Source organism: Rhopalosiphum maidis, chromosome 1, assembly GCF_003676215.2.
Source record: "Rhopalosiphum maidis isolate BTI-1 chromosome 1, ASM367621v3, whole genome shotgun sequence".
Classification (NCBI taxonomy): Eukaryota; Metazoa; Arthropoda; class Insecta; order Hemiptera; family Aphididae; genus Rhopalosiphum; species Rhopalosiphum maidis.
The window spans coordinates 42,942,908-43,003,855 of NC_040877.1; the positions used below are offsets into that span (position 1 = coordinate 42,942,908).

Consider the following 60,948-nt stretch of genomic DNA (forward strand, 5'->3'; position numbering starts at 1 on the left):
TAAATTAAATTAATACATTAAATAACTATAGGTATTATTAATATTATTTATTTACCAATAGTATTATGTTTTCAATTGCCAATTATTATTTGCAACTTATATTTTACACTAATACATTTAATTACTTAAATAGTTATACCTACCTATATAAAAAATACGTTTAATTTTTTTATAGGTAAATAAATATCTCTCTCTCTCTCTCTATATATATATATATATATATATATTATAAGTAGTTAAACTTATCATATTTTATGTTATTATTGAAATAATAGTTTTCTTTCGCAATCGATTTGTTTTTATATAAAAATTCAACTTTGATGTATTTAAATACCTATTATCAATATAGATTAGTGATGTTATAACGCTATACGACGAGTACTTTTTATTGTACCTACGTGATGGTAATAGAAAATAACTACGATATCTAATAAAATAAATAAATAAATAAATATATATCAACAAATGAGTTTATTTGGTGTATTAACTATTAAGTATTTAAGTGTCATAATATTTTTTCACGTACCGTGATTCTGATGATTTGACCGTGCCATTATGGTCCATAATATATATTGTAGGTTGCAAGGAGGATATTAAATTATTTCTACCTTGATGAACGTAAGCAAGTGATCGCAATATTTTAAATCAATCAAAGTAAAACTGCCGTTCATACGCGTACGCAGAATTTGTTTAACCCCCCCCCCCACCCTCCGGCTTATCATTTAGACACATAATATGTATATAAATGTGTGTGTAAAAATATATTACATAAAATAAATCATTATACATGTTTTACTTGGGGGAGGGGGGGATTTAACCCCTAACCCCTCACCCGTCCACCATCACGTAAAATACGTATATGAAACTATAAACTACACTATACTATACACTATGTACTATATATTTACTATTTAGCATTCACGGGTCACTCGTGGTACCCGAACTTATCAATAGTTTGTATAATAAAATAAAACGGGTCATCAATTTATTATAAAGTTGGCTGGTTTATTATTACCGTTTAGTTTTGAAGAGGCCACCAAATGTGCATGCACGCAAATACAGTTGTAGTCGTAAGTAAAGACTTACTTGACCAAGCTCAGACGTATGTTCATTGCGGTGTTCCCAGTAAGTATCATAATATTATGGGTATCAGACTAACGTAAGTGGTACGCCATCTACTCGTGGTTTTTGTACTGATAAATTATGATAGAAGATTATCACGTAGCCGCCGCCGCCGCCGACGCTACCGCTACTACCGCCACAGTGTCATAACGGACATTTTTGTTTACGTGTCCGCGGTCCGGTGACGTGAACGGTTTGAAAAGTTAACAACAAAGCGGTTAGGCAACGAAAGCAAAAATCCGTCATTCCGTCGTCCCCGATACGGCCACGCATCGTTAACACTTAAGTCACTTTACGTTCAAATTCTCGACTGCCAACGAGTCGTGAACTCGTTCTGTTTTCCGTTTAATTTCGCCCGCACGTATTTTGATATACGTTATAATATACAATACCTAACGTGTACTATAACAACATCATAGGTAAGTCGTCGTTTTTTTCACGTATTAACCACCCAGGATAGTGTTAGGTATTGCCCCCCGGGTCGTTTTTTTTGCTTGCCTAACCGCCGTATTGCCGCTAGTTATTTATTTATGGTTGTCGTTATCGAGTTTGCACCCGTGTCGCGAATGATTTGACGCGAAAAGCGCATGTTTGTAGGTGTATTTGTAGTAAGTACGTTGTTCGTGGGTTATCTATCCGACACTCGAGTGTCATGTCGAGATACCCGACGCTACGCAGTTGTGGCTATGAGCTGGACCGGACAATCGGCACTGGCGGCTTCGGCAAAGTCAAACTGGCCACGCACACTTTGACAGGTGAAAAGGTGGCCATCAAGATCATGGACAAGACCAAGCTGGGTAAAGACCTGCCGCGCGTCAAATTGGAAATCAGCGCGCTAAAGAGCCTGTCACATCCCAACATTTGCAAGCTTTACCAGGTGATTGAGACTGAGTCCCACTGCTATGTTGTCATGGAGTATTGTTCGGGCGGTGAGTTGTTCGATCACATAGTTGAGAAAAGTCGTCTCAGTGAAATGGAGTCACGCATGTTCTTTAGGCAAATCATATCGGCTGTATCATATTTGCATGATAATGGTTATGCGCACCGTGACCTCAAGCCGGAGAATGTGCTCCTGGACAGGGAACAGAACTTGAAAATAATCGATTTTGGTCTGTGCGCTAAACCGCAAGGTGGCATGGACAGCTTGCTGTTGACCTCTTGTGGATCACCCACTTATGCTGCACCTGAACTCATTCAAGGAGTCAAGTACCACGGTTCAGAAGTTGATATTTGGAGTATGGGTGTAATATTATATGCATTGTTGTGCGGATGTTTACCATTTGAAAGTGACAATATTGATGAACTTTTCAAGAAAATATTAAGAGGAAAATATGTAGAACCTGGTTGGCTCTCATCAGGTAGTAAACATTTGTTGAGACGTATGCTTTGCGTTGACCCATTAAAGCGTATACGAATTAGTGAGTTAATTAATGATCCATGGATTAGTCTAGGATTTGGTTGTCCACCGTCCACAAAAAATCAAAACGTTGATCGGTGTAAAGACATGGAATGTCTTGAGGTAATTAGTCGACATTGTGATATTGATAAAGAAATTATTTGGTCCCGTATTTCCAAGTGGAAGTATGACAGTGAAACTGCAACTTATTTGTTGTTATTAAATAAAAAAAAATATGGTGCTCCAGTAGTTTTGAAGAAAAAAGAAGTATCCAATCAACAACCAGAATTAATTATAAGAAGACCAGTCGCTCTACATACTCCAGGCCAAGAAAACAGAAGAGTAGTTGGACGTGCTATTCGAAGAAAAATTGATGAAGTGACACCTACTATACCTGCTAAAATCAAAAGAAATACTAATGCTGAAACTCCACAAGTACAACCACCATGTTCGTCAAATCTAAGTAGTCCTGCTGGTAAAATAATTTCAGGATTAGACCGTGTCAGAAAAGCATTGACACCTAGACGCCGTATTTCTACTCCCACACAAAAACAACCTGAAATTTTGAACATCAAAAAAGATTTATGTAATATATCAACTACGGTTTGTAAGGATCCAGAAAAAGTGATGAATCAGTTGGAAAAAGTGTTGGCGATGAGAAATGTTATTTGCTCAAGAAAAGGTTTTGTGCTTAGAGGAAAATTAAAAAGTGATGTAGCTGATAAAGAAAAATTGAAATTATCTTTTGAATTAGAAATTTGTTTGGTGCCTTCTATGAACAAAGAAAATGCACCAGTTGTTGCCATTAAACGAAAGCGACTTAAGGGTGACTCTTGGATGTACAAAAAAATATGCGAGGAAATTCTAAATTTTACTGGAAAGTGTGAAACTATTCCAGAATGAAACCTTATTGGTTTTTTGACTATTTTATTTTTATCTTGAAATTATTTTCTGGAAATGCTTGTATTTAAAATTTAAATATAGTGATAGGTTAAGATACAATAATAATTACCTATTTTACTCTACAGTATTATTAATTTAATTTGATTATTTCAAAATGACAAAATGAGTAATATATTAGTAGGTACAGATTTTTCTTCTTGTATTATATTTTGTTAATTGTTTTCTTGACCGCTTATTATTACATATAAGTTTATAATAAATCATTAGTCATAATATACTTACTTTAATGGTGATTAAATATGTTTGAACTTTTCTTCAGTCACCTAATTCTATGCTTTAACTTTTTTCTAATGCTTTGTCTAAAATTGTTATAAATTAGTTGTTAAATTAATTTATATATTATACTAAAATAAATGATGATCAAAAATATAATATCTTCTATCAAATAGATTTAAGTTATTTTTATAAGTATGATATACTCTGTAGCTTTGTTATAATTATATTGAAATACACATCTGAATTTCATTAACAAAACATAATTTTGTGTATATATTTTTTTAAACTAATTAAAAAATAGCCTTCTAATCCTCTAATCATACAACCTACTTAGTACTTATACAGTTTATACAGTATATATGTGTGCAAAATGCATAAATACTAAATCAAATCTTACAAGTATGTATGGTTATGTGAACATTGTGTATATAATAATATAGTTAATAAAATAGTTATACAAAAGCTATATTTAAAATTAATTGATGAATTACATGAATCTTAACATTATTTTTTTTTAAGTAAAATGATATTTTATCATTTAAAAACTTGATTGTATTATAGTGTTAGGTTAGGTATTTTATTTATTTTTTTACACTTATTCCACAATATTGGATACTTAATTATTAAAATAATAATTTTATTTTAAAAACTAATGATTAATGTTTTTATTTGCAGGATGTATTCATTAAAGTCATTTGTAATTGTAGCACTAATTTGCACATCTTTAAGCGTATCCGGCCAAAATTCAGACAATCAACAGGCCAGATTATTAGTATCTAAACAAGTTCTTAATAAATTGTTAGTTCAAGATTCTGATATCCTAGTTAAGGTTTGTATACATAAAATGTTTTTTACTTTAGTTCAGTTTTAAATTCCAATTAATTTGTATGTAGTATACCATTTACAATGTGGGAAGTGTGCCGGCTACAAATGTTATACTACAAGACTCAGGATTTCCTGATGAAGCATTTGCCACTGTCAAAGGAAATTTGAATATTCGTTTTAACAGAATTCCATCGGGCGCAAATGTTACTCATGCTGTTGTTATCAAACCTCTTACATATGGCCGGTTTAACTTCACAGCTGCAGTGGTACAATATAAGTCATCAGAAGGTGCTGAAGAGCCACAATTTGCAATAAGCAGCGAACCCGGTGAAGGATACATAATCAGTTATGCTGAATACGACAAGAAATTCTCACCTCATTTGGTAAATATATTATACTAGGGTAAAAGTTTTTTTTTCTAGTAAAAAATATGAGTATTTTGTTTTAAGCATTACATCAAATTGTTAATGACATTACATTTTAATTCAAAATGTATAAGTTATAACTAAGGATTAATTCTAGAGCTATAATTTAACAAAACAATCGTAAAACAATTATATGTTATATTTCTTTCTTTAAGATGATAAAATTTAAATGTCATAAAAACATAACTGTTAGATTTTAAATAGAATTCAAAAGATTATTTCTTTTTAACTATATTTTTGTCAAATTGAATAATAATTTAGTTGAAATATTCTTTGTATAATAGTATATTATAATAATTTGCTATTGTTTGCTTATGTTCTATAATTAGTATTTGTTTTTATTTTTTCAGCTTGATTGGTTTGCATTTGCAGTAATGTCTCTGCCAGCTTTATTAGGGCCATTCGTATTGTGGTGGATTAGCAAGAGCAAGTATGAATTAATATTGAAACAAAAACGTGAAAAAGTGTCTAAAGATTAAAATTAATAAAATAAGAACCTTTGTACAATTAAAATTAAGGATTCTTTAGCCTAATTTGGTATAATATATAACAATGTTTTTATATGTATGTACTTATAAAAATATCCAGATCATTTCCTATGGTTAATTAGAATTACAATTTTTAAAACCATTTTAAAATCAACTTTAAAATTTCCGTATATCCCATAAAACAAATTTATCAACTTTTCATATTGAAAATACACGATCTCTTTATATATATTTTTCATTAATTAATATTAATATCTGTATTATATATTGCCAACAATTTGATATATATATATAAAAGACTACATATTTTATTTTTAGTAGGTACATTTTGTATGATTATCAAATTACAATTCTGTTCTAAATTTGTTTGTTATTAAATTAATTTTTTTATAATAATTAAATATAAGTGTCAGTAGATGGCTATGTTTAATTTGCAAATTTACTTTTGTGTTTTATTTGTTTGAATTTATCCTCAGAATAATATTAGATTTAGATTTTACAATAAAATATAGTTTTTTTTTAACTGAAGATTTATAAAATACATCATTTTTTATTTCTTATTAGTAATTAGATTTATTTAATCTCTTTGCAAAACTTACACTTACATTTAGTGAGATGTAGATGTTTTATGTTAATAAGGAATATATTGTTATAAAAGTAAAATATGTACCTTTGGCCGTTTCTAACAATAATATTATTGTCAAAAAAAAGTATATAGGTGAAAAAAATTTAGTGTGAAGAGTTGTATAACAAAATACAAATAGTATACTTAGTTTTAATAAGTATTTGATGTTCATTATTTTTTTGGATGTATGTCATATTATAAGCTAATACGTGTGTTGATTAACACAAAAAAAAAAGTACTTGTTCAATGTTTATTCTATGTAAAAATAATGTAATTCTGCTAATTTATGATATTAATATTAATATATATGTTGCCTTTGTCTTAAATACATTTAACAGCAAATTTATTTACAGTATAACCCATAATGTGTGGTTAACTTTAATGTCACAGTGAAGTTAACTATTATCTAAGTTAAAGGTTAGAACGTTAGTGATGTAGCGTATTTCTAAGCTAAATATGAGCATTTTAAATTTATAATATTTTACATACTCATATCTTAAAACTTTAAATACTGTATGCAATACTATATCACTTATTTTAACTTTTAACTTTGATAATACATAACTTTATTCTAATGTTAAAGCTAACTACACATAATGGATTTTATTGAACGTAAATTTGTTGTATTGTAAGTAAGATGGCGATGACTATGTGGTTGTTGCGTTCTCTTAAGGTTTTACTGTTCCAAGTTGAAGTATTGTAATAAAACATTATTTTTGTAGATATAAATCTATAAATAAAGCTAAAGACTTCATGACCTTAAAATGATCAAAATATATTCATTAATTTTATAGTTTTATTTATAATTTTTAAATTTAATGTATTCTGCAATATAGATTAAATAAAACCATTAAATTATTATCCCAGGCTTAGGATATTTATTTAAAATTCAGTTTTTTTTAATACATTTATATAAAAAATGACCAAATATATGTCATATTTTTTTCATATTAGACTAAAAAAAAATGTTTAATATAAACACTTAATGATTTAATTATATAAAACACATTATTTTATTATTTAGCTATATTTTTAACAATTTATTTATATGCAAACCTCAAAGTCAAATCTTATAAATAATTATAATTTGAATGTGACAGAATGATTAAAATAATTTAGATGCTCTAAGCAGTGTTTAAAACTTCGAATATCTTGATTTATGATTGATCTTGTATCATAATACATAAGATAAGTGTGGACTGGAATAATTGAGAAAAAGGGTGTCGCTCTGTGAGTGGGTTTTGAGTATATCTTATGGAACTGGTCAGTGTAGTATGTAATGGGTGCATTACATTTTCAAGAAATAGATAATTCTTCTTATCCATGTTTGAATATTATAAAATGTATTATTGCTGTGTTGACTGTTGATGCACATATTATAATATTACTTACTATTTTGAAATAATATTATCATTGATTGAATAAACGTTTATTTAATCTAAGTTATATCTATGGTATGTACATGTGTCAATTTAATTAATGATTTTATACGTTATATTCGTAATAAATTAAAATACTAAAATTGTACATAGGATCAAAATAAAAGAATATTAATTGTATATAACTATAATAATCACTACAAACGTGAAGTAAAATGTAGTTAAATTATTTTGCGTAATGATATAATAGTAGGTACAATAAAAATACTATTTATTACTAAAATAAATAAATGGGCAAATTAAATTAAATTTTCTTTCTTATGAAAGTTATTTTCTTGCTCTTTTTGAAGCAAATTCGTTCAAAGTTTAAGTTTTCTAATACTAGTACATACATTTCTGTAGAAATATATTTTGGAAAGTATATGGTAGCTTGTGTTAAAATTTACTTATAGTATTTTTGTATAAAAAAAATATTAAATAATTTTAAGTTAATAAATCTCTGGGCTCTTAAAATGCTTGCAAGGCTCTGAGGACGTGCCTTCTTACTCCCTCTTAATCTGCAGGGCCTGGTAGAGAGCGGAATAATGCACCAACGTAAATTATGCGGGGATTATACGTTTTCGCAACTTTGTACTTTCATTGTGAATTCTGCAGTTAACGATATAATATAATATTTTATTTTAACATTCTGTACACTATCATATTATAATAGTATTATTATTAACTATTAATATAATCGTTTAAAATTGTCCAGCATTTGACTTCGAGTCAGTGTAATCGTTAAAGTATAGGGCGGGTTAAAAAATACTTAACAAGCGCAGGGGCCGAAATTCGATTTTATTTATTTAATACTTAGACTTGGCTGTTTATGTCCTATAGTGCCTCATGGTCTTATTATGAAAGTAGTGTAGGTGTTCGTGGTTGCATATCCTCGACGCCGCGGTATGATCGTATTTGTACTTGTGAAATTGTATTACAGTAATATTATTACCTACGACTTGTTTTTTTCAATAACATATTTGCGTGTACACTATAGAGCACATTAATATTTTATATTTGAATGCTGGAAATATCACTACTGCAGGTACCATATTCACGTTTTTAGCTTCTTACACCCCGTGATATTTTATTGATTTATGAAAGTGAATATTTTACAAAAAAAAAAAAAAAATTCTTATTTTAAAATGTATAATTTATACCCAACACATTTTATTATAGACTTACACAGTTTCTAAAATTACGAAAATTGTCAAGAAGAATGGTAAGACAACTGAGTACTGACAACTGTATAATAACCAATTGTACCGTATAAGGCTAAAACAACTAAAACTTTGTCACTAAGAAAAATAGACAAGAATAAGTTTATTCTTTTTGAAAGGAAAATTTTTTCAGAGAATTTATAGCCCAGTTAACGATATTTACTAATATATAATTGAAGAGTAAAGATGAAGAAAGATTATAAAGCTTTAAACATTCTATAGTGATACAGAAATATCAGAAAAGGGAGATTGCGATAGGCTGACCGTGCTTGGAGAAATCAAAACCCAATACTACATTATGTTATAGAACAGAAATCATGTAGAGGAAGACCTTTAAAAAGACCAAGAATGCGCTAGAAAGATGTTATAAATAGTTTAAGGGGGTTTTTAAATGAAAGAACGTAGCGTTTGATGGAAAATAATAGAGGTTGATTTTTATGACAAGATTCTAAGGGCTCAATGGGTTCAATAAATCCAAAAAGAAGAAGAAGAAGAAGAAGAATAAAGTATTAAAAATTTACTATATCCATATTACAGATATTGCTAAAAATTATTTAGGCTGCTATTAATGATGTAAATTAGTGATTGATTTTGATAGCCTTTTAAAACAAATAAAGAAATAGTTTTAATATAAATTTTTTTAATATTGTTGTCTTGTTGATAAAAAAAGTATTTAAAATATATTTTAAGAAATTTTTTTAACAAATATCTTTATTTTTCATTAACCGGCTTGCGACTGCCATTATTTTAAAATAATACTGTAAAAAAGATTTAGTAAAATGATCGCCGATCGCTATGATAAGATACCTATATTATATTATTAAATACTATTACCAATTAAACAAAAAAAGTCTATAAAGTATTTTTGTAATAATAATAATAATAATGTTACCTTATGAAATTGCACAATGTTTTTAGGGTGTAACGATTTTTTAAACCATATCTACCTTAAGATGTTAGCTAATTCACTTAATTTCCGCCTATGTGATATGATTATTATTTATTGGACCAATATAATATATACCTATTACGTAAAATTATGATGTATTGTAATAGCGATAATTAGTGTAAACTAATTATATATTTATACATTTTTATACAAGTAAGCATGTAGGAATTATACAATCTATATAATCAGTATACTTAAGTACTTTACTGATTATTGACGCAGGAACGTCATAAATCATAATATATAACTAAATAATATTACAGGGATTGCCGAAGAGCGATAATTTTGCGGTGGCCTCAAACTAAGGTTCGAGACCGTTTTGTCGTCTAGGACTGATTATAGTATTTTAAATATTTCACTATTTCAGAGTGTACTATAGTAAATAGTAAATAGTAAATAGTATAATAACAGTTCTGTTGCAGCATATTATGTTCAGTGTTCACTGTCCAGACGTTTCGAAAATACATTATGCGCATACTATTATATCGACTCAATATCAAATTGTTGTGAATAATTTATTTACATATACTGGTAACAGTTATTATATTCATATGCATACAGACACACAGTAATAATATATTATATACATAGGGTGGTTTCCGTTATTTACTCTCTTTTCAAATAGATACAATAGGCACATGAAAAAATATTATATTATGAACTCAGAGTTAGTGTTGAAAAACGAGAAATCACGGTAGCCAACCCCGTATAGTATGTAAAAATAAGAAATTAATAATAATTGGTTAAACGATGAAACATTATATATAACTCAGAATAAAATTATAGGTATAGGTACAAAACGTAATAATAGATAATAGTAAACAGTAGTAATAATAACATCATCCGTTGAAATGAGAATCTCGATAAATATTCTTCCTGAAATCATAAAAAAAAAGATGTGTAGATCCTAATCAATGTAATTATACAAGTACACCGTATATCGGTATTTTTTTTTAAAAACTGTGACGAGAAACTATGTGCTTACTTTTCAAGGACTTCGCATCGACTTGACCGATTCCCGAGTTCTTTTCGGAACCCTCCTACCGATGTGTAATGCCATTTCTCCCAATTTGATCTCTTTGAACACAGCTATAGCTTCGCGATGACTTAATCCATGCAACGGCTTGTTGTTGACTGCTAGAATTTCGTCGCCTAAGACATAACAAAAACAGTTTTATGATTTTAATAATAATATGCACGATATGAGAATATTGTTTAATGTTTACATTTACGTATTCATTTTTCACTCTGGGAATGGCCAGACTGCCCCAGACTATATATAGCGAATTTTTTTGTTTTTATTATTTTATTTGTTTTTAAGCGAATTTAAATCGACTCAAAGCTAATTCCTACATTTTTATGAATACTATGTTTAATTCTAATGTATATTTTAAGTATATAATACGTATAACTTGTAAGAATCGCTTTTGAAACTCGTATATCGTTGCTCGAAAAAAGCGGGTATACGAATTTGAAAACGATCATGTTTTTAGTGTACCCGTTTTAGTTCATAACGATTTATGTTTTAAAATTTAGTCTTGAAAGATTGCTCCAAAATTGGACGTAAAGCGCCGAAACCCTTCGTTGAATTTGCTACCCCATTACGACCAATTTATCCTGCGTCGGTTCCTCTATATTATTGTTAAATACACTGCACCATGACGGCTCGGTTGCATAACTGCAGTTTACCGGGCGTACATAATGCGTGAATTGTGCACAGTTTCGACGTTCAACGTTATAATCGTTATTATCACTATTATATCATACCTGCACACGGGTAGTTAATTTAACGAGTGTGGATTAGACCGATCGAATTACAAATAATGTTCAGGGAACGCGCCGACGGATTACACGATCGACCGAGTACGCGCATACCTATATTATAATATCGTAGTAATTCATCGTGTGCGCCTCCTAATTTGTCGTCCTATAAATTTTGTGATCGCAAGTCAGCAGTAGCATTTCGCGATTTTAATTAACGTCGCGCACTGTATACGTATAATTCATTACTCCGCGATACTATTATTTGGGGTTACATTATTATTAAGTATATATTATATGTGTATAATTGTGTATACACATCCGGTTTTTAGGACGATCGGAAATAAATCGCCGGTCGAACCGTATGCCACGTGTCCAGCGACGAATGACGATGATATTTTAACGTGGAGACCACGGTCGCGTAATTTTGTGTTTATCGGAAGAGGTGGATTTGGCCGGATGAATTAATGAAAAATAATAACTACCATCTATTGCAGTATGTATACTTATAATACGTACGGGTTTCGCTCGTCATATATGTAATTGAAAATAATTACAAAACGCCGTTGGTGGTATATAATTATATAATATACTATAAAGGGCTTGTATAGGGCGGGAAAACGTAATGTACGCTATTATTACCGCCTCGTTATATTAAAATATTGTTCACGTCCTCGTTTAACTGATTTGCGGAAAAAATGTCGACAGTAATAAACGCGTCGCGGGAGCCGTTGTCGTCGCGTTTCAGACGACTAATAATATACGATATATAGACGAGACTCGTCGTAAAGTATTATAATAATATAATATATGCGCGTACTACTTGGCAATTTAATACCTACGCCCTACGGCCGTAGTTTAATGTTCAACGCCGGCTAGATGCGACGGGGGGAAGGGTTCGTATATCGTTTGAACGGGGAAAAAAACACGTTTGACTTTTCCGTTTCCCGTTTCGGGTGAGTTCGTGACGACAATTTTTCATTTGAAAAAGTTTTACCCGTTCGTAGTTTATTGGATGATTGAGATGTGTCGTACCTATACTATAGGCTATACGGTCTACACCCAACCCGTAGCTTTAATCGGACTAAGTGGATTATAATATTATTGAACTGTTGTCGACGAGTGGGATCGGGTTGGCGACGGCCGACGGCGGTGCTGAGGAAATCACTAATCGGCGTTTAAGCGATGATATTATCTGTCCTGCGGAACAGACGGACCGGTATAAATTTTTTATTATTATTTGTAATTTGAACGACGGCGATATTATAATGTATTCCCGGGGATATAATACAGAACGCGTGCCGTGTACGTCTATATACGTGGCACACGGTGTAGACCACCGCGTTGTGTATCCCGTTTGCTCGTTTTAAATTAACGCCAGAAAACGGAAAATCGCCGCGGTTGGCCGGCCCTTTGTAGTTTATGTGTATAATAATGATAGGTACGTGTTACGACGTTTTAACACTGCAGCACAATCCTATCACGAACTTACGTATAATACAATATTATTATTATTATAATTACGAGGAAAAAAACGCGCGCGTGTGACCGTATGAATTATTTATGCGCGCATATCGTATTGTTGTGTGTATATTGTAATATATAGATTATACGGTGCTGCGGCGGTCGCGCGCGCGCGCGTGTGTGTGGTGTGTAGTGCGTCCGTTCTCCGTGTATAATATACGAAATACATTCGGCATTGTGTACACATACATACATAATACTGCATCGTATGCGTATAATATATATTAATATGTAGTACCTACATTAGTACAATACCTGTGACCTGTCGGCTGTCTGCAGCCTATATAATATTATACTCTCTGCGCGTATATTATATACCTGTAAAATATGCGACGACGGATGATTCATAATGTTCGGTTTTCTGGACGCTCCGGACGTGCAGCCGGCGCAATGAACCCGATGCACGCGCGTTATAATATGTTTAATGTAATATATAATATTATAATAGAATACACTATTTTGTTACGATTATTATATTATTGTCGTTGAGCACGATACCGCGGTATCGTGATGAACAGGTGCGTTTATATGAAGCAGGGATGGGCATCTCAAGATTGATGTATAGAAGGCCGATTTTTAGAACTTTCAAATCTAGCGGGTCAAAGTGTATAGAAAGCAAAAAAAAAAAAACAAAAAGTTCAATGCGATTTAAAATCTACAATTATTAACAATTACTTTTTATATTTATATTAACAATACGTTCAGAAAAACGCAATTAAATACAAATAAACTCTAAAAGTCTAAAATTGAATAAAGTTATTTGAAAATGTAGCTCGGACCAGATGACAAAATGGTAAACGCGAGCCGCCAGTTGTTTGTTCCTGATATGTATAATAATATGTAGTATGTACCAATACAATTGCGTATGGTACCGTGTAATAGCAAGTATATTATTTTTGTTCTAAGTATACTTAACTGTTTTACGCGACCTACAGACGTAATTTGATCTAATACTTTTATACAATATAATGCATCAATACCTATATAGTGGCTTCTATAGTAGTCTTTTCAGTAATGTTGATACACCATTTATTTGATTTAATGTCATCATTATTTTTTTATTTTACTAAATTCAGAGGGCTCTGTAGTTTCTCCGATAGTCTCCAGTGAATTTATAGTTCAAGTGGTTGAACACTGCAGTTTTTTCCATCTTTAGTACGGTTTATCGTATATTATTATTTATCGATGTTGGTTCAAAATGATTTTTTCATTGGTTAGTGCAATGTTTTCTGTCCTTTATTCACTTCTGTTATTTGAATTTAATATAATATATTGGTATAACAATATGATATTTCTATATTGTTTTAAACACATTTCTCCACTTCAAACTATACGATTAAATCAGGTTATTGTATACATGATGAAAGGATCCATAATTTTGGCATAATAGCAACCTAACTAACCCGTAAATACCGAACTTTGGTAAATATAACATAATATTTATAAAGGTCTCGCAGTGTATCCATATACAGGGTGATTTACCAATGAATATCACTCTTCTTTTATCCTTCAAATCCAAATTTATTAAAATTTTGACTTTTGAAATTTAAAAGTTTACTTAAAACTGTATTTTCAGATATTTTAATTGTTTATGTCATTTTTGGTGATTAAAACTAATTTTTAAAATAAAATTCGCCTTTTTTTGTAAATCATTGACTAGATATACTTATATATCTTTTTTTTTGGGGGGGGAGAATGTTTATGTATGTGAATCGAAGTTTTTTATAATTAAAAACTTCATCTAGTATAATAAGGAAGATATAATAATAATAATAATCATTAAAATAATTGATATGCTGCCACATACAATATACCTAATAAGTAATATTTAGTATATAGTATTTATAGATATAAGAATCATCCAATTTTTATAAATCGTAAATTATAAAATTTAGTGTATTAATATTATTATTATCAAAATGTTCTAACATCAAAGCTCCCAGATCTTATTTAAACCAATCATGAACTATTATCCTTAGTATATAAAGCTTAATATCTCGTTCGAATTATGATTTATATTAGTAAATATTTCAAATAAAACCGTCTGTTTAGCAGTTCAATTTTAAAATGGGTGATATTCACTAAAAAAATTGTCATCGCCCTAGAACATTCCTAAGTAGTTTAAGCATCTAAGTATTTGAAAATATTGTGTTTAAGTATATTTAATTATTCTAAAAATCAGGATTTGTATATAGTAAAAGCATACTTAACGGATACAATATTTGTGTGAGCATGTTGATACGGATGCGCCACTCTGTATAGGTTACTATGTTCTTACCTAGATATTCTGTGTACCTATATAATCCGCTTGTGGATATGATAATATGACTTTTAAATCGTTTTATATATTATCCGTTGAACCCTACTTTATTATATACTACATTATGTATAAACACCACAAGGCCCTTTGCTATTATTCTATTATGCATATTTTATCATAATTATTTTATAGAGGTTATTTATTTATTTATATTATTTGTAGTTGTCTTTGCACGTCATCGAGGTACGTGCATCATTGGGAAGACTCAAGCAGATGTACATAAGTACTTATGTCTTATATAATATACCTATATAATTATAAGGATTCAGAAACGAATACATTATATAGCTTAAACGATGTCTGCGAATGTCCACGAGCCATTTTCAATTTAACTTAGTACATATAGTACCATTCGAAAACAGAAAACTGGCTATTAACATAAGACAAGCTTTAGTTATAGGACCTTGTGCCTATTCGTAATAAAATGTTCAAATTTTATTGCCATTTAACGAGATACGCTTTATAGGGTTTTTCGCGCTTATATCAATATGTCAATCGATAGACTTATCTCCGATGTACACAATATTTTAATATAAAAATACCGCATGACGCATTTACGCTGTATTCTCAAGAAGTGCTGTGTGTATTGCCATCGAGTAATAAAAGTTATTTTATACGAGATCCGTTAGAAAAAAGTAATGATATTACCGGTTTTATAATTACTATATACAAAACATCGCTTCAATATTATAAAGGTGTAATGGGAATAAGTACCTGAATTTTATGTTCAGTGTATCGAATATAATATATTGATATGATGTCTATGTGTTTACAGAAATGCACCTTTTCTGATGTATCAGATATATTATTATATTTTATAAGATGCGTTTGAAAAAACACGATATAATTAAAAGTAAACATGTACCTTAGTATCTACGAAAGACACACGCAGTTTTCCTAATACTATCCTCATAAGAGTTCTGAATCTCAAAAGCATACTGTAAAAATAAATAAGGTGTATATCAGTATGGCAATGCCATATATAATATTATATTATATACGGCGTAATTGTATCTGATGAAATATCGTAGTCAGCGTATGCAGAATAAAAAGCTATTTTTTTTTTCAGCGCGAGTAGTACAAAATTAATACCAAACAAAATAAATATGTGTATCACATATACATAATACTCGGTGTAGTGTTTTATCCTTTCTACAGTTTTATTTTACAGTTAATAATTGTTTTACTGTTTTATGTCGGCAGACAGTAATATAGATACTCGTAAAAAACTCAAAAATTGACACTACATAATACCTATGTAGTTTAATAGTATGTGTCAGGTAACATTGTGAGTGTGCGTGTGCGTATGTTTGCGATTTTATATCAGTCCTTGAAATTGCGATTATAGGAGTAGCGTACGTAGATAATATACCGAGTCGACACACACGTTATTTGTACCTCCTAAACTCACAAATCCTGCAGCAAATTTAATGGACGAAGAATAATTCTGATGTATTAAATATAAAAATGAAAACTTTAGATAAAGTTCTATAATGAAAACGATATTTGCTTTGATAACAGTAGGTAGGTGGTAATAAGTAGGTAGGTATAACATATAGTAATATCGCACATGTACATATATTTACTATATTAATATAATCCCGAGGTGGGTTTGACGGCAAAGTTTTGCGAGCGCCTAGCCCATATCTTCGAGGTTGGTGGACGATGTATATATAGAAGAGGTTGCACACACTCGTACCTACCTATATATATATTGCTTACCTTGACCGCACCGAACTAATACATCTATATATGTATTTGATCTGATATAATATTATATGTATACATAGGAAGATAATAATTGGAGATGGGTTTTCGTTTTCCTTTATCGTGAGCTCGTTCTTACATCAATATTATAATTTATACGTTTCAAAGCGACCAATACACATACGTACGTATGTATGAGTTATATAAGCACAAACGATGTTACGTTGGAAAGCACAGATGCGAGGAGAGTCTCGCAAATACATTTCACGAATTCTTTATTTTGAATCATCACCATCTGAGTTTATTTGGTATCAATGGTAATAATATAATATAAGTGTGCTAATTTAAAAGGTAATTTGATTGGCTAGTTGTTTGCGTGATTGGCTTAATGTACTATTATTAGAATTACTTTTTGAGTTTCATACGAATTTCTTATTTTGTATTTTGTGAAAGTAATAATAACAATAATAATTTTTAAGCAAGACTCTTAGAGTTATTGGGACATCATTTAAGGGACCGCAACTATTTTTCCCCTTTGAAATGACGCTACTGATTCTTTAACGCATATAATGATTCGACCTATCAATAATGTTGTTTGATATAAACCTCGGGCGTATTGTAAATAATTATAATATTACCTTCTTTCAACGTTTCTGCATCGGCGGCTTGTCCGTTTGGAAATATGGTTTTCACGTAGATGCCCATCGTACCTTTCGGCGAGTCCGTGCCTCCTACGATGCTAAAGCCCAAGCACTTGTGGCCTGGGCCTTTTTGGAACTTGACCGTCATTATCGTGAAACACGCGTCCTTACCGCCGCCCCGCGGCAACGTGTAGAAACAATTGCTGTCGTTTTTTCCGCCCTGTGGACATCATACACATACTCTTAATAACGTCGACGTAATATATTGTCGTATTATATTATACAATATCTTTAAACAACGATGTATTACTGTATTGTATTAATTCATAACGAATGATATTTAAGCTATGGTTTTCGTCGCCGGAAACGGAAATCGTGTCGTACAATGTAATATATAATACACCACGGGCACTATAGGCAGTCATATTATTATTACGTAGACAATTCACATGCAATGTATTATAGGTGTTGAAAAGTGTTTTAATCGTTTCAATAGGCAATATGGAGTAGTGGATTACGCGATCGAACGAGGACGCGCGGACCGCGAAGGTTATACGTGCGAATCCAGTGGGTGTATATTTATTATTATTGTATAGTTACTACTGTTGCGCATATATATATATATATATATATACGTACTTATAGCAATGCTAACCTAATTATTTGTCGAATTAAAATGTGTCTTACACCTTATGTGTCGCACGATATATAGGTACATTATGCTATTATAATGCTCAATGCTGACAGTCTGCAGCATTGAGCTTATAAATTGTATGTGCGCTTGCTCGAATTGGGAGGAGTGAGTAATCATATTTGTATTTTTCTACGGAGGAAGTTACTAGTGGATGTATTTAAATATTATCGTTATTTATTTATTTATTATAATAGTGTGTACTTTAATACTTTGTACGATATTTCCATGGTAAATATTATTGTATTACTGTTTATGATACTACGCCAAAATAATATAATATATTATTGTTTATACGAATAATACAAATAAAGGACAGTACGGGTTTGTATTCGTTGAGTGGAAATTATTCATGATGTATTATACATGTGAGGAACAATGAATATTAAATTTGTGTCTGCAGTGAAATATTAATCGGTAATTTTTTGTATTTTCATATGTATTGTAGATAAATAATGTTTTAAACTGATGATATACATATGAGTACCGTATAGTATAAATACAAAAATTATCATATAAATCGGAGACGATTAACATAATAATTATGCGAAATGTTCGTTATATATACAGCAAATTATTAATACGAAACTTCAACTACTCTTTTAAACATTCTAAAGTGTAAAAATATATTATTGTTTTTTTTTTTTTACCTATGTAAAAGATTATGCATTCTATATTACAAGTATTGTGTGATTATGCAGTGGTTGTGTAAAAATATGATATAGCTATTTAGGTGTCTTACCAATAAAATCAGTTTTTTTCTAAATGTCAACATCTACTACAACTTGAATACGTAATTTCTTTTTTTAATTTTAAAATGTAAATTGGTAAAAGACATAAATATATTTTTTACCTACGTATATTTTAGTTACAGAGTTGTAAAGAGGTAATTAATCTTGCATACAAAAGATAATAACTGTGAAATTTGTTGTCTGTTTGAAGTTTTTACTTGGATTTATACGTGAAAAATCTAATTTGAAAGATTCTTTTTAAGTATTGTTAAAGGTATAATTTAAATAATCTTTGAACACTATTTTCACACGTTAAAAATTTGGTAGTAATAATTTTTGATAACGGTAAGATAAAATAAATAAAATATTTAAATTTAAAAGATTAATATGTAATTACTACCTAGGTACTTATTGAAAAATTAAGTAATAAAATGTAAAAAAAAATTATGCTATGTGGTAAAATAGATAATTTGTTTTTAATTTTATCGATATTATTTGAATTGACTACGAACAATAAATAAATTAATATACAGAGCTATAGCATGCGAGTATTACAGGATATAATGGTACAAATTATTATTATAATAACACCTGTTATACAAAAATACTAACAATGCATTTATATTTTCAAGCCACGTTTCTGTAGATAACGATTTAGATCACACATTGTAACATTGACATCACGATTTGTCATATAAGAATAAATAATAATATGAATATATTTATCATAGCTATTCATAACCAAAGAATATCAATAATCTAACGAAACCCAAGAAAATAACCACAAGAAAACGTGACTTGTGTATTATATTTTATTTTTGTTCAAATATATTTAAATTCAATATAATATCTATAGAACTAAGTATTAAAATATATTGTATGCAATTTAGATACAATATGCGTATCAAATGTCATTTGAATAAATTATGTCAATGTTAGCCATTAGGTTGTTATCCGAAAAGTTTTTACTGATATTTTATAAAATACTTAAGGGTACATTATTATCAGTTATTAATAAATGTATTTCACGTACAACTGCATGGCATATATATAATAATTTTTTTATGATATAATATAAAACTACAATAATTTTTAATAATATCTTAAGAATTATAGATTCTTCATTTTTTTCGAATATAAAATATAAAATATAATAATTAATGTGGAAAGGGATAATAACTAAAAAGAATTTGTTAGCTTAGTTTAAACTTTAATAACCTTAAAAAAATACAAATAAATAATTGATTCAACAGCAAATATTTGTATAATTTAGTTTAATGTATTAAAAATAAAAAAAAATAAAAATATATTATTATTATTATTTTTTTTATTTATTATTATAAATAATAATATAGTATACGCCACTACATTATATTATTATTAAAGTATTTTCAAATTTTTTTTTTTATAAATTTACTATCTATAGTAACATAAATTTAATACAGTACTATAGATATATAATATCACCAATGTGTTTTATTAATTTAAATGGTATAAGTAGACAAACAGAGAAAAACCGTACATTCCGAAAAAACTTAGAAACAAGTTTCTATAAATTAATGAAAATATTCGAAATTTTAGATAACAATTCGAAACATTGTCGTTTGAAAATTACTCATAATTTTAATTTTTAATTTTTTTTCTTTTAAATTTATTCTAAGTAAATTAATAAAGTAATGAGTAGTAAATTAAAAATCGAATAAATTATTATTGTTTACTTAATTTTGTTCTAAGAAACTATGACATGATTTTACTTAGGTACTGCAATAATTACAATTAAAGATAATTGGTTTAACACTTTAACATTGCGTGTAGTCAGTAGTTTTTTAGTTCTTATCATTGAAAAATAAGTATTCATCGTGTAAGAATGGAATACTCCAATTATTAATTATTAAAATAGTACCCACTGCATTGAACAAATATTTTATAGAGGAGAGGGGTCGATAACGTATTTGAAGGGGACATTGGACATCTTAATTGTCCATTAATTATCCTTAAACAAATTGAACAAAAATCGATCAAATAACAAGCGTATTTACCCTTCAGAAATGTGTGTTAGTATTATTATACTAGTTGATTGCATTTTTTTCTTATTGAAATAAAACTATAAAAGAATAAATTAGAATTGATGAATGTAAGTACATTGAAACAATGTAATGGACATTTTATATTTATGACACATAACTTATTTGAAATGAAATATTTCAATTAAACGAATATTTAACCTGTTTAAAATAATATTAGTTTATGAAATTACGTGTTTCTGTTGTTTAATAGAATTATAGCAACGACTGATCGTAAGATTTCTGAAAGTTCTATACTCCGAACTCGTAATTAATTTGTAAATAAATATTAACAAATCGCAAGCCTAATAACATTATTGTACAAATAATCGTGTACATTGACATCGTCATAAGTATTGTCGTAAAGTATATCACGATAAATTTTCAATATATTAGGTATATGATCATTTGAATCGAGTAGCTTGCTGTACTTACACCAAACTGTGTACAAAAAACCTTGAACTGTGTACGCACAAGTGAACACTAAGTGTTATAATAATACACGGAAAACAACACGAATGTATATAGCACCTATAAATTATAAAATCAGTTCGCGACCGCATCCGTCGTCGTCGTCACATATTGTATATAATATAGTCGCGTTGTCGTATTGTTTTATACGACCGGCAAGACGGCTTAGATGAGGTTTCGTGTGAATTTCACGTCACGTGTAAAAATATATCGTGTCGCATTTATTTTGTTCGCATGAAAACAGAAAGAGAAAACACCTTATTCGTCTAATTTTGTGAGAGTAAACGAGCGAATTTGCTGTATCGTAAAAAGGACTCTAAACGTATAGTGATAATCCTACGTGTACAGGTACGATAATATAATATAATTGTATATATTACGGTATACGTTTCCCCGGCAGGCCGCCCTGTATAGAGCGTTGTGTGTGTACAATACACATGTGCGCGTGGTAAATAATAGGGACGTATAAAATTGTACTAAAAGTTTATGTTCAGCGTTCCCTCGTCGATCGAATGAATCACAAATCAAAAGAGCGGCTGGACCTTATGGCGCGGTCACAGACTCACGGTTTGGATCAAAAAAAAATTCTTTTATATTTCCCACCCCCTGCGCTTAAAAAATAAGACCGTTAAAGTATTATAATCGTGTAAAATGTATACTTATGACTATGAACCCAAACAGGTTTTTAAAACATTCCGAAAATCGAAGGGCACTAAAAAGTAAAACGTGTCGTTCGGTACAAGAATATGTCACGATATCGTTATAGAGACGTACCTATTACGAATTGCAATAGACACACGTAGAAACGTTTTTCAAAAGACGAGCTGATGAGAGACGACGTTTCTGAGAAACAAATCTTACCTGAGGGTTGTTGCGTTGACAATGGCCCGCCGGGACGACGCCATTGACCCCGTTGCCGGAACCGAGGGTCGTGGCGCCGGCCGGTGACGCAGCCCTCCCGTTGAACGTGCGATACGGGTTCCTGCCACTGACCCTCGCCGAACCGTTCCTTTCCAGCCTGTCGGATTGCTGCTGTTCTGGCGTCCGGCGGCGGTGGCGCCCGCGTTGCTCGTCCCACTGCGACGATTCCGGTATGGCGGGAAGATCGGCGACGGTCCTCTCCGACGATGGCGGCGGCGGTGGCGGCGGCGGTAGCGGTGGCGGTGGTTTGTGCATCAGCGGCGGCGGTGGCAGCGGTGGCGGCGACGATCGGGGCGGCAACTGTTGCTGCAGGGACGGTAACTGTTGCTGCAGGGACGGTAACTGTGGCTGCAAGGACGGTAACTGTTGCTGCAGTGGCGGCGTGTAGGTCTGCCGCAGCGGCGGCGTATAGGTCTGCTGCAGCGACGACGGGCCGCCGAACCGCTGGCGACCGCCGCCGTGCCCTGGCGTAGACACGGCACCTCCAATCCTGAACGCTTTGGCCGTCAGTGGCGGCGTGTCCAACGCGAGCGAGTCGGCTTGTGACCACCGCCGGCACGATCGCATCTTAGGCTTGTTCTGCAACAGCAGACTGCAATTGTAATAGTCGTCGTCGTCGTCGGCGTCGTCGTCGTTGTAACCGTCGTCGGTGTCGTCACCACTGCAACGCGTTGGTCGCCGAGGTGCGTTATTAGCGGACCGCCTGACGGCGAACGAATGAGGTCTGCAGCTGAGTCTGGAAACGAGATCACGTGATATACAAGTCAGATAAAAATAATTCGTCAACAACAGTCATTTGTTCGCATGCATCATTATACATTATAATACGTATACATAATATAGAAGGTATTGTATTATAATATAGTAAAACGCCAGCGTTTAAATATCATTAATCGACACGTTGGGGCTACGTGCAGATGATATTGGAGTGCCAACGGAAAATTGTCTACGTGTGAACGCCATGACCTATGTCATCGTTTCTAATAAACAATCGTGATTTGCGAATTAAAGTTCTGAATTTCAGTGACCGTTTATACGCGTCGTGCGAGTAAATCACAATAAGGTACATACGCAGGTACGTTTTTGAGGTGTGATGGAAGTCACTCGTATAAATTACTAAGCGTACAGTACTTTTTTCGATGTCGGAATTCAAATCGATACACAGTTTAAACGATAAAAATGCATCTCAAATTATGATTAAATAAGTATATTTACTATATACATATATTTCAACGCGAGCCAAAAAAATTAGCAACCCGTAATTGTTATCCGTCAATTTTGTCGAACAATACAAAGGAATGTCGGGTTTGCTGCAGCTACACACACACACACACACACACACACATATATATATACTATAACATATCAATTCATGTCTTGTTAACAAAACGGGCGTCTGCACACGTGATGTGGGTACTCTGTTAGCTGACGCCGATAACATCTCATATAGATGATGTTTATAGTAGGGTAAAATAAAATCGAGAGATGATTTTCGTAGAAACAGAACCATAAAAACTTCTCGACCTTTATTATAGAAGTAATAATTCCCCGCCGACTCGGGAGATTTTCGTACATATTATTATTATACATTGCATACAAGAGAAAGCCACGGGGTGTGCACGATTCTCTGGTTTTTACGATAGATTTAGGGTGCGTAAAACGGTCATAGGTATCGGTTTGGCAAATATAATATTTTTTCATGAATTCAAACAATTATTGTTATGTTGAAGTTAAGTGTGATAAAATAACGCGTGAGAAAGAAAAACAGACGTCACGTATAGCGCTGGGAATCATTTTTATTCGATCGTATCGATCAACGGACGCTCGACGGGCACATAATATTATTGATATTTTTAAATTGATTTCTTCTATTGTCTTTGGTGGTCGATCGCGACCTTGTGCGTCTGCGTATACAATGTAATTGAATAAGTTATAATAAATCGCGCGACCACAAGTACGCACATTATGTTGGGACGTACTTAAAAAAATAAAAATACACACACACATAAATACAATATACATCCATAGTACATAATATAATATAATATTATGTTTATATTATGCTATAATACGGAAATATATTACAGTGCACAATGTTTTCGGACTAGAGACAATCAGTCAGATAGCGCCGTCACCCATGCGGAAATCGCAGTCGTTCTAATTTAAAATTATATACAGGTTTGTGGAAACCGTATTCGAAATGTGTACTTGATTACAGTCACGTGAATAACAAGTCGTAACACGAGTCTCCCGAACGGAATGCTGAAATAGTGTTCTAAGAGTTTTGATGTATCAAATTTGGAATGTCGATTGCGGCGAGTTTTGTTAACTTTGATTATTATATAAGTACATTCTACAATATACGCGAGTAAATAAGAAATAAAAAATATTCTTATTATTATGGTCTATAGTTTATGAACAAAACGGTTTTTTTATTTCCCTTAATTATAATTTTATATTATACCATCTATTATACACAATTCCCAATTTTGTGAGTACTTTTTTCCGTTTTGTTTGTACAGTTACGCACATTATACTACTATTATGATTATTATTTATTAACGAGCAAAGAATACACAATAAAAAGAAAACCTGTGTGTTGATTAAAAAAAATTAAATAAATAAAGTACAAACGAGTGAAATAAAATTGCTGACATTTATATTTTTCTCTTGACGTGTATCTAACCTAAGTAGGATTTAATATTGTGCAACCCTTCATTTTTTATTGATAATTTGTACGATAATACTGCAATATTGAATACATTAAATTTAGCAATCATTATAATTTATTCGAATGTTGGTTCAAACGTTTATGCATTTCCCTCGCTTTATATGGGTACCTTTTTAGTCTTTCCCACAATGCTATTATCCCTGTCATAATCTTTTGATTAAGATAAAGTCGAAATTATACAGGGAAAAAAAATCAAACTGTGACGGTAGTATGCTGTACAACGACAAACCCATTATTTATTACTTATTTTTTGTTCTCTTTTGTGTGTGATTACACACGTCCTACTGATTCGATCAGTTTGTATGAAATTTATTTCTGACATTTTTTGCGAAAGACTGCACCAATGTACGCGCGCTATTCATAATTCATCGCGTTGCTTTTTGATACTTGGCATTTCTCCGTGAGGTACATTAGAGTAGGGGGAGGGTCGACTCTAAGGAGATTGAGTAAGAGGAGAGGACATAATACATATATATGTGTGTATAGTAATTCACGAGATATTTTTTTAACTTGTTGGTTATCCCAGGTGTTCTCTTTTATCTTTATGATGCTTATGTATACATATTTTTGAGACTCCGTGCAATTACTTAAATAAGTAGAATATTTTGTGCGCGAGATGCGTAGATTTATAGTCGAGGAAATTGATCACGGTATCTATATCGTATTCGTATATAATGCGGGCTATTCATAATGTCTATCAATTTTATTATTATTATTATTGACGAACCTTATAATAATATTATACATACACAATATTAACGGGAAATACTATAATATTGTTATTATATTTATTTTGTTTTGTGTAGGAGAGTCTAAAATATATGCACTATATATAGTTAATAAATAACTTACATTTAATTATTGAATATATATATATTTTTAAGGAGGGATTATTAGGTAATTTTAGGAGTTTTAATGGAGTTTTTTTTTGACACTACAGTCTTAAACACGATTACTTTAAGTCGTAATGAATTTTTTTAGAGTGTTTATAACTTTATTGATTTTAGCTCTTAAATGGTACGTATTTTATAGTGACAATAATAAAAATGTTAATCTACTTTACATACTGGATACATTTACGCTTAATTGTTCAAAGTGTTTTTTAATTTATGTATGAATCGTATGGCGGTTATCATAAACCTGTTTTCTCTAGTAATAGCCACTCAAAGTTCACTAACATTGCACAATCAAACAGTGACTCTTATTCGTCAACAACGATTAGATGAAAACACATTAGACCTCACGATGCTTTGAATAAAAAAAACGAATAACACGATCAAGATATAGATATATTGTTAGATTTTGTGTTTAATGGACTAAACAATCGAAACGTTTATGAAACTAAAACTTGAAATGCGTTTAATTGTGTACAATGTTGATAAAAGAAAACGTATTAACCAACGATATTTTTTGGGAAATTATTTTAATTTAGAATATTCAAACAGTAGAGAAACAGTAATTGCATTTTTTTTTTTAAAATATTTACATTTGTTATATACCTAGATTATGTATGAAAAATAAAAGACTTAAAACGCCTCAATAGCGCAATTACTGCGGTAGGTATGTATATATGTATCTGCCTATTTACGGTATATAATCGGTACGTTTGTATTAGATAATCTTAAAACATGAGAAAAATGAATTATAAATGAATATTTTAGCGTGTTTCGTGGGTAGGTCGAATGACGTAAGACGAGCAGATGTTGTAGTTTGAAACAGAAATTCGGGACCATAATTTTATTACTGAATACGGTGCCTATTACGATAGCCTCGTCATAGATCTGCATATGCGTGCCGTAGTGAAGGTATGCATATAATATCATCGTGTAATCGATAGACCATATATATATATATCGAAACTAGAGGAAACGCGTATCACACTCACCGATCGGCGTCGTATCCGGTGGCTGTCGCTGTGCTGATGATGCTGTTGTAACCGTGGTCGCTGTACGACACGGACGACCGGTCACTGCCGGCGCCGTCGTCGGCGGTCCCACGGCCCGACGAACCGCACGACGACGGCGTCTCGGCGACGCGGCACAGCGATGAGGGTTGGAGCAGTCGGTGGTCGGCGGACAGGTCGAACGCGACGGGCAGCGAACACGGGCCCGCGGCGTCTGTGTCGGCGTGGCCGTCGTACCGGCCGTGGCCGGTGGACGCGCCGTCGTCCGACCGCAGCAGCGGCGACGGCACGTAAAACGTGGACGTGTCCGAGGCCATGCTATTCGGACGCGCGTTGCCGAACAGCTGCAGCTGCGGCCGCCGCTTGTTGCCGATGTTCAGCATGTTCAGACGAGCGCGCAACATGTCTTGCACCGTGGCCGCGGCCGTCGGCGGCGACAACGACGCGGTCGAGTCGTCCGACGACGACGGCGACGGCGGCAACAGCGGGCCGTCCACCGCGGCGACCGATTTGCCCTTGCCAGTGCCCGCGTTGAACGACGAACACCGACGTCGGATCTTTCGCCACCTTTGTCCCATGTTCTTGTTCCACAAGCCGACGTCCGCTGAAACACCGCAAAATACACAGTTAGTGTTATACGAGGTGATACATTGTTAAGTGTCTTCGGCTTACACTCGTCATTTCGAAAAGTTTTAACGAGGGTTTTTGAAAAAAATATTTTATCTTATCTTATTTGTTAAGCTTTTACTATTTTGAATAATACCGTACAGTGCCGTAGCCAGGATTTTTTTTCTTGATGGGGGGGGAGCTTACTTTTCTATGGCCAATTATGACAACGAATTAAGTTTGCATTGTATTTCTGACAATACAATTCATATAATTATACATTTATCAAATCGAGATCAAGTAATTGCGATAAGAGCGGCGTAGCTTTATCTCCACAAACGGTAATTAAATAAAGTACTTCGATACACAAAAATCGAAATTCGACGAGTGTGGGTAATTAGTTATAACTTTTATGAGTATTTAAAGTTTCTATTACATTTTGCGACATTATGCCACTATTTTATATTTATCTATAAACATCAAATAATTTTATTAGCCGGAGTTCAAATATTATTGATATTTGATTTTTTTTATGGTTTCGACTTTCAATGCGTTGAAGGATCAGGTATGCATTTGTTTCATACGACTATGTCTGTATGCAGTATATTAATAAACAACATTTTATTTCGTTCTTTTTTTTTTTTTATCTATAATGGCCTTTTTTACTTTTAAAATGCTATTTTAGAAATTTTTATTCGTTGAAGTTTACTTATAATCAATTAACTTCTCATTAGAAATGCGTTGATTTAATATAGATATACTATATCGAATGTATTAATTATAAATGTATGAATATTAAATTGCCAAATAGCACCACCTAATTGTACCTTCCCCATCTCTGTCATTCTAATATTATTATTTTTATATAGCTTCCATAATAATTAATTAATATTCTAACTTGTATAGATTTTAATTGTATTTTTAATAAAACATAAATATATATATAATTGGTTAATTATAACTAACTTATACAGTAAAAAATGTTGGTATATTTTTTAAATTCATGTAATCACGTTGTCAACCGTTCAACAGAATCTAACAATTTATAAAAACCTTAGACCTATAGTATACAGGGGGGATTCATTATATCTATACTCTCATTATTTCGAAAATATTATATTTACATAACTTTATGTCATTGTTAAGCAAAATTATTTACACATTTTATCGTTATGATTGTTTAAGTTTTTATTTTATTTTAAATACAAACATTTAATTTAATATTCAGAAACAGAATATTTTTTGAAATTCTTCGAATAGTGGACTAACAATTTGCGTGCTGTCTCTACGCCACTTTATATCACTTATATCAACACTTTAAATGGTAATGTTATGACTGAGTAACTACTTTTACAAAATTTGAATTTTATATAATAGTCATTTTATTATGATTATAAATATGAAATTAAAAACGTTATTTGTCGTTTCAAAAAGTTGAAACTTTCCGAAATAATGAGTGCGGACAATTAAATAGATCACCTAGTGTGGCTTGTGATGTACCTATACTCGTATGTACACATATATAATCTATTATATAATATTATTATTGGTCGATCTGAAACTCGGCAATAATACTTGGCACCTATTTAGACATATAATATATATTATGAGGTATACCGTTGCGATGGATATATAATTACTGTACGAGTAAATTATAGGTGCCTATATAGACGAAATTACCAGTGAATAATCGCTATTTTAAATTTATTACACGTAGTGTGAAACTGTGAAGTAGAATTTATCTTAAAAGCATTCGAAGCACGAAAAATATATTATATCACGTTATGACTTATAACTGTACGTCTGTATAGTTAATATGCTTATAAACATACGTTATTTTTTAAGTTTATTGTTTAAAATTTAATTCGTATATGTGATGATTAGATCAAAAAAAAAGTCTAATAAAATTATATACCTTACACCTATCCTTATACGATAAGCCAAAAGTGACTTGTACAATTGTACTACATATTTACAACATATATTAATTATTATGTTACAACAAGTATAATGTTATAAAATAATACTCTAAAATACTTATTGAACAATAACTATAAAATGCGAGAACGACGTACACAGGATGTTGTGGTTTCATATGCGTTTATATTTTATTAATTTGTTCATGGCAGCCTCTACTTTGGTTAGATGTCCCACGATTTCTTCGCGTCTACGTGGACCCGAGGAAAATCGGCATTTGTGTCGTCGTCATTGTTTTCGTAACTCGAGCGTGTGCGTATCGTACTAGAAATTATGGTTTAAACTTAAATTTACGGTCTAAAGAAAATAAAAACGATATGCGTCTCTAGGTCTGTAGTGTTAATTGTTATTAACATGTCTTCTTATTACTCAAGCACGCAATGCACATAATGAATCGTTCGATGTGGTTCTTGTATTTGTCGGAAAGTCATTTTCATAACACAACATTAAACATTCCGTTTTAACAAAAATATAATATACATAAGCGTGTAAAGTACCTATCAAAGTGTATAGTTTAATCGATTTAATCAATTTAATAATTGTATTTTAATAAATTAAATTTGAAGTAATGAAAAAAAAACAGTTACGGCCGTTTTTTATTAACCACAAAAAATTATATAGGACATAGGTTATTAAGTATTATTTATCAATAAATTATAACATTCAACGTTGCAATAATATTTAAGTTATTCTCGTATTTGAATGTATAATGGTTTGTAACGTATTAAGTAGTAGTGAATATGCTTTATTATGTAATATGCTTTTTGTGTTAAGTATAGTGTTATGAATTTTAAATGATAATTTATTGTTGAATTTTAAAACGTAAACCTCTATGGGTCATTTTACAGCTCAAAGAAAAATTTAAAACACGATATGGACATAAATAAAATAACTTAACGATTGAAAAAATTATTTTTAAGTATAATTAATTATATTTAATTAATTTTTTGTTTCGTGGTATCATTGCTGCATGTGAAGGTTTTAATTATATATATTTTAAATTGTTATAAATTATCAAGCAATTTAGGCAATTACGATAAAAAAAAATCAATTATAATATAAAGATATAGGACTTTATGTTTGTTGATGATTTTTAAAATTATGATTAGAAAAGATCAAAATGGCAAATGAATATATAAATTATTTTCATAATGTGATATAAATTATATATACATTTATTTAAATAACAGATTTATTGAAGTTTATTTAACACCGATATTTTGATTTGTATATCCTAAAAAAGTATAAAACTTGATAATTTATTGCATATTGTATCATACACATTAATTATTTATATTACACTGCTAAACGTGACAAGTAATGTCAGTGTATATTTATGTATTACTTAGTGTTGTAGACTGTAGTTGATGAATTCATAAATTAATATTAAAATAATATAAATCAGAGTATTTTAAGAATAATAATAGGTATTAAGAATATTAATAATGTAACAATTTTCGCTCATTTTCCGTTGACGGTCGTTAAGTATAATTGAGAACGACCGCAACCAGAACTTATGATAATTAATATAATACATAATTATATAAACTATAATCGTGAAGGAAACACATGTCCCTAATATTATGTTCTGTCTTTTAACTATACGATAGATTAGAGCCATTTATTATAAGCTAACTGATAATTTCTTTATGTACTTAAATGTAACGTGTACAACACATAATAGCTGATTTCCAAACAAGAGCAATCATTGATTATGACATTATGTTATCATGTTTATATATATTTTTTTTTAAATAAAAATAATTTTAGTAAAGGCGTTGGCCCTTAGTACATAGAAAATCACACACACACACACACACACACACATATACACATATATATATACATTATGTAATATAATGGATATACGTTATTAATTATTATTTATTATAATATACTGAACACTGATTAGTGATTGTGTTAGTATTTGATATATTTTTTCTTGTCAATTTATCATGTCGTCATACGTTATATAAACATTTTCTAAAATATGATGTGATGCGCGAATTCAAAATAAAATAGTTAGTAATATACGTATATAAGTATCGATGAATGGTGTCAACTAATCATTTGTAAGGGCGTAAGGTAGATATAGTTTTGCTATAGATTGAAGAGTAAAACTAAATCTTATAACCACAAGAATGATTTAAAGTCGGGTTTGTGGTACCTATACGATGAAATATTAGTTAAATACTTCAAGCAATTCAATACTTAGTGTAATTGTGTAAAGTTATCGCATGGGTATCCGATTATAGGTAGGTATGTGTGACGTTACGCCCAAGTACCCAACACGACGACGATCGTCAAATAATTCTCGTGTGAAATCCTTCGTGAACTATTTAATAATTTAATATAATATGATACTGCGTGTAAACTTATTTTGAAATTGAGATTGATTATTTATAATAAATATCTTTCTTTGCCGAGACGTTTTATTTCTTGATTCTTTTTAAGGAACATATTCTACGAACACATGTGACAATCATGACCGACCACCGGATTGTTCGTTAATAATATACATTTTGTAACGGGTGACAACATATGCCCGTATGAGGCACCGCGCAGCACCGACATCATTCCGTATGATAATTATTATTATTTATTATACACATATAGCAGATAAAGATGAACAAGGTACAGAGATGTTTTTTAAATGCTTTGAGATCTATTATCCTAATATATTAATATTAAATACAACATTTTTCATTTTTACGCTGAAACATATTATTATTATTATTATTACATTTATTTATTAAAACGCATGACTATATATTTTTTTAAGCAAAACATTAAGCATATCTATATTGACCTCGAAACGCATATTTAGAAACCTAATACCATTTATGTAAGCCAAATGTGTTGAATTACTTTACTTTTTATTTATAAATAATAATGAGTTGATTGTTTATACATTTTGAAAATTATTCAACACTACAAGTTTATGAATTTTCTTTAATTAGTTAAAATTTTCTGCGAAAAATTACCATAAACTAATTGCAATATTTTGGCTTTATTTATATTAATCAAATGTATATTGTGCACAACATTATTAATAAGCAGTTAGTTTTAATTCATTTGAAATAACTATAAATAATCAAATAAGTATAATTGCACTTAAAAACTAGATTTTGTTCTTCAATTCAAACATAATTTGGAATTTTTGGTTAGCAATATTGAACTTGTTCATAAAAAGGTCCATCATAATGAGATGGTCCGATGATTTTCAACTTCATGAAGTAGTACACACAACAAACACACGATACGTTGACGTGCTAGTTAGTGGTTTATTCATAAAGCGCAGTGCAGGATGCGGATATTTATATGTTGTATGATGGAAAACGAACCACACACAATTACGTGTAGATAGAAAAAAACTTTTCAATTTGTAATATTTACAATTTTTTATGAATATCATTAATGTCAGATTGTGTACACGGTCGTCGGTCATACAGTCATCGAATTTTTATTCGATTGCCTTTCAATTAAACTTAAAGTAATATCAATCAGTTTTGTACTTACTACTTTTGTATGATGTAGGTAAATATAGGATACTTCTGCAGTTTTAATCGAACTTACAATGACTAATATGATCAATTAATTAATTAATTGTATTGTAATAGGTACATATAACATTATTATAAACTAATTTAATATTATTTATCGTCGTATAAACAGTTAATAATAAACAAATTGTTGTACCTAGCCAGTTATGTTTATAGGTAGGTACAAGTAATATAGTATGATTTATACATTTATAATAATAATAATAATATTTAATAATGTATTTTTTATTGTTGAAGAATTTTACCTACGGCTTGAGTATGTCATTTACATCTAAGTGAAGTTATATCTGAAAAGTTATTCTTAGAAATTGTTATTCTACAAGTTACAATGTCGAAATAAAAGATAAGAATTTAAGAAAGTGCCCTTAAACTTAGACAGTTAGACATTGTTTGATTTTAAAAGATTCACCTTGATTTCAAGATTCTAATAATTTATTAAAATATATATTTTCATATTAATGCTGTTTTATTTTATTGTACTTTAAATGTCATTCTTCTATATGAATTGTGTTATATATATTATTTTAAATTAAGATTTATAGTAAATATACAAATTTCAAATGTTTTTAATAATATATTTTCAACTCCATTATTATAACGGAATAATAATCTATAATTTCTTACTTGGTTTCTATTTAACTCTTTGTTTAGTTTCTCAGCTCAGCTTTTATATTAATATAGTTTAGTTCATCAGAATTCCAGAATTTCTAAGTTTAATTTATTTATCCTGTCATTGCGTTTTAATCATTATCCATGACTAGAATTAATAAAAAAAAACTTATTAAGATATTTTAAAATTTAAATATTTTTGATAGATATTTTATTTATTCATGTATAATTTAGTAGTGAATTTAGTAGTATTTTTATTAAGCTACAATATCGTGTATACAATTTTTTTTAAACATATCTATACCGTTTATTTTCACAAGGGTTTTAAAATGAAACGTAAAATTGTATAGGTACCTTGTCAAAATTACATTAATAATATATTTTCGAAGAAATGTAAATACCTACAATAACAGATGTCACCTGTCAAAATATTTTACAAAAAAATTGCTTTATTAGTTTTGAGCTTTTGAAAATTATTTTGTAGGTAGTCGTCGTAGAGTTCTGTGAGCATATTTGAATATTTTTTATGAGATTCGTACATGGAAATGTTTAAGATGAATTTTGCTACTGTGGCATGTATACCAATTGGAAAACATTATTGAAAACAATATTGATGTGTGTCGTAACACAGACGTGTACCACGTTGTTAGCAACAATAAGTTTTTTAATTATTGTGTATTTATACTGCAATACCTATACATATAGTATATATAATATATAACATGATATATTATGTAATAATTTTCAATCGACTATCTGCAGCTCTTATAAACCCTAAAGATTTGCCTTATATCCGAGTAAATTCAGAGTACGCGTTTATCGTCTCACATAATACTATAATGCGAAACGCGAACAAGGGGCCCGAGAGTCAGATGAGGGCAAAGCTCTAGCAAATGTCAAGGGTTAATACCGCGGAGAGGCGATCGAATCGCATCGCCGAGGTATTTCCCGTCATTATACACGTGCCGGCGCCCGGCCGTATAAAACGCACACGGTCGATTGATCACGTCAAGACGGAGACACGGACGACGACACCACTACGAGACAAATATCCGGTGACGGCGCGCAATGGTCCGGAAAGCCATTCGAGCGGACAACGGGGTAGTTTGATAATAATAATAATATATAGTAACGTCGACCGTGGGCGCTCCGCCGATATTCGATTTATGTACACACGCACATAAGATCACTCGCGAAATTACGGCGTACGGCCAGAGAGGGTTTTCGCTCGCCTCCATAGGTGGAACCCAAGACCGGCCCGGTAAAGAAAGACGCGTGTAAAAGAAACATAATATTATATTATTAGGTATAATATATAATGCCCGCGCGTCGTTTACCGAGATATGATACGATGAGTATCACCGTCGCCGTCTGCGGAAGCGGGAAACAGTAGCGCGTTTTCGTTCGCTGCCAATAACGTTATTGGTTATCTCGAAAAAATGTCTGTAATAAATATTTACGCCGAATATCGTGTCGTTTTGTTTAGATAGGTAGGTGTAAAAAAACGTCGATTGTACCGCGCGACGACAATCATCACATCGAGTCTTCTACAATATATAATGTGTATACGTATAATATTATTGTACAAGTCATCTTGTGTACTATACCCATACGGTCTACGTTATAGATGTCGGTGTGTATATATATATATATAATACATACATGTTTACTTCGACGGTCACTAAGACGCGTAATGTACTTGTCGTGTGCTTCGTATAAAACCCGTCAAAGCGATAAACGCGCATTACTATTATGTTGTACGTTGCGTTCGACTTAACCTCATATCTACCCGCGCTGCAGTAAATGTTCGACACCGTCGTCATATATATATATATATATATACACACACACACACACACACACGATATGTAAGCATATAACTATTAAACTATATGTGTATATATAATATAAGCTCTGCGATGGTGACTGCGAGCGGACGACGGTTCTATATGTACGAGGATTCGGGCTGCGTAATAAATATATGTGTGTGTGTGTGTGTAAGTGTGTGTAGTGCACTCGGAGGGGGCGAAAAACGTTTTAAGCTTACCCGACCCGTCAAATAATGCGTATATAATAGACTTGAGTGGTTTGACGCCGAAAATATTACACGCCAACCTACCCACGTACATGTATTATATATTTATATTTTATATAAACACATAATATATGTAGTGTATATAATATATAAACTATATATAGGTATTAACCATACGATAATTCCGTCTTGCAGGAATACCACGTGCGTTCAGTAATTATACGTCGTCGTTTATCGACAAAAATGGTCGCAACGTGTTCATAATGTCGTCGTCGTGTACATAAAATACCCAATCAAATAATAAAAATACGTTCGATTAGAAAAAAAAAGATAATTAAGAAAATGATAAAAATAAAATAAATATAGTATACCTATACTCTTTCCTCCTCTGTGTACCGATGATACTTTGCTTTCCCGTGGGTAAGTTTTTAATTTTCAATTTTTATTCCACCCGAGCGAATATATATAATATATAGGTACATAATAATATAAAATGATAAAACGACACAATAATTATGTAGATACACTCGTTAAAGATCGGCCTCAATATCAACCCCCACGCGGCAACACGCACTCACACTACCGTTTAACCGCATTAAAATCCTATTATTAATAATACCGTATCGCTTCGTACGCGATTTTTAGGCGTTACTATATCATGAACTATTCGCGTACACTATACTTTATTATTTCACGTAAGAGTACTACTTTATGTACTGCAGACGTATCGTTATTGCACACACACACACACACATACATCCGTACAAACAACTACCGTTCGAATTCCTGCGGTGTACTCGTTTCACTTTTAGGAGAGCGCATATAGTGTATTAGAATACACGTATACATGATATATAATATTATATATATACACACACGGTTTACCTACATTACTTCCTAATGATGTTATTATAATGTTCCTATTAGGTACGCCGCAAAGGTGTTTCCGGTAACAGAAAGAATAACAAATCCAACAAGTATCATCTGGTTTTTGTTTTTCGAATCACATACTAAGATAATATACACACGCGCGTAATGCATATGGCAGTATAATACGTACATCACACCGATTGATAACGTAATTATGAAACATTCCAATTTTATCGTGAGTTGTAAAGAAACATTTTATCTTATGATAATCTATATATAACTATTATACATACAAATGAGGAAACAAGAAGATACTTGTTCAATTTAAAGCTTCCAAGTATTCAATACATTATTTATTCTGTTTTTGTGTATTCATTAAAAAGAATATATTTAAAAAAATACAACTTATAAACAATAAGTTGTTTTATTATTATTTAAATTTAACAGTATAATGACGTCTAATATTATTATTGTGTTCTTGTATTTATATAATAGGAAAAAAAAATTTAAGGATTAGGTATAAGTCTTATTAACTTTTCGAATTACATGAATTAATTAATATAAACCTAATTTACCATTATATACTTTGTTGGTCTGTGACATGGACGAAGACTTATCAATCATTATTTCATTTTTTTACTGCAGCCGTGAGTATACCAGAAATGATCGATTGGTGCACCTATTGAATCTAGTCAAGACAATATTATTATAATCCTATCTGGATAAAGAAAAACAACACCGTTCAAGTGTGTGTAGGATAAAAGACAATGCACATTATACGAGAATATCGAGAAAAAAGAGAATCGTATGACTAAATATATATTATATATACTTAAATAAAACCGGCTATCCGAAAATGCTATGCGTGAGAACTTGGTGCTCGAGAATAGGGTGTTTATTTCGTACGGTGTATTATACACACATGTCTTATAGGTATTAGGTATATTATAAATAATAATGATAATCATTACCATCGCAGTCGTCATGCCAAGTATGCGTAAAAAATTGTATTTTTTCAATGGCTAATTGTTTAATTTGTGTTTATGTCAACAACTGTTGTGCTGTCTGTCTATTATTATACAAGTGAGTGTGAGTATATTATGTGTGTTTGTGTGTGAATAGTATAATATTTCAGTTAGATTTTAGATTTTCCGAGCTATTTAAATTTTTGGAGTGGGGGAAAAAAATGAGTATTTTCGGTCTTTTGAAAATTAAAAATATTAAACAATACACAGGTAGATTACGGGCCGCGTAACTGCGGGAGCCGGGTAGGCGAGGGGGACTATCGTCGTAGACGACGAACACTGCAACCGCCACCGGACGAGACTACCAGAGCCGCCGCCGCCGCCGCCAACATATGGTCCGTCTCCCTCATAATACTCCTACATACGCAAACACACACACACATACACATATATATGAGGGTGGGCGCGTATAGTTTCGATGGGGATATGCGGTGTCGTTGCTGGATGGAATGTCGTTTACACACGTCACGCAGGGGACGTTAAACCTGTTCGGTTAATAATAATTATTGAATCGTGTATTATCATTTGTCCCTGTAGGCTGCAGTGGTGATGCGATGAACAGGTGCGCGTATACGTTATTATTATTATATTTGCTTCTAATAAATTATATTATAATATACAAACTTAATCCGTAAGAGTACAATAGGTGTATATATTTTATAATGTATAACATATAACATGTATATATCGTCCAGTTTATGTTTAATTTTGTGTTTTCGATGCGTTTAACCGTTATTTGTGGGGGAATAAAAAGACACAGTCATAGTAAAAAAGTGAATGCGGAAAAAATAAATATCTGTTTTCATAGTGCTCGGCATGGATGTTTTTTATACGATGAACACAGTGTATGGACAAAACAAAAACCGTTTTATTTAAAATAGCAAATAATAGAATATATAGATATAAGTATACAATTAAATGACAAACGTGTGTAACCCGAGGGCGTGTCAACGTCTTTAAGGGATGTTCTATTTCCGTTTTGTCGAACAATAATATAATATCATCATCGTGTTCTTCCCTTCTTAGTTTCTTACGATATCGCGTTACGCGACCGTTTAATGTACATTATTAGAATACAATATACTTGGTACGTTCTCACGAAAAAAATGCAATGGTTATCTGGAACACAAGACCAACAAACAGAGCAGAAAGCCCGCGATAGTCCGTTACCATATATTATATTATTAATTATTATGTGTATAAAAGCAGTTTACAGTGTTTCATTGGGATTTTCTAAATATTGAATAAGCGTTACTGAGCTTTTGAGCTTACTTTTCCCGTCACTAAAAATTAATACGACTTTCCGGTATATACATGATGGCTATAACAAATATATTACGTACAAATGGATCACGATCGGTCCACAAAATCTATTCTGAAACTCACCCCATATAAGAGGATTTCAGAGTTCATTAATAAAGTTAACAATATTATCTATATAATATATGTATCATATTTAAAGACGATTTATAAAATTTATTATCGACAGTGCAGGCTTTACACGCTTTATGACGGCTCGTGTTAAAAAACCACAATTTCCGCTTGCGACCGCAGGTATTTCATTGGCTTATCCTAATAATTGAGAATTTTTAGTTGAAACACACAGGGTCTATCTTAATAAACACAGCTGCACGTATGTTGATGTACACGAATGAAAACGTTGAGCATCACTGGATGAATGCACGCACACACCGGAAGTTAAAGGGGACACAATGTATTGTTTCTGTTTTGACGCACTCATCCTGCAATTATGTTTTTTTTTTTACTTCGTACTGCAGTGTATTATCAGCACCACATAACAAACGACTTTGGGTTATCTTTATTACCAGGGCACAGTACATTGTCCAATTCGCCGAAACGTGTCCTTTTACGGTGCTTCACGGGTCTTAATCACTTTGCTCATGAAATACATTAAGATTTCGAAATGAGGTCATATTATAAAATTGCGGAAAAACAGTGAACGTTCATCAAGGTTCTGTGTTTTTGAAAATTCTTTTGATCGTGTATATATATATAATATATAATATATACCTGCGAGTACATATATATTAGAAATTCATGTCTGATCTCAGGTAAATGAACTACACAGGGACTCCGGATATATAGACGATAATTTCACAAGATATAATTTGTATGTACAATATTTCTTATGGTAAATTTATTTAACGTATAATGTTTTATACTTAATCACTATTTTAAGTATGTATACAAATTTAGCTATTGAACTCAAATAGCAAATAGGATATTAAAAAAATCACTAAGTTATTTATTTCTTACTAATTAAATATTTTTATAAATAATAACATTAATAACATGTTAAGTATATGTGATTTACTCAAATTATTTAATTTAGTTTAAATACATTTTTAATTGAATAAGAAAGTGATTATTAATCGTATGTGTATTATTTAAAACAATTATTTTAGTAAAAAAACATGAATTTAAATTATAGTTTAGTTTGATTAGCGTTATTTGTTACACTTATAAATAAATACTTTTTATTAAAAATGGAAATAATTATATGATAATATATTATAAAATGTAACTGTAGCATTTAATATTTTGTTTGTTACATGAAACAATTTTTAAAAACAAATATTTTTTTTTAGTTGTATGTTATTTATACTATCTATATAAAAATTGAAATACATATTGATATTAATTTAATTAAGCACGTATTTAAAAAATTGTACCAATACTTTTTTTAAATGTGTATTAATAAAATGTTGTTGAAAATAAAAGTTATTGGTTGCCTTATTACTTGATGGACGTCTTTTATGCATACAACGAAGGATACATATTATATATATATATATACATAATATATTGAAACATACATTGCGCATGGTCGGCCAAATGGAACGAAAAGATTGTTATTGGTCGGCCAACATAAGGAAATTGTGTAATTATCCGGTAATTATTATTGTTTTATGCTAGTCTATTACAGGGCATCCTAAAAACATAAAATGGATAATTTAAAACTGAGATAAATTACTATATAAGGACAAAGAAGTTGAACGCACTATACTTCAGAACACACAGTAAGTAAGTACTTATAATCCTATAATTCAAAACAGCAGCTGCTGACTACGTAATTTCTATAGTACTACTAAATATTTTTTTTTATTAAGAAAATAAAAATCGTACGCAAAAAATAAATTATTCAGTACGGTTAAGTCAGATATGGTGAGTATGAATAAAAATAATGTTATGTTTAATATTATGTTCATACATATTTGATGTTATACATCTAAGTCAATACATAAAAAAGGAAAATTTAGCATTTAACTGTGTTATTGATTTAACATTTTTAATATTAAATTATTTAGTTCTAAATTGAATTGTTATTTAAATATTTAAAATTATAACTTACCAAAGTCACAAGCCATGCATAACATAATCGTCTGATTTGTTTAAAACATAATTTAAAACAATATGAATATTTTATAACGAATTTTAAATACGAAAACAACGTGGAGGTAAACACATAATACACCGGCAACGTGCGTCTGCAGTAGACATAATAATACTCGACTGTTCGCTAAAGACTGACACGGATAAGAATAAAAAACCATTAAAATGGGATGGGTTAAAATGGGAGTGTTGCCTGTGTGGTTGACTGGTTTGGTCGTCTATTATATGCGCAACCCACTCTGGTGGTTTTATTTTCAATTTTTCTTATATCTTCAACATTATTATTGTTTTCATTTAAATACAGACCAAATTATACACATGCATTATAATAACATATAAATGTAATGTATGTAATTTTTAATAGCCTATGACATAATATATTCATATAATATAATTAAGCAATTTATTTAATTTTAAAATAAAATAAATTATAGTATATAATAATTATAAGCATTTTCAGTTGTATTATCATTTATATCAATATCGATTAAATGTATATATATTATAGATATTTATATATATAAATTTAAAATCTAAATACAACAAGGTTATTATCTATTTATTTTATTTTAAGAAAATGTAATAGGTACTATGAATTTATTATATATTAAAAGTTATATATTATATAATATATAAATAAGAAATATAAAAGCCGCAAAGGTATTATTTTATTTTTATTCTGCTAATATTTTCGAAAAATTCAAATGTTAAAAATATTATAATTTTCAGAAAAAAAATTGTTCATCTTAATTATCTATTATTGAAATTAACCTTATTTATAAGTATATATTAGTGGGTATATAATATATAATATTATAATGTAGATATTGTAGGTTCTAACAACTAGAAACCTATATATATTTATAATTTTTAATCTAATATTTAAAATAAATTTGGTGCAAATATTTCCTGAAATTGTTAATTATGCAACGTATAAAAACAATAATAGAAACAGCGCTGGCGCTAAATATATTTATAAGTAGTTGCTAAATTTTACTATTAATAATAAATATAAATAATAAAATATGCAGATTAGAAAAAAAAATAAAATCATTTCATTTTTATATTTTAGATTCACAAAAAAAAAAACACACTGGCTCTCAGCTATAATAAATATTAATTTAAATATGATTTTTTTAAATTAAGATCATCGCATATATAATAAATATATGTATAACAATAAAAAAATGTCCATACATAATATACATACAGAATGGTCCAATTAACAGCAAATATTCGTTATTTTAGTATAGTATACTTAATTAATTGTCCATTTTAATTTGTAAATAAATAATTATTGTACTATAAATCTACCTAATAATTAGAAAAATTACATTTTTACAACTATTATATCGCTGTATTAATTCTTTTAATTTTCACTTGTAAAATAAAACGAACAAACGAGTATCATAATTTATAGTAAGTAATGTGAGATTAAATTTAAAAAAATTATGCTTATTTAAAATATTTAGCTTTTTTTAATAAAATAACAATAATTACAGCACCTAAGAATGATTAAATATTTAATATATTTAGTCAATGACTTAAGGTATTAGTTTAATTTTTGATGCTTAAGCACTAATACTAATCATGTACTAAATCAGTCATAATTCATAACAGTAACTATAAAAAGTATAATTCATTATCCTGTATTTTTAAATGATTAATTTACCTATATTTATGAAAATATAACAGCTTTTAACTTTAAAAAGACAAAATTAAGAGTATATTTTCTACATCTAAACTATTCACTAGTTACTTCTCGCGAAGATATTTTGTCTTCATACTATAATAGTTTAACATTAATAAACCTACTATAAGAAATTGTTTATATTTTAACACAAACTATTATTAATTTACTAATGTACGAAAAAAAATGCTTAGTATGTATTAACGGCTTTTCCAGAAATTAATTATTTAAATATATAATATATTATTTTTAAGTTTTTAACAAGTATAACATGTTTAAGAGGACACCACATGACGTTTTATCTCCATATTATAAATATACACGTTACACTATTCCAAGTATGTGTTCGGCAACTCTAATTTTTTGCAATATAAGCTTTAATATCAGAGTGAATTGGCCTATTATTAAACTTAAAGCTATGAGTCACTATATTAATTTTGTTTTTCATGGAATTTTTTACGATATTTACATTTTTTCAACGACTTTTACACTGCAGAATTCAAGTTGATCGGATGTTTAGGGGGTAAAACTCGGTGATCACTGTTAGATTACATTGACTGACGATGAAATGTATTGTGGTTACCTGTTCGTAAGTATAGTGTACTACACAGGTAAAGCAACTTCATACTACAACATGAACCGTGATTTCCGAAAAAAAAATTGTTTTTAAATTTACAGTAAATTGTAATGCGCTGAAGTGACTCAAGTGTTTGCATTGATGAAGTGATAATTTATTGACGTATTATAATATGCCTCGAGTAGGATTCAATTATACTCTTTGATACTCTAATATCAATGTGGAATATTATATATTATGGTAATACATATAGTTGTATACCACATAATGCAAAATTCGGACAATCACAGTGCCAAATCGTTTCCCGGAAATCACAGTTCACAATTTTCGCTGTGTATTGTAAAATACTTTTTTCCGATTGATTTACCAAAATGCAAAAATTGAATCTTCTAACACGACGCTATCACAAATCACAATGTAGAAAAATATTTTCAACTTTTGGCTGTATGGTTAAATTCTGGTGTTAGAATATTCACCGATTATATAATAATATTAATTTAACATTGTAATTATATTATATATTTTTATTTATTAGATACTTATTAAAATATTATTTCAGAATATATCAACACGAGACGACACGATGATTATGAATCTTCTTCCCTCCCCCCATTAAATCATGGTAGAATGTGAAGTCATCTTAAAACTATACGGTCTATAGGTAGCAGATATTATTATTCCACGACCGCGCGCACGGTTTACGCGTATTACACGATTACGTTATTTCGAGCGGGTAACCGTAATATTATTATATCATATTTTCCGTTTCTCGTCTCAATGAAAAATGACAGCCGCCAACTATTTACTTGGAGTACGATGCTCAATTATTTTGTAACAAACCGTTTTCGAGTGCATAAAGTGCTGTGCGACAAAAATCCGGTAAAACAAGTTTGTCAGTCTAATTTGCACTCATGGTTCAACGAAAAGCGTCGTTAGTTTCTAGAGGATTCCTAGCCGAATACGGCGCATCAAGGTAAAACGCACATCAGTCACTTGTGTATATTGTTTACAGATCACAGGTTCCTCGTATTAAAACAAATCTATGAGTGTTATTTTGAATTCAATATGGTTCTACATAATATAGCTCGTGTATTAAATTTGTAAAATTTAAATAGATGAAAAATTGCATGATTACTTAGTCTTTAAATGACGTAAAACAATTGGTATAAAATAATCTCTTATCTTAGCGTTATTAATTCCAAATATCAAAATTTAAATAAGTTTATAATTCAAGCGTGTTTAAATAATAGATTATTCTGTATAGGTTTATACACGGGGACAAAAGACCTATTACACTGTGGGTAATTACACGATGGCGTTAAACAATTATAAAACAAATATTGTTGGAAAACAGTTTTTTCTTTAATTCCAATAATATATTTACCAAACATTTGACGACGAACAGTATACAAACTTGTATGTGGTTATGTGATTAAGGCAGTGATCATATCCCTAAATGTGCTTATTTTTTCTATTTAATCATTAAAAATATATTAAATTAATTTTTATTAATGTAGGAGGGTGAGGAGAAAAATAAAAATTAGCACCTATAGTACGAAAAATTATTGAAGTACATTTTTGAATATGATTTATGTTCTAAGTAGTCAAACAATTATTTTGTTAAAATTACAATAGATGGGTACAAATATAATAAGTAAGATATAAAATTAATAATTATTCGTATTTAAACTGTACGATGTACATAGTATAGTCATTATTTGTATAGGTGGACCACGAGATTTTTTTATTATTTAAATATACATAAAGCTATACGTATACACAATTATTATGAATGTTAAAATATTTTTATTTTTAATGATAGAAAATTACACTGAAAAACAAATTAAATTAGGAAAAAGAGTGAGAGTGTGTGCATGAGAGAGAGAGAGAGAGGTAAATCACTGTCACGATCCACGTCTTTCTCCGGTCACGAATAGAAATAAAAATATAGATTTCTACAGGAACTTTAAAAATTTAGTGTAAAAATGTTTTCAATTTATTGAATACGAGTATACCAACCTACCCTATACCCCATATATGGTTATATACTTGTAAATAAAAGTTAAAATGTATGTAAGTATAATAATGATAATTATTATTTAAAATTATTTTTATTGGACTATACATGTAACTAAATCTGACCTATTGACTACCAAAGACTTACATATCAATTATCGTTAACTGCGATTATTGAATAACGAATAACGTATACTGCTATATTCTGTACAATACTAAATTACAACCATAAACCACAGACTGTACAGTCTATACACTACACTTACAAAATTTCCTATATTGAAACATAATTTAAGTGTATATACGAAAAGAATATCGTTTAAATATTACTATTTACTAATAATATATATTATATGACTATAATAGTACAATGTGAGTATAAATTCACTAGTATAGAGAAGTAACTACCTAATACCTATAATACATGATAAGTATTTAAGATTTATTTTTATACAAAAATTCATTAAACGATGTATAAATATTATTTTGAAAATTTACTGCATAATTTATTAGAATATTACAGTATTAGGTTATAGATAATATAGACTTAAAATAAATAAAAAAAACAAATTTCTATATTTTGATTGCTATTAGTTAATACTGGGCATAAGAAAATTATGACGTTACATTATATAGGTACTTGTTGCATTTTTTATTATTGTAAACGGTAATATATACTAATAATATATATATATAGTATAAACAAATATCGACATTTGTTAAAAATATGATTGAAATTAGGATTTGTATCGACAAATAACGAAGTGTAGAAACTAAATAATTGTTTGATAATAAATATTTGTATTTTATAAGGATATTTATATTTTGTAGCATTGTATGTTGCAAAAATATAACAATTATGAAACTCAAGTTTCAACAGTTGTCATCGATATTATTATCCATCTTTTGATCTATTCACATTCAATTGCACACCTAGTGAATATACAAAGAGCATAATAATTGTGTTCAAATAAGTTCGCCTTTGGCGGCACGTGGCATTCCATTGAAAACGCCGGAGCTCAAATACAGACACCCTCCTCATCAAGGTATGTATATTATTTGAACAGCATTATATCTAAAGTAGAGGGGTTTCTCGCACATGTGATTATAACAAACGTGATATTTCGCAGTTTTCAACCTTGGCGGGCAAAAGAAAACACATACGACTTGGAGAGTAAATTCTTTTTTAAAGGCTACAATAACGCGGTCGCCTTTTTGTCATTGTTATTTGTATTACGAGTACTTATATCTATACAACAACAGCTATATCAAAAAAATATGAAATACTAGTTATGACACATAATATAATATGGCTTATATACAATAAACGTTGTTTTTTTTTTTTGGTGCACTTTTTTTATATTTTCTGACTAAATAATCATATTATATTATTATATAATATTCAAATATCGTTGAATAAGATAGACGCATCAGGATTTTATTAAGTTACAATAAATTTACCTTGTTGTATGCCATAAAGACTGCTGTGTTTATCTCCAATGAATTGATGTTCTGCACGCATACTGTTTCTGATAGCTGTCATTCTTAAAAGTATTGGAGCCGATATATCTGGTATAACATCTTCGTTTCGTACTGAGTTTCTACTCCGAAACAGTACCATTTTACAATCCTGGAAATATAAATTAATTAAATCTGGTACAAATTTTGCAATAGTTTATAGCTCGATTCTTTTACCTTAACTTTTCGGGGGAGGGGTTAATTTATAAATGCTTATGGTTTTTGTTGTCATTTTTTTGAAATTCAATAGTTATAAATGAGTATAAATATTATAATTTCTCAATACATATAAACAACTTTATGAGTTCACTGTTTACAACTAATATTGCTTTTTATTAATATTAAAGTTAATAAAATGTTTTGTACTTACATACTTTATGATACATGGTAGGTATATACTATTCAATATAATTATTTATTACAAATATATAAATAGTTCTATATTTTTTACTAATTTAAAATATCTTCTCTAATATAGTATATTATAATGTAAAATAATACACTTTGAATTTACGATTTATTTTATAATATTGGTGTAGTGATGAATGTATTGATGTGATAATGATTATGACTACTGTATGTGTTTTTAAAAAAACATTTTTTTAATTTGTCATTACCTTTTGATGCAGTAAAATTAATTATCTTCTATTTCAATATCTTCTTTAGTAATAAAGTGAACTAATGAATCTAGTTAATTCAAGTGGTAAAAAATAAAACATTTCCAGTACTTTTTTTGGTAAATAGGAAAAACTAAAAAACAACTAGATAAAACGAGAATTTTAAAGCAAAATAGAAACCTCGTGAGCAATTTAAGAGGGCTGTATCGCAAGCGAGCGAATAAGTGTAATTTTATATTTTGTTATATATTATTAGATTTTTTTTGACCTAACTCAAAAATGAGCTGACAACGGTTATAATGATGGATAATTGAAACACAATTGTTTGGAAGCCACACACATTATCCCCACTGTATAGAACAATGTAAATAAAGAATAGTAAAATCGAAAAAAAAATAAATTTACTGATATACAATGACATCTCTTATTGACAGCCCACATAAATATAATTTTACTCACCGAGTACTTTATTGCTTATCTGTTAATTATAAAATAAATGAAGTGAATATAATCAATGATTATATAACTTTTTTAGAAACATTTATTATTATTATTATTATTATTGTTATATAAAAGACAAACACACTCTTTTAAACAACTATTTAATTGTTGATTAATATATATTTAGTTTTTTTGCGGAACGATAAGCCAATTATTTTTTTTTTATTTATAATGTTGTGTATGTGGTTTTTGTGTGGCGGTGTGGCAGAGTCAGGTTTTGGCTTTTGAAAAATTTTGATTTTTTTAATTTTGTTGTCAACGTGTGTTGAAAATTGTTTTTTCTAGATAAAAAAACTTGAAATTTTAACATAAATCTCCACATAAGTTGTATTATTAATTAATTATTATTTTATTAACTATAATCAATGAATTCTAAATAATTAAACTAAATTTAATCTATTTTTACCTCAAACCTATTCACACCTATTATATGGTACACGGTAGGTATATTAACTTATAATAAATAAATATGATTGTATATTGAATTCAAAACACATTCATTACAGTGATTACTGTAGAAATACCATTAGAGATATAACAGTATATAATACATTAGTGACTCAATATTTATACGCATATTGGCCTATTTTAATTATATATTGGTGCCAGTCAAGCCAAAATTAAAGTATTGGGCATTTTTTTTCTTTTAGTCAATCAAAAACCACTAATTGTTTGTACATTATAATTTTTATAATTTTCTTATTAATGTCTATTGTAAATTGAAATAAGGAAATATTTACATTCGAACATATTTATTTCATTAATTAAGAGCTTTAAAGGTTATATTAAAACTAAAATTATTGCTGTGGTATATACTTAAATAATAATTATTAAAATTAGCCAGATACAGTTGTATATTTTATTCTGATATAATAAGATCAATATGATATTGATAGTTCATGACAATGTATATTTTAAAAAATGGGGAATTGTTCGTGACTTGAAAAAAAAATAATAAAAACATTTAGACGACTCAAAAACAACACAGTTTAATTTTGATAAAATTATATAATAACAATAAACTATTATTTTAACAATGAAATACATATTAATGAGAAATATATTAAATTACATATATTTAACTATTTTATAGAACCAACATTTTATTACTTTTTTAAATATACCTATCTTATAAGTTTTACATAAAATGTATATTGTATACATAATATACGAATGAAAAAAAAATTACAACGTTGAACGTTCAAGTGGAAATAGTAATTATTATTATTATTATTATTTTATACATACTTCGAAATTACAAGTATGAAAAGGTAGAATAATTTTGTTATTACACACCCCTTTTTTACGAGTATAATATCAGCCATTATAAATATAGGTTTTACTTTCGAAATTCGAAAGTCTTCATATTCTAAACATTTTGTTAATTTGGTGTTGATCAATGAAAAGTTAAAGGTGAATCGTATTTCCTTATTTGTCGAAATCATACGAACCGGTTTAAATAGAAAAATAAAAAAAAAACGAAAAATGTTAATAGATAAATCTACTTTTTGGAATTATATAATACTGGAAGGCCATTTGTAAAAATATATGTTATAAATAGTTATATATGATTTTATATATATAAACAAAAAACATAATAATATTAAGTTCAAAATTTTAATGTGACTAAATAATACATAGTATCAAATGTATTTTACGATTAGGTAGTAAAAAAATCAGTTTAAGACATTATTTTTACTATAATTGGGGATACGGTTTGTATACATAAGTACATTGTTATTAAAAAAGATATATTTTGTATTGAATTAAATGTAATAATGTTATAAAGTGGGAAAGTAGGTAACCGCTCTGCTGTACGGTAGGTATTGAGTGCACATTGAGTAAGTCACTGTAATGTATATGTTAAAATTGAATTCAATGATAAATCATTGCATATGAAAAACGATTCTAAGCAAAATCAGCCTATATTACTAAGTATATTTTATAAATTTATGATATATATTTATATATTAAAGGGACTAATTTTATTTTAAGTAGCTTGATAGGTTGGATTAATTTTTGCCGAAATAATTGAATTTGAAATTTGTCTGTATAAAATATAATAATATACGTTAAAAGTTCCAAGTACCTACGAATAATATTTTTGAATCAAACAAAATAAGAAAATTGTTAGATGAGAAATTATCCATTTATGCGTGACTGCGTGAATATTAAATTTCGTTAAATTTTAAATTTTAGATTCTTATAATAAATTATTGAACTACACTCAATTTTATTTTTTAATTGCTGCAAAACTTTTTTTGTGTTGATCTTGAAAATTAAATTTTGGCTTCAACAACTAGGACTATGTGGTCATTAGTCCTATGACTTCTATATAAGTAGGTAGATATAGAAAGATTTTTTTAAATATTAAATTAACATCCTGGTCTTACAAAGTTAAAAAACATAATCTATTAAACAATTTTAAGATTAAAGTACATGAGATAGTACATAGATGAATATTTACAATATAAATGATTATATTTGGTAATGGTAAATTTTAACTACAAAATAATTTGCTACTTTCGTCAAAATCATAACTATAATTATTATAAAAAAAAATAGTTGGTATATGAAAAATATACGGAATACTTGGCGAGGATTTCTAGTATCTACAGTTTTAGGTTTTTAAGTTACATCAAAATAAGAAAATCTATTTTGCCAGACTGGTTTTACGAAAAAAAATTTCCATATTTTTTACTTTTTGTTTTTCGATTATTTTTTATTATTGACTCCCAAAAATACCAAATATGCAAAACTTGCTACCAAAAACCGATCCTCAAGTGCAAAATTATCTACTAGAAAAAGTGTGTCTTCAGATACAAAAAAATATAATTTATTATTATAAAATCAATACATTCATCGTTCCGCTTAGATTCTAAAATTTCAACGTATTTTGAAAAGTCAAACGATTATTTGTACAAGCTTTTTAACATATTTGTACACAGTTAATATTATATTTTAATTTTATCGAAAATTTTCTTTTGTATTTTATTAAATTTTATAGTTAATTCTAAGAATAAAAATTAATACCTGATCAAATGTTTTACATGATTCGTTTTCGTAATTTTCACTGAACACAAAAGATAAAACGCGATAAGTCCATGAATAGATTTACGTATATAATAGGTATTAATACTTATATTATTATTTTATTGCCTGTACTAAACCGCAAGTCAAACGAACTATATTTTACTTAGGTGCCTACTATCTATATGGTGTATCGTTAGTATAATAACGTGTTCATTGTACATTTATTAGGCATAATATTAAACGAAATCAACTAATTTTTTTCGGTAATATAGGTTATAAGAATGAATTTTGTCAAGACGATAAAACTTTCTTAAGTGTATATTATTACCTAGTATATATTATAATGTTGATAAATGTCTGCTGTTGAAAGGCGGTGGACTGCTGTTCGGAGAATTTGAAATCTGCCACGAGACTTGAACTCGCACGCGCGCAAAATAATATCAATAATATCAGTAAAAATAAACAAAAAAAAACCAAAAAAAAAGAATTTAAAAAAAATAGCAATTAGTCGGTCGCGACCGTACTGCCGATAATATGATATAGTACTTCAACGATTATTACACACACATCGTTTAATTTTGAGTAAAAAATGTAACGCACTGGAGTATTAGCGGCGTAATATATTAGATCGTCGTATTTGTATTTCGGCCGGTGCAGTAAAAATCGTTATAAACGAATCGCTGCAGATAACAACTAACTACAAAATACGATTTTTAGAACATTCGCAATCGCCGCCGTCGCCGCGCCGTGGCCGTTTCCCCCACGCTCGGGCGGCGGGCACGTCTAATATATAATAATATTGTTATAATATTATATTATTATTTCGCCTGTTCGTCCGCTGCCGCCTCAGCCTCTGACGATCGTCGGCGACATCACTGTGCTGCCAAGGCACACGGCCCACACTTCGTTTTTTTCGTCGTTTTTTTTACCCACCGCGGTCGGTGTATTATATTATTATAATTCCGTATAATAGATATTTCCAGTAAGTACCTATATGTATACATACGATGCAATACATTATACGTGCCGTATAGGTACAATGTCGGACACGCGTGTCCGCGGCTATACGTCACATAATTGTTATTATTATTGCCACTGATGTGACATTATTATTTGTGTTGTATATAAAGCGACGGCTGTCAGCCTATGGACCATTGATCACTGTTGTAGTAATGCGTATACGTACAGCATCTGAAATGTAAATGTAAATGTATCGGGTCTAAAGTTTTTTTTTATTAACTAAACAGCGGAAGGTTAATTATTATTTGAAAGATCGCCGACGCGGCAACCAGTCGAATGCACGTACGAGTATCTTGTGTCCTGTACACATCATAGTCGTAACACTAATATTGGCCAATAACTCAATTTGATGAGGTATTACAGTGTTAGTACAGCGTGTTATGAATTTGTATATTTTTAAAAATGTGTATATCGAAATTTTAATATCTCGCACATATTCTCACTTTATTATCATACTGTGTTTTTTTTAAACATAAGAAAACATTTATTGTATCGTATGTAGGTAGGTATAGGTATTCATGTGATGTGTACCTACTACCTACAATATTATGACGTATGATTATTTGAGATTCAAAATATCTATATTTACATCTCACACTTTTTAAAGCGGTGTTTTGTATTTTATATAGGTACCGTTTTAAAGTATCTCATTACTGAAGCCGTGCACTTTGTAGAGAACAACTAGTGCGATCGATTAATTTAAAACATGTATACTTGTCGTGATAAAACGCCTCCAATGTTCGATTTGAGGAATGGCGCGTGTCGGTGGACCACTCTTATTATGTATAATGTATACCTAACCTTTGGTTTATTATGAATTTATGACGTTCGTATACGTAGGTATATTTACATTCATCGCGAAACACCGGTTGATCGCTGATTTCTAAATATGGTTTTTTGTGATTTAATCTCGGGTTAATTTGATTTTTAGACAAACGTATCCCGCAGATAGCCGCTAGGTATATTGGGTACGTCAATCTTGCTGCCGCCACCATGTAGGTATTATATTATTACATTGAAGTTCGCTAAATATTTTCCACGACTCAACGGCCTCGGTATCAATTGATTTCGCCAAGTTTAAGATGCAGTTTAACATTTTTGTTAACGTATTCTAATTTTTAGTACAAATTATAGTACAAATTGTTTTAAGTCGTGCACTAAAAAACTAGCTATTGCATTTATTAATGTATAGATATGCTTGGTACCTATAATTTTAATATTGTAATTTGACCATGAAAAATATATTGTAGGTATATGATTTGATTACCCACACATAATAGATAAAAATGTCATTTGGATTAACTAGAATATTTATATCTAAGACCATACCTATGTAAATATCAAATTATGTAGATCATTAAGTAGGCACTCAAATGAATAAATTACAAATGAATTTAAACCCGTTTAAAACAACATTATAGTGGGTACTTAGCTTCAATAATCAGTATATTATATATATATATATATATATATATATATATATCTGTTAATTAAAATTATGTTTAGTTTTAAAACTTTAAAATTTGTTTTTTAAATAGCAAAAAAATATTTTATTATATAATATATTGTATAAAAATATAGAGTTTTTAACCATTGTTTGTTGCAAGTCACCTCTTATAGGATTAATTGTGTTGTCGATTAATATCGGTTAAAGGTTATTGGACGAGGTTCAATAATCGGTCGTAACAAAAGGCGGAAGCTTAATCACAGACGTGACGGACACACGGTAGTAGAATTCATAACACCTGTTCAGTAATACATAGGTATAATAATATGGTTTTTGTTATATATCTAAATAATTTCAATGTACATGAAATTAAAATAACTCTGGATTCAAAGCTCATTGAATTAAATAATATTTCAGTATAATGAATTTACGAGTTTGTATAGTATGGTTTTAGGTTAAAATATTAAACGACACAATATCCAATAGTCAAATTATCCACGGCCAAAATATCTCGATTTAAAAATGTAGAAAAATTGTCTTTTAAGCTTTTAATTTAAATAGTATAATATAAATAATAATAGTTCAACACGGAGCAGACATTTTGAAATGACAATATAGCATAATAGATTCACAGATCACAGAGATATTATGTAATTCATTTTTCTACTTTTATTATTCGTTTACGATTGGCGATATTCCAATGTTTCTCAATTCATGCTGCGCTATTATTTTCTTGTAACCTGCATTTTCGTTATTAATTTCCAAATTTTCGGATGTAAGTGAATAAACCATAAATATTTAACCCACGAATTAAAGTATTTAGTATATTTTAATTCGTAATTTAGCCGATTTTATTAATCATTAATAATAATATAAATACTTAATACATTTTAAAATCGATTCATTAATGTCAAATTATTAAATAAAACTTAAATATTATTATAAGAGAAATTTATATCAAATTTATTGTACATTTTTTATAATATTCTAATGTTTTGCAAACATGTATTTCATTAGGTTTCGAGCGCTGGTCTAATTACTATTATACATACAACACATATTGTATACAACAAGAACTAAGCTTAAAATTATACAGTTTAATAGTAAATATTGTACTGTATCGTTATTAAACCGTGCAATACCGACGAAAATTCATTAGAGGAAAAATGATTTTTATTTGAATATTTTAACCAAATATCGTATATTATAATTTTTTTTTGATACTCTACAACGTATATTGTATATACCTACTGTTACATCAGCTTATATGGCCACAAATGGTATTCATAATCAATCATCTTTAGAATGATACCGGCTTAACCTAAAAATGTGATTGATAAAAAAAGTTTTTCGATATCTATTGAGTGTGATCTAATTGAAAATAATAGATTTTTTCCCTAGATTTTTCTAGGTATATCTTAGAATAGTTAAAATTATAACTAATAACTTAGTAATACATCTTCCGGATTGACAATCTTTAAATAATATAATTTTAAATAATTTTAAATATTACAGTTTTAAGTGAGTAGTATGCACAATAAAATAGTTTTAAGCTGTAACATTTAATTATAAAATATACTGTAACATTGCATATATTATTTCAACGTAATAACTTAAATTTTCTTATGTAATACAATTTTAAAAATATTTTGAATCTTTTTGAGTTATTTATAGATAACTATACTTATAAATTTCCATTAAAAAATGTTTGTTGGGTCAAAATGTGTAAGCTTTTAAAACATGGTTTTTTATGAGTATTTCATACTGTAATAAAAATATCTTAAAAACAAATTAACACAATTTTTTTTATACTTTTAAAATTAAAATTTGAAGTTTTGTTGTAATTTAAAAATATTATTTATGGATATTTAACATTTTTAATGTATATTATTATTTTAAAATTACATTTTCAAATGCACTGTTTTTGATAAAAAATAATTTAACCACCTACTGTATTTCAATAGTAAAATAAATTATTAATTAATAGCAATAGAAATATATCATTAAACATATTTAGTAATATAGGTTGACAAACCATCTTTGCTGAGAATCGTTTTTCGTATGTAATGATTTATCATTGAATTTAAATTTAACATATATACATTAAAGTAACTTACTCCTAAATGAAAAAGTACATTCGACTAATGTACAACAGCACAGTTACCTAGTTATACCCCCTTTTTATTTTTTTATTAATAAGTAGGTACCTTTATTTTTGGCTTCATTGAACTTATGTCTAAAAATTCTAAAATAATATATGCATTTCACAATTTATATGATAAGCATATAATGACGTCTATTCAGATTTCTGCAGTATTTTACAAATATATGAGGAGACAATCAGAAAGTTTTCTTTTGACTGCACAGATACAGATACTATTTTAAATAGTTTAATACGTGCGCTACTTTGAAATCTCGTTGTGTGTACTATAAGTATTATTTGTACGTATTTTTGTTATTATTGTGTAAATAAATATATAATGTAATATTATAAGCCTATAGATTGCTATGATTTATACGAGTGTGTAAAATAAAAGCGTTTCAATAAGTATGTGTTCTTTTTATCAATAAAAACCTAAAATATATACGGTGGTATCGATGTCCACCTAAAAAGTAAATAACGATGAGCGCTGTAACGTCTGCACCGAGCATAAATAATAATAATGGTAGGTACCTACTATGAATTGATTTGCAACGCGTGAAATCGACCATAATATATTAATTGGGCAAGACTTCGGTGTATACTTTATATTATATACACGTGTATATTATAATTTTTCATAGTGTTTATTATACGGATATGATCGGAAGCATCCGTAAAATTATTTGTCTACTCACAGGTCGGTCAGTAGGGTAATGCTTAGTTAACCGAGATATTATATAATATTAATATTATACGTACGATTCCGTAGGCACGATTGACGCGGCGATCTATACCTACACTGTTAGAGAAGGCGGAACAACCGGAACAGACAAATGATCGTTATTTCGGTTAATCGAGTCGTATCGCTGAATTTATATTATAAAATGTACAAGATTGAGGACCGTGTAAATATTGTATATCGTTGGTATAGCACAATAATAATGCTCAAATAACTATTTACAACCGAACCAGCAACGACACGGTGCGTTTGTGTGGAATCGGTTCATGTAGGTACGTATAATAATATAACCCGTAAGTATATCTTTGTGTGTGTGTAAATATTTTTTATCTGGCCGGCTCGAATACTGTTTTAGAGTCCAGAAAAAAAACTATATTATTGTTTTGTTGATATGTATATTGTAACTGGACTATTATTAGTATTGCTTCCATAATAGAAATAATATCGAGCCCAATACAGAACGTTTCAATCGACTATAAAGATCCTAATAAGTGGTTTTCTTTTTTAAAATCTTTATTTCAATTTGATCTGGAGTAAAACACTTTTCTATACATAATAAGTATCAAAGTATCAATGCGTTTCACAAATACTTTAAAAAATTTTATTAAGATATATGTATAAAATTGAAATATAATTAAAATGTAAAACTAAAATAATGTTATTATTTATTGTGTTTTAAATGTATTATGACCAAACGATGATTTTTTTTTTTTTAGTTTCTTTTAAACTAAATAAAATAAACGTTTTTGATAAAAACTTTTTACGGATTTCATTGATGATTTTTAATATTATCGAAGTTACGAGTACCATGGGAAATATTTCATAGAAACTTGACCTATTTGTAAAGAATAAAAAAAATAATAATACTGAAATTGAAAAAATTATCAAGTTCAATGGTTGGTTTGTTTTTATCCAATAACACACAAAAAATAGATTCGATATGATATTTGATAAGTTATGGTCATTCAATTTTTTATTTCAACGTTTTTATTATAACGGCAGAAATATACAGTTCATCAATTTTCTTTAGGTACTTATATATTGGAAATCTGTTTAAGTGTTTAATTGACATAAATAAATGTGAAGACACAGTTAAAAATTAAGAAAAACATGCTTATAATCGTTGACGTTTGATGTAGACTTAGAATAATACGAGAAAATAAATTTTGTTAATAATAACTGCCTTATAAAATGTAATAGGTAAACGTTTTTATTTTGCATTGTGTCATTGGTCGATACTCTCATCCTAAAAGATAAAGTGGTCATTTAATTATGATCATCGAAACAAACATTATTGTGAATTAGTTACTTTATAATTTATTTAGATTAACAATGCAATTACATTTTGGTTTAGAAGAAAACATTTTAATTTGAACGTTTTAATTAAACACTATTCTATTTATTATTTGTTTTAAAAATAATTCCATTACATCGTAATAAACATTATATTGTTAATTAACAACCGTTACTAAACTGTTTATGTATTACATACAATAATAATTTACCATTAATGCGTATTATGTAACCGTTGATTGTTGAATTATTAATATTTCAGTCATATTATTTAGCTATATGTTCACATTCCGGTACCTATATAATTTGATTAATTGAATGATACCATAAAATCCCAAGACACTCGTCACTCCCTCGTAATTTGGACATTATTGCTTATTAATTATTGTTATTGATTATTTATCGTTTTAATGGCTTTACATAGTAGGTACATTTACGATTTTTGGATGTGAACTTAAAATTAAACAGCTTATTTTAGATAAAACCAATCAACTTACACAATATTTATGTAAACCAAGCAAATAAAATCCATCAGCGTCTGTGATCTATCGCGCAAGTTTAATTTTAGGTGAAAATTCGCCTTTAATTGTTAAAAATAAACACATTATTTTTACTGGGATTATTTTTATGATTTTAAGACTATAAGTATATTATTTTTTTTAATTTCATCAGTTCAATATATGACTTATGTTGATATTTTATAAGAATCTAAAAAATTGACTGAAGATTTTAGGTTAGCTGCTATTTCATTTGAATAAATATTAAATATTTGTTAAGCGTGAAATACGTTATATATTTTGTGATCAAATTCTTTATTATAATATTTAGGATACCGTTTTGTGCACTTATTATATACAATTTATGAAGATATACAGCCTCATAATGTCCAAAAATATTTACAATAGGTACATGTATTTCTCTCAAAAACCATATTGAAAATAAAATCAGCCTGACAAAACTATATTAGTACTCTAATCGAGTCTGTGGTTAAAGAAAAATAAGTATGTTATACTCACGCGCGTATATAAAACATTAAAATGGCATGCGCTTGTTAGCTACACCTCTTTACAAATTAAGTTTGTGATGGAAAAATTAACCGTGTCAATCCATTTCGTGTCAGAAAATTGTCGAAAACATTGCAACGATATTATTATAAACTGAATGTTCCTATATTAAATTCACGTAAAATGTACGATAATAATTTAAATAAATCCATCTCGAGTGGTTATTATGGTTGTACGTACGAAATTGCAACTATATCAACTTCTTAAACGAAGGCAAAGCTAAGCGTAATTAAAAACTTTGTCAATATCAAACTCACGTTTAAATTAAAATTATATGAAAGTTTATTTAGAACTACTTTGTTATGGGTAACAAACTCTTCAGAATATAATAATTATTGCGTGTAGTGCCGACTAACGAGTGTGAAATGTCGAGGAGGGAGGTAACTTTACAAGTGTCACTTAAATCTGTATGTAATACGTACATTTAATTATTAGTGTAATATGTTTGCGGAAGACGGCATCGTGTATAACGCGTTGAAGAGAGTCTTGGGCAAATAATTCAAAAGTAAACGTAGTTAATATCGTAATGATACTATTTCCAGACTGATTTGTTGACGGACAGTGTACATTTTATAACCAACGAAATTTACAGATCTAAATAGATAAGTATACAGATAAGTATAACTATATTTATACGTCTACCTTTACTCTTTAATACTTCATCTATTAAAAAAAAAACATGGTTATAATTTTTATTAAAAACTGACCTATTTACATAATATCTTAGTTATGGGCAACAAATTATCGATAACTTGATGACTCGATATTGTTCATTTCACATTTAAAATAGTGCAGTTTATATAAATATTTTATTCTTTGTAATTATAGTTATAACTAATAAATTATGAACGAAACGATGAATGTTTTAGTTGTACAATAAAGTGTTCATGTTTTTAATTTCTGTATCTGATATCTGTCCACAGTTTTTGTAGATACCAGAAAAATGATTCAATCTTCAATATTGAGCCTGATTTCAGGGAAAAAACAAAACAAAAATTTTCAAAAAATATATAAAAAATGGAATTTTTACACAAAACCAGTTCTTGACAAAATTGATTTCTTCATTTTGTTATAATTCAAAAATGAATAACCGTAAAACTAGATGTACTCAGATAGTATTTATATTATAATTTTATATAAATATTACATAATATAGTTTTTATTTATTTTGAGTTATTTATAGACAAATTAATTTTTTATTTTCTTTCATTATTTTTCTATAAATATTGATAAAACATCTATTACTGGGAAAAGTGCAAAAATGTAATCCAAGGTTTTTTATAAGTTTATTTACCAAATTAGAAAGAATCTAATATATATATTTTAAGCATTAAACTTATTATTAAATGATTAATAACGATGTTAATCATTTTGTTATAATTTATGAACATTATTCGACTTTTAACGTATATTTTTATAATATTATAAATATATAATATTTACTATACGCAATGACATTGTTGATTATTTATTTAAAGATATAGTCCATTTTTATATGTAAATCTATTTTTACTGTTTTTCAATACTTACAGAAAGATGTTATTAAATTTTAAGTTATATAAGTTGGTACAGTATGGTAAAAATATTTATTACTATAATAATTAAATACGAATAATATAATAAATACAATATTTTCGGAAACAATGATATCAAAATACCGTACCATTAAATGACTTATTGAATAGCTATATAAAAAAAACATAAGAAATATTGAAATATATTTAGTAATATAGGTAGGTTGACAGACCATCTCCACTCAGAATCGTTTTTTGTATACAATGATTGTATCATAACTTATATTAGGGGTAGTCAGTTTGCGGCTTACGTCTTTTTTATAAAATAAAAATATACTTATTATTATTAGGAATTCAAATTTTTTTAGTAGTATACATATATAAAAATTAATATCAAATTAAATAAAAAGTATTTATTTTGAATTTTGGTATCATTATATTTATTCATATGTCTCGCGAATATTTTCATGTTGGCCACTGTTGTTATAAACTATATCTATGAATTAAAATTTAACCCATCCATAATAGTGACCCACTTCATACAAACAGCAGAGCATTACTCATTT

General features: G+C 29.2%; 3 protein-coding genes across 5 annotated transcripts; 2 read left to right on the forward strand and 1 right to left on the reverse strand.

Annotated features, from left to right (window-relative positions):
- The first annotated feature begins 1,300 nt into the window (after window positions 1-1,300).
- On the forward strand, window positions 1,301-5,492 carry LOC113548534 (translocon-associated protein subunit beta). The gene is made up of 4 exons (XM_026949475.1): window positions 1,301-1,541; window positions 4,373-4,526; window positions 4,591-4,905; window positions 5,298-5,492. Exons 2-4 carry the CDS (start codon window positions 4,374-4,376, stop codon window positions 5,424-5,426), a joined length of 597 nt encoding a protein of 198 aa, XP_026805276.1. The 5' UTR covers window positions 1,301-1,541; window position 4,373; the 3' UTR covers window positions 5,427-5,492.
- LOC113548533 (maternal embryonic leucine zipper kinase-like) lies at window positions 1,548-3,737 on the forward strand. Its single transcript, XM_026949474.1, has one exon. It carries the CDS (start codon window positions 1,775-1,777, stop codon window positions 3,419-3,421), a length of 1,647 nt encoding a protein of 548 aa, XP_026805275.1. The 5' UTR covers window positions 1,548-1,774; the 3' UTR covers window positions 3,422-3,737.
- Window positions 5,493-10,148: 4,656 nt separating the features above from the next.
- Window positions 10,149-51,614, reverse strand: LOC113549815 (formin-like protein 8). 3 transcript variants are annotated; one of them, XM_026951286.1, is made up of 8 exons: window positions 51,491-51,613; window positions 46,955-47,123; window positions 27,377-27,715; window positions 27,094-27,346; window positions 22,418-23,213; window positions 17,598-17,820; window positions 10,633-10,799; window positions 10,149-10,523 (listed from the first exon to the last, which is right to left on the reverse strand). In XM_026951286.1, exons 2-7 carry the CDS (start codon window positions 47,112-47,114, stop codon window positions 10,636-10,638), a joined length of 1,935 nt encoding a protein of 644 aa, XP_026807087.1. In that variant the 5' UTR covers window positions 47,115-47,123; window positions 51,491-51,613; the 3' UTR covers window positions 10,149-10,523; window positions 10,633-10,635. The 3 variants fall into 3 exon arrangements, with proteins under 3 accessions (XP_026807087.1, XP_026807086.1, XP_026807088.1); XM_026951285.1 differs by having other exon boundaries at window positions 27,094-27,715; window positions 51,491-51,614; XM_026951287.1 differs by lacking the exons at window positions 46,955-47,123; window positions 51,491-51,613 and adding an exon at window positions 41,170-41,336.
- Between the last annotated feature and the right edge of the window lie 9,334 nt (window positions 51,615-60,948).

Excerpts from the sequence above, each read along its gene's own strand:
- LOC113548533 (XM_026949474.1), top strand. The coding sequence starts at position 1,775 with ATGTCGAGATACCCGACGCTACGCAGTTGTGGCTATGAGCTGGACCGG.
- LOC113548534 (XM_026949475.1), top strand. The coding sequence starts at position 4,374 with ATGTATTCATTAAAGTCATTTGTAATTGTAGCACTAATTTGCACATCT. Across the intron at positions 4,527-4,590 it reads ATTCTGATATCCTAGTTAAG|TATACCATTTACAATGTGGG; the intron begins GTTTGTATACAT and ends ATTTGTATGTAG. Across the intron at positions 4,906-5,297 it reads AGAAATTCTCACCTCATTTG|CTTGATTGGTTTGCATTTGC; the intron begins GTAAATATATTA and ends TTATTTTTTCAG.
- LOC113549815 (XM_026951285.1), bottom strand. The coding sequence starts at position 47,114 with ATGGTACTGTTTCGGAGTAGAAACTCAGTACGAAACGAAGATGTTATA. Across the intron at positions 27,716-46,954 it reads TCTTTATGGCATACAACAAG|CGGACGTCGGCTTGTGGAAC; the intron begins GTAAATTTATTG and ends GCGGTGTTTCAG. Across the intron at positions 17,821-22,417 it reads GTCAACGCAACAACCCTCAG|GGCGGAAAAAACGACAGCAA; the intron begins GTAAGATTTGTT and ends TGATGTCCACAG.